Genomic DNA, 72,089 nt, shown 5'->3' with positions numbered 1-72,089 from the left:
ACCTAAATAGACATTGCTCCAAAGAAGATATACAGATTGCCAACAAACACATGAAAGGATGCTCAGCATCACTATCATTACAGAAATGCAAATCAAAACTACAATGAGGCATCACCTCACACCAGTCAGAATGTCCATCATCAAAAAATCTACAAACAATAAATGCTGGAGAGGGTGTGGAGAAAAGGGAACACTCTTGCACTGCTGGTGGGAATGTAAACTGATACAGCCACTATGGAGAACAGTATGGAGGTTCCTTAAAAAACTAAAAATAGAACTACCATATGACCCAGCAATCCCACTACTGGGCATATACCCTGAGAAAACCATAATTCAAAAAGAGTCATGTACCACAGTGTTCATTGCAGCTCTATTTACAATAGTCGGGACATGGAAGCAACCTAAATGTCCAACGACAGATGAATGGATAAAGAAGATGTGGTCCATATATACAATACACACCTTTATTTTACTTATTTATTTTGTCTCCCATGGTGCCTTCAAAATACATTTATGGAAGTAGCTTCCCCCATCTCTGCATGGAGACATGGCCAGAACCCATGACCCCTCTGCTCACTCTTCAATCACAGACGGTGGTACACTGTTACATCACAAAGCCAAGGTTAGTTTAGTAATCTGTGTCCACGGCAAGAGATGGACAAACCTTTCAGCCCCCGTTCAGAGTCCTCCCTTTCTCCCTCGCTTAACTGAGCCACGCCTCCGATTCGGGGAGGAAGATGTGATAACCTCCTCCGCTCCTTCACCAGCTGCAGCTGGAGCTCTGCCCTGCAGGGGAGTGGATTTTCCCCGGGTGGGTGGCTTCCTGTCCTCTGGGCCTGACACATAGTGAAAGCAAACTCTTTCTTCCAAGAATCCATTTCACGAGCTTTTAATTCCTGAGGCCTCTCACCTAATTCTCATGCTTTGAATCCTGCACTCTGTTCCCCCAGGCTGCTGCCCTGTCCACTCCACACAGTTTCATGCAGCTGCAGACTTTTTCCAGAAGCTTCTCCTGGGCAGGACTTATAAACACCTCCTGACAGCTCTGTCCCTGTGTGGCCCACTCTGGTCAGCAGGACATACTCAGGGATCCTTGGCCTTGAAGCTCCCAAGGCCTCAGCACAGACCTGACTCCGCCACTGGTAGTGAACCTGCCTCTCACCCTCTACATTTCCTAGGAAGTGTCAGACCCTGTTCCAAAAGGGCTCCAACTTCAGTAAACACACGTGGAGCTCTCAGAGTGACCCCATGAAACTCCTGACCCTAACCTTGGGGGGGGGGGGGGGGAGCAGGTTTGGAGACAGGGCATGGCATGAAGCCCCCTCCTCTGGACACACTCTGATCCCCCCCTTTTCTTCTTTGATTATTGTAATATACATAACGTGCATGCTACCATTTTTAGGTGTACAGTTCACCTGTATTAAGTACAATCACATTGCTGTGATCACATCACCATCCCCCATCTCCAACATTTTTTCATCTTCCCAAAACTGAAACTCTGTACCTTTCACAGTAAGTCCTCACCCCCGTGCCCCCCAGCCCCTGGCACCTACCATTCTGTTTTCTGTGTCTATGAATCTGACTGCTCTGGGTATCTCTTATAAGTAGTATCATATAGTCCTTTTGTGTCTGGATTATTTCGCTCAGCGTAATGTCCTTCAGGTTCATCCATGTTGTAGCATGTGTCAGAATTTCCTTCCTTTTTTTTTTTTTGCGGTATGCGGGCCTCTCACTGTTGTGGCCTCTCCCGTTGCGGAGCACAGGCTCCGGACGCGCAGGCTCAGCGGCCATGGCTCACGGGCCCAGCCGCTCCGTGGCATGTGGGATCTTCCCGGACCGGGGCACGAACCCGTATCCCCTGCATCGGCAGGCGGACTCTCAACCACTGCGCCACCAGGGAAGCCCTTTCCTTCCTTTTTAAGGTTGAATAATATTCCCTTGAATGGATAGAGCACCTTTTGTTTATCCATTCATCCATCCCTGGACACTTGGGCTGCTTCCACTTTTCAGCTATGAACATAGGTGTGCAAATATCTGTTCTGAGTCCCCTGTTATACCCTTGAACTTTTCTAAGTTGTGCCCATGTAGGTTTCATTCTCACATTCATTTTGGTGTTTGATGCCCACTGCATTGGTACCTCAGTCAAAACTCAGACAGGAAGAAATTCATCTTAACCTTCTGCTACAGTAAGACTCGAAGGTAACCTTAAGCTCTAAGCCAAGTCCTGTAACTTTACACATTATTCCAGACAGGTCTTGTCACTCAGGGAAAAGGAGCCTGAGTGAAAAGGCCTCCAAAGCTCATGACTCCCTTTTCTAGTGGAGGTTTTCAGCACAGATTGGTCCCGGTAAGCTCCTCAAGAAATAGAATCCAAATGCTAGCACAGGGTTTACATACAATCCAGCGATTGCACTCTTAGTTGTACACCCAGGAGAAATGAAAACATGTCCACACAAAAACGTGTGGACAAATGCTCATAGCAGCATAATTCAGAATAGCTGAAAAGCGGAAGAAACTCAAATGTCCATCAACTGACAAATGGACAAAATGTGTGATATCCAGCCAATGAACTACTTACTATTCGGCAATAAAGTCAATGAAATATTGGTACAATTTATGATATAGCTGAGCCTCAAAAACATTATACTAAGTGAAAGAAGCCAAACACAAAAGCCCACATATTGTGTGACTCCATGTATATGAAATGTCCAGAAAAAGCAAATCCATGGAGACAGGAAGTTGATCAGCGGTTGCCTTAGGCTGGTCGGTGAAAGTGGAAAGTGACTGCAGATGGACACAAATAGAAAGAAAGGGCTTCTTTCTGCGGTGATGAAAATGTTCTAAAATTGGATTGTGGTGACGATTGCACAACTGTCATTTTACTGAAAATCACTTACTTTAAATGAGTGATTTTTATGGCATAACAATTATACCTCAATAAAGCTGCTTTAAAATATAATTCAAGGACTTCCCTAGTGGCGCAGTGGTTAAGAATATGCCTGCCAATGCAGGGGACACGGGTTCGAGCCCTGGTCCGGGAAGATCCCACATGCCGCGGAGCAACTAAGCCCATGCGCCACAGCTACTGAGCCTGCGCTCTAGAGCCTGTGAGCCACAACTTCTGAAGCCCGCGCGCCTAGAGCCCATCCTCTGCAACAAAAGAAGCCATCGCAATGAGAAGCCCACACACCGCAAGGAAGAGTAGCCCCCGCTCACTGCAACTAGAGAGAGCCCGCACTCAGCAAGGAAGACCCAACACAGCCATAAATTAATTAATTTAAAAATATACATATATATATATAATTCAAATATTTAACAATTATAGCTCCTGACATAATCAAAACACAGCCTTAATTAATTATTGCACAGAATTAAAGACTGGAACTGTCTATGGCAAAATGTTCATAGTGACTATCTCTGGCAATTAGGACTCTTTTCTTTTGGCTTATATGTATTTTACAAACTTTCTTCATTGAACATATGACTTTCCTAACAATAAAAGGTGTGTGTGTGTGTGTGTGTGTGTGTGTGCGTGTGTTTTAAATAAAAGGCCTGGATGGATTGATTGACTGATTGATTGTAAGTAGTAGTAAGTAGTTCATTGACTGGATATAATTAATTGATGGATTGATTGTAGTGGGGAAGGCGTTTCAAAATTAGATGGACAACCCACAAGCATAAAAGCACTCTGCCAAATTTGTTAAAATCTGTAAAATTTGTTAAAAGTTCTCTGTTGTAAAAACCAAACCAAAACAAAACCAATAACTAAACACAAAGTTAAATCACAGAAGGCAAATTGGGAAAACATTTGCAGAACACAATGATAGACAAAAGGATAATTTCTTTCATTTATAAAGCCCAGCTGAATCAGTAAGAAAAACGCAAAGGATGTGAATAAGCAATTCAAAGAAAAAGAAATATTGACTCTCATTTTACATATACAGAGGTGTTCAACCTCATTCACATTTTGGTGAGGGTATAAATTTGTGCAACTTTTTAAAAGGGCAATTGAACAAAATCTACCAATACCTCTTTAAAGTGTAGTTCTATAGTTTAGGACTTAGCATTTCCACTCCTAGGAAGATTTTAGTTTTGTTTCCAAGGTTTAGGAGGTCCATGTTTGGTAGCATTAAGTTAAATGACGTCACGAAGATGTTTTGGTGGCACTTTTGTAAATGAATTGCTTCCAGAGCACCAAGAACCAAGCCTAAAACTCGTCTAGCTGTGAATACGTAGATCTGTAGATTAGTTGTGTTCTAGATTTGTGAGTTGAGTGGCAAGCACTTGAACAAAAACGTAGCATTTAAAAATTTCTTTACATTAGATAAAATATGGTACTTTACAAATGGAACTCTATGCATCTTTAAAAATTACTAGATTTAGATGTTCAAATGTGGAAATATCCCTAAGAACTATGAAGGGGGGCGGGGGGGAGAGCAGAATGATCAGTAAAAATCCATATTGTATAACTATTAAAAAGGTAAGTATACAAACATATATAAAGATGTACATATTTGGGGGGAACATAATATTGGTTACCTTTGGAAAGAGGGATTGCTGGGAAGGAGGGCTATTGACTTTTCATTTTGAACCTTTCTATGCTGTTTTGCGTGTTTTAAGCCCATGTCTGTCTTTTCCTTAAAGTCCAGAAAGGTGGTCGCAAGGATTACGAGACATTTTTTGTTTTCTTCTTTTTAACTTTTCTGTATTTAAAAACAACTGAATGGATTTGTAATCTAAACAGGTTATTTTCTGCTTGACCTCCGGTCACAGAGCTGCCAGATGTGGTGGTGAAGGATACCCGCTGCCGCCAGGGCGCTGGGGCAGCGCGCACGTGCGGGCGGCCCGGCGGCCGCGCCCAGAGCATCCCGCCGCCGCCTGGGGTCGCGGGTCACACCCCTCCGCGGCGAGCGGACAGTGCGCATGCGCGGAAGGGCGGTCTGCGCGCGCCGAGCTAGGGAGGCGAAGGCCGGGCCGGGAAAGGAGAAGAGCTGGTGGGCATACGCTTTGGGGTCCACTTGACTGTATCCTCCCAGATTTTCTCTTTCATCGATCTTTACAGAATTTGCCATGAACCTGCGGTACTCGGCTCCAGCCGGTTGATTTTAGAACGTTCTCACACTGAGTCAACATGTGTACATTTACCGAGGAAGCCAGGATAAACAGGCGTGGTGACCCCTCCTGCGAGGCGCTAGATGGCAGAAGCGCCCAGGAATTGCCTCAAGTCCCAGAATGCCCAAGGAGGGGACCGCTGCCGCCCGACTGTGGCCGCCTCGGCTTCAGTGTTTAAGACCATGTCACCGAGTCGCTCTTCTCTCAACGTCCTGCCTCATGATGAAAGAAAAGGAGAGAAGAAAGAGAGAGGGAGGGAGGGAGGGAGGAGTGGAGAGAGAGAGAGAGGAGGAGATGGGGAGAGAGGGAGAGAAAGAACCCACAACTTTCTTTAATTCCGTGTTGGCCTCATTAGGCCAATAGGTTCTTTTCTAGAGACTCGATTCCCCCAAGTGTTACCTTGGGGATTCTCACCTCTTGACTCTGGGTATCCTTAACGCTCTGCTCTTCTGGGCGGTATTTGCTTCTCCACAGGATGAATGCTGTGCATTTGAGCTCTGAGAACCAGAGTTTATTCAGATGGAGGGTGTATACAAAGGAGGGGGAACTGGGGCACAAAGAGAGGAAACTGGTCCCCATTCCTTAGCTTGCTCCCCGTTCCGGCCTCCTTTTCACACAAAGGCAGGCGTAGCTGGCAGATGTCGACAGGGACGTCCTGAGGTCTTCCACTTCCTGGCTTCAGGTTGACTCCGCATGGCTTTGTCAGCGCTCCTCTAGCAGCCCCCTGTGTTCTCGGGTCTCTTGCCCTGACCCTAGCTCGTTTGTGTGAGTCCCCACCTGCGGTGTCCCTAGCCCTGGATATGCCCTCACCCCGAGTCTCTCCTACGGGCTGCTATGTGCCCACAATTTCTGTCCTCGCAGTGTCTTTCCACTGTCACCTTCTCAGCTAACCCCCTTTATTTATTTATTTCACCAAAACAGTTTTTATTTCCAGGGTTTAATTGGGTATGCACACAGGCATGACACAGGTTTGGATCCATTAAGTCCTCAGGCAGAATGATATTCTCCATAAAGAAGCCAGTTTCACCCAAGCAACTATCTACACACCTATGTTACAACACTTAACATCAAATCTGGTATCTGAAGAAAAGATACACATATAATTAAGTTACATATTTTACAGAAAGATTAAAACTTCAAGTCACACAAAACTCAAAAACTGTATCAAAAGTTTGAATAGAAAACTCAGAGATCCACCTGGAATGACTAGAGAATGGAAGTTCTGTATCCACCTGTGTTAAAACTGGTAAATGTGGTGAAATTTGTTACCAGTAAAATGCATTCGTTTACTCAATGTAAGTTATCTAATCTTAACAATATGGCACCCTAAAAACCAAATGTATTTTTATGACGAGGCACTTTCTCAGCTAACCCCATTTAAAATGAGGTTTTGTTTGGGTTATTTGTATGGAAATATGTTAATATAAATGTTTCAGACACATGAAATCTCTAAAAATGTTAAAAAATAAAAATAAATAAAATGAGGTTTTGCTTCACTCATACCTTTGGAATGTGATGAACAATCAGGCTTCTTTTGAGTGCCACCACCAGATCTCCACCTCATATGGCTCCAGGAAATCCTATGCTTTCCCGCCATTTGTTGTTACTCAGTAAACCCCTAACTTCTTGTTGGGGGATTCAAAGGGGGACTAGAAAGATTTCTTGCTTTCAAAAAGACTAAAGCACACACAACAACTAGCGAATAATTCAGGATGACATTTTAGGACAATAATGTTTAAAGTTATTTTTAAAAATAAAAGTGTAGGGACTTCCCTGGTGGCCCAGTGGTTAAGACTTTGCCGTCCAGTGCAGGGGGTGAGGGGTCCATCCCTGGAAGGGGATCTAAGATCCCACATGCCTCAGGGCCGAAAAACCAAAACATAAAACAGAAGCATTATGGTAACAAATTCAATAAAGACTTTAAAAAATGGTCCACATCAAGAAAAAAAATCTAAATAAAATAAAAAACACTTTTAAAAAAATAAATAAAACACAATAAAAAATAAAAGTGTAACGAAACCACCACGTTTGAAAACAAGGCTACTGTGGGAGATCTTACCTAAAAGCTGCACAGAAATATAGACCATTAAATGACAGGGATCCAATGATGCTTTGAACGCTTGGATGGCTGGGCTTGCAGCTCAGTGAAATGTGTTTGAGTTTCGTGAGACCAAGCAGCTCATGGATCAGTGGTTTACAGGTCGCCACCGTGGCTCTACCCAGAAGAGTCTCTGTTGAGCTTTGTTCCTAAACGAGATCTCCTGCAGTGGAGGAGAAAGACAGGAAGCTCTCGCCAGGAGCGAACATGAAGAGGAGACAGGGAAAGACTCCTTCAGGGGGTTCTGAGAGCATGCTTTGTGTAGGACAAGGCTGCTCTCATCCTGGTGCTTTCCTGCTCAAAATCATTGGCTTCTCGTTGCCTAAAGCGGCATTTCCAAAGTGAATTCCACAGAACAGCTGTGCTTTATTCCATGAAAAGAGGTTCCATGGGTTAAACCAGCACTTTTCAAACTTTAATCGGTGTATCAGTCACCTTGGGACCTTGTGAAATGAAGATTCTGATTCTGGAGTAGGGCCTGAGATTCTGCATTTTCTACCGAGCTCGCCGGTGGTGCTGATACTTCTGGTCTGCAGACCACATGCTGAGTGAGCAAAGGATCAAAACTGGTTAAACAGATGTCTTTTTCTTTTCTTTTTTTTTTTTTTATTTTTGGCTGCGTTGGGTCTTCGTTTCTGCGCACGGGCTTTCTCTAGTTGCAGCGAGCGGGGGCTACTCTTCGTTACGGTGCACGGACTTCTCACTGCGGTGGCTTCTCTTGTTGCAGAGCACGGGCTCTAGGCGCGTGGGCTCAGTAGCTGTGGCTCGCGGGCTCTAGAGCACAGGCTCAGTAGTTGTGGCGCATGGGCTTAGTTGTTCCACGGTATGTGGGATCTTCCCGGACCAGGGCTCGAACCCATGTCCCCTGCATTGGCAGGCGGATTCTTAACCACGGCGCCACCAGGGAAGCCCTTTTTTTTTTTTCTTTTTAAAGAACTTCAATGCCTTTAATGTGCTCATGTGTACTGTAAATCTCCAAGAGGCATGAACAGAATCCAATGTTTCCCAAATGTATCTGCTCTTGGAATCCTTTCTTCATGGAGCATCTCTGAGGAATAGGTTTCTGGGAAATGCTAATCGAAATGATAAAGCCAAGTTCTGGCATTCCAGAGATGCGTGCTGCTCTCCTACTCACCCTGTTAGCCACTCCTGCAGACTCCGATTTCCTAAACAAAGGCTTTGAAAGTTTTAAGTTCGCCATCAGACCCCTACATCACTCTCCTACATCACTCACTCTTTATCTGCATCTCCCCCTTTCCCTTCCTGCCTCCTGGCTCGATTCCCATCGTCCCCACTACTCCTAAGTGCAGTGCCTCCTAAACTTCAATAAGCTTAAGACTCCACACACACCCCCACTGGTTAAATGCAGATTCCTTGGTCCCATCTCCAGAGACCCCGATTTAGGAAGTCTGGAGTGCAGCCTGAAAATCTGCATTTCTAACAAGCTCCCGGTGACACCGATGCCACCGTCCAAGGACCACACTTTGAGATAGACTCTCCCTCACCAGAGAGGCCCCCTTTCTCACTAACTTTGGAACTTCCTAGTACTTAGCAGGCAACCACTGGATGGTTGTTTACTTTTTCCTGACTGTGTTTTATTCCCTGTAAATCTGTAAGCCTCTTGAGTGAAGGGACCATGACTTAATGACTCCAGGGAAAGGGTAGACTACATGGTCTTTAATATTCCTTCCACTATTAAATCCTAACTAAAGAAAGTAAATTAACTGAATTCTTACAGCACAGGTTTAGAGCAGTGGGAATTGTGTATGCCTATGGGGGCGGGGAGGGAAGTGGGCTATGTAGTGACACAGACACAGCCATACCTCTATCTGTGCCCTTAGATGGCAGCAGGGAGCTAATTCGTGACAAAGTTGGCTGCAGCCGGGTTTCTCCCTTTGTCAGAAAGGTTTCCCTTGACTTTTTACCTCAGAGATTCAACAGGATTCTCAATCGATCTCTCTCAGTATCTCTCCTCTCCTCTCTCTTGCCCTAGGTTAAAGAAAACACCTTTTTACTACACTATGAAAAATGTCAAATGTTCACAAAGTGAGAATAATATACTGTAATGGGCCCCAGTAAAGTTTTGCCATATTTGCTTCATTTATCCACCCATTCCTCTCTCCTTCCCTCCCTCCCACGCCATTGAATTTTAAGGCAAATCCCAGACTTCGTGTGCTTCGGTATGCTGTCTAAAACACATGTGCATAGGGCTTCCCTGGTGGCGCAGTGGTTGAGAGTCCGCCTGCCGATGCAGGGGACACGGGTTCGTGCCTTGGTCCGGGAAGATCCCCCATGCCGTGGAGCGGCTGGGCCCGTGAGCCATGGCCGCTGAGCCTGCGAGTCCGGAGCCTGTGCTCCGCAACGGGGGAGGCCGCGGCAGTGAGAGGCCCACGTACCGCAAAATAAATAAATAAAATAAAATACATGTGCATATACTTCTATGACATAATGCTACTATGAAACTTAACAAAATTAATGATAACTTCTTAGAATCATATCATGTCTCTTTTCAATGTCTTTAAGCAAGAAAAATGGCAAGATTTTATATAATCTACAATTTAACCAAAAGAATACTTGAATAATAAACCAGTTCCAGTTGGGAGGTTTCTGATACAGCATTCCGTTATATAAATGGCTTTAGAGAAAAGTATAGCTGGATTGTAACTGGAAGACCTGAGGAATATTCTCCTCTAAATTTTAGTCCATCTCATCACTGTCCTATGCTTCAGTTCTAGTAACCCCAGAATGGCGCTGTTACCTGGCAGGGCTCTAATGAGGATGAAAGAAACAGCATCTGTTAATCTCATCAAAGTTCACTGAGGCAGGATGGGGCTGCGTGCTAGTAAATGGAGCACATAAATGTGAGGCGTGTACACTGTTCTTCACGTTGAAAAGTAATCATAGAGAACCCTTTATCCTTCAGCGCACGTACTGATACTTCAGAGCACGTGTGACACATGGAACTCCTATTAACTATGACAGGGTGGAGTTAGGTAGGAAAGACATGCCAGACACCACCTCTTAGTGACCTTGGGAGAAAATGCTAGTGCTATGCCTATAGCTGTGGGAAGAGATACATATAAATATATGTTCATGTCATTTAGATCTTTGATACCTGGAAAACAAGAATTTAGGAAAGGGAGTCTGGCTGATAATTGTTCCAGAAGAAAAAAACTCAATTTGTCAGTAAATAACAAAAACATTCATATTACCCAGCTATTCTGCTTTCAGCAGCTTACCCTAAATAAATGAACATAGATGCAGGCAAACATACACTTCTAAGGTCATTTGTGTCAGTCGTGTTTATAACCACAAACATTTTTTATATGTTCAACAACACGGTTGAATAAATTACATTACAGCATCATGATGGAATACTTTGTAGCCTTTAAAAAGCACCTGGCGGGAATATATTAATATGTAAATGTTTTGACACTATCTTTAGTAAAAATCATCATGTTATAAAATAGTACAATGAGGATAATTCCTCTTTAACTATATTAGTGTATATACACCTGCACACACACATACACATATGCACAGAGAAACAAGGTTAGAAAGACAGAGTTAACATAATGCTAATAGTAATTATCTCTTTAAGTAGAATAATTTTTTTGTCTCTAGATTTTTCTATAATGTACATACAGAACTTATGTAAAAAATTCTTTTTCTTTCTAAAATTTGACTATCAGATCTGACAACATGGAAGACTGACCTAAAGTAGAATGCCACGTACTACCAACCCAGAGAAATAACACATACAAGGAAGATAGAAAAAGAAAACAAGTCCCTCAGAAATACAGAGAAATTTGAAACCCAGAATGAGATGCACATGAATTGACCAGGCTCATGGTTGAAGGCACCATAGAGAAGGGACCCAGCAGTAGGTACCTAAACACCAGGAGCTTGGATTTTAATGACACACAAGGACAGGAGATGAAACTTGAGGTTAGGTGGTCCACCACAAATTTAAAAAATACATAATATACCTGAACAAATGACCCCCACTCATGCAGCAGGATTAGCCCCTCAAGAACAGTCTGAAGGGGATTATGAAATAAGCATGTTTAAAATTATTAGAGAGATATTAAAAAGAAAGGAATAGAAACTATGAGGAAAGAATAAGACACTACAAAAAAAGAACAGGAAGATTTGAAAAATAGATAAAACTTACAGAAATTAAAAATAGCTATTGAAACAAAAAAATATAGATTCTCTCCTCCTAACAAGTTTAAAAGATGGATTAAATAGTAAATTAAGTTCCAATGAAGAGATTATGAGAGATCTGCAAGACAGCATTGAGAAAATTAACCAGAAAGAATCCAAAATGATAATAGAAAATGTGAAAAAGAGGCTAAGAGATATGGTGGATAAAATAAAAAGGTCCAAGATACATACACAAAGGGAAAGGCAAGAATATTGATGATGAGGTAAAAGCAGTATTTTAAGAGAATAGGATCAGAGGTTTCCTGAATTGATGAAAGGCATGAATCCACATATCCATTGAATCCCAATGAGTCCAAAGAAATATAAACAAAAAGAGGGACTTCCCTGGCGGTACAGTGGTTAAGACTTCGCCTTCCAATGCAGAGGGTGTGGGTTTGATCCCTGATCAGAGAGCTAAGATCCCACATGCCTCAGGGCTGAAAATCCAAAACAGAAAACAGAAATAATATTGTAACAAATTCAATAAAGACTTTAAAAAATGGTCCACATCAAAAAATAAATAAATAAATTTCTAAACCCATTTTAATGACATTGCAGGATGGCAAGAAAAAAAAAATCTTAAAAATAACTGGGGGGAAAAAAAGAATTTCTACAAAGGAAAAATATAAGTAGCACAATAGAGGCCAGAAGATAATGAAATATTATTTTCAAAGTGCTTCCACAAAATTACTATCAAATTAAAATTCTCTCCTCAGGTAAACTGTTATTCCAGAGTAAGAACAAAATCAAAAGGTTTAAAGACAAAGAGACTAAAACAATTTAACATCTACAGAACTTAGTAGGAAACTAATCAACCCCAGAAGAAAGAAATGGGAGCAAGAAGCAATGATAAACAAAGAATCTGGTCACCTGTGTGTAAACCTAAATGAGCACCAACTGTAACTAAACAACAACATCTAGGGGATGGGAGGGAACAAAGCGCAACTAAAAGACTGGACAACAGTAACAACATATAAAATGAGGGATTGCTAGGGTTACAGCATCCTAGGGGCTTATATCATTCCGAAGGAGGGTAGAAACACTAATTAACCTTAGACTTTAAGAAGACAGGAAAAGGCTTCCCTGGTGGTGCAGTGGTTAAGAATCTGCCTGTCAATGCAGGGAACATGGGTTCGAGCCCTGGTCCGGGAAGATCCCACATGCCGCGGAGCAACTACGCCTGTGCGCCACAACTCAACTACTGAGCCTGTGCTCTAGAGCCCGTGAGCCACAACTACTGACCCCGTGTGCCACAACTACTGAAACCTGCACGACTAGAGCCAGTGCTCCACAACAAGAGAAGCCACCGCAATGAGAAGCCTGCGCACCGCAATGAAGAGTAGCACCTGCTCGCTGCAACTAGAGAAAGCCCACGTGCAGCAACCAAGACCCAACGCAGCCGAAAATAAATAATTTTTTTTTTAAAAAAAGAACAAGACAGGAAATAAGGAACAACATAATGAACAACTACAAGAGAAGACTTGGTAGATATGAAACATAAAGTAAGAAGAGGAAAAAAATCCAAATCTAACAGCAAACAAAATAAGGTGCTATAGTTAAATTAATGTCAGGCAAAGACGACTCAGAGGCACAACCCCATCCCCCAAATCATTATAAATAATCATGGAAAAGCTTCCCATGCTATGGACCAGCTCTAGGATAAACTTGATAACGAAACCAGAGAAGGACGACACAAGAAGGAAAAATTACAGGTCAATCTCATTTGTAAACATGGATGCAAAAATCCTAAATAAGATATTAGCAAAACCAAACCAGAAGTGTGTATTTTTAAAAAGGAAAACATCCTTGCATTATTCCAGGAATACACGAATAGTTTAACATTAGAAAATCCATTAACATAATCCACCATATAAACAGATTAAAGTACAGAAACTATAAGATCTTCTTAGCAGATGCAAGAAAAAGATTTGATTGAATTGACAGAATCATGATTTTAAAAAGAAAAAGTCTTGGCAAACTAGAAAGAGAAGGGAACTTCTTTAAAGAGTATATCAGGGACTTCCCTGGTGGCGCAGTGGTTAAGAATCCGCCTACCAGTGCACGAGGCAAGGGTTTGAGCCACGGTCCAGGAAGATCCCACATCCCGCGGAGCGGCTGGGCCCGTGAGCCATGGCCGCTGAGCCTGTGCATCCGGAGCCTGTGCCCCGCAACGGGAGACGCCACAACAGTGAGAGGCCCGCGTGCCGCAAAAAAAAAAACACAACAAAAAAGAAAACAGAATGCAGAATTCTATCAAATATTGAAAGAAAAAGTAATACAAGAACATTAAGAAATTTTTGAAGAAAAATGAGGTGGGAGTAGTCCTCTCATTTATCAAAACTCATTGTAAACTCATAGTAATTAACAAGCATGTTATCGGTACAAGGATAGGCAAATAGACCAGTGGGATAGAAAACAGAGACCCTAGAAAGAAACCCATATTTCTTATGAGAAATTGATGATCGAAAAAGTTTTCAATCCACGTTGAAACAGAAGACATCTTCTTCATACTACACACCATATTCTGGAATACCAAAGAATTTCCAGATTGATTCCAAACCTAATGGAAAAAAGCAAAACTTTCAAATTTCTAAAAACTTACTGACAAAAATACAGGCTATTTATGACCTCAGGGTATGGTTGACATTCTTAAATAAGACAATAAAAACACAATGCAGGGCTTCCCTGGTGGCGCAGTGGTTGAGAGTCCGCCTGCCGATGCAGGGGACGCGGGTTCGTGCCCCGGTCTGGGAGGATCCCACATGCCGCGGAGGGGCTGGGCCCGTGAGCCATGGCCGCTGAGCCTGTGCGTCCGGAGCCTGTGCTCCGCGGCGGGAGAGGCCACGGCAGTGAGAGGCCCACATACCGCAAAAAAAAAAAAAAAAAACAAAAAAAAAAACACAATGCATACAAAACTGGTAAATTTGATGTCATTAAAGTAACACATTTCTGCATGAGAAAAGAAAATGCACTCCCAACCACATATCAGGAGAAGGTATTTATATAAAGAAGAACTACAAAATTAGGGGAGCAGCCACGAGGGGTTTGGGGGAAATGATCTAACAGAAAAATGTCAAAATTATATGAATAAGTAATTTATGAAAGAAAAAATATGAATGGCAAAGAGTTTTAATTGTAGAGATAGTCACTGTTAGATTAGACCACATTAAAATTTCAATAGTTTTTGGCTCACAAAAAAAACGCAACTTTATATAGGTAAAACTAGTAGCAGTAAGGGACAAAATCATATATATATATAGAGAGAGAGAGAGACAGAGAGAGAGACAGAGAAGGAGAAGAAATTGGCTCATGCAGTTATGGAGACTGACAGGTCCCAGAACTGCAGTTGGCAAGCTGAAGGCCCAGGAGAGCCAATTACAGCAACTTACAATGGTGTAAAGCTCCAATTCAAAATCCAGCAGGCTCAAGAACGAATCAAAGCTGATGTTTCGGTCTGAGTCCAAAGGCCAGACAAGCCCAATGTCTTAAGCAGTCAGGCAGGAGAAATTCCCAACTCAGTCTTTTTGTTCTATTCACATCCTCAGTTGATTGGATGAGGTCCACCCACATTAGGGAGGGCCATTTGCTCTACCCAGTCTACCAATTCAAATGTGAATTTCATCGAAAAACATCCTCACCAGGCATACCCAGAATAATGTCTGATCAAATGCGGGGGCATTCCAACGGCCGGTCAGCTTGGCACGTGAAGTTAATCATCACAGGCACTCACTCCCATGTTATTTGTAACATCAAAGAACTGAAAACCATCCACCTGTCTACTCGTTCCACAAGTATTCACTCCGCACCCATTATGTGCCATGGGTTGTTCAATGTGTCGGGATAGACCAGGGAATACAGACATTCCTCCCCCTGGAAAGCTTATGTATTAGTTATGGGAGACAACTGGCAAGCATAATACTTGAGTTGGTTCCATGTTACTTATGTAAGCAGAGAGTGGTACTTTCCATAGCGTTAGGGAGACCATTCATAGTATATTCTCTATAGATGCCACTCTCTGAAAGTGTGTTGGGAATAAGTGGCAAATGGAGATTTAAATTAAATCAAGGCAGGCCTCATTTGGAAGGTAGCCTATTAGCACAAACTTAAAAGTGATGAGGGAAATAGAGTACAGATATCTGGAGGAAAAAAGAGCCAAAAGGTAGAAGAAACAGACCTTGTAAAAAACCCAATAATAATACCAATATTATCCTTGGTTTCGAGCTCTTTATCAGCGATCCCCAACCCTTTCGGCACCAGCGACCGGTTTCGTGGAAGACGATTCTTCCCTGGACGGGGTTGGGGGTCCAGGAATGGGGAGCGGCAGGGAGCAGCGTATGAAGCTTCGCTGGCTGGCTCACCTGCTGCTCCCCTCCTGCCGTGCGGCCCGGTTCCTAACAAGCCGTGGACTGGTACCGGTCCATGGCCCGGGGGTTGGGGACCCTTGCTTTACATCACAGAAAGCCTACAAATGTGCCACCTATTTTGTACCCTTGCTCACTGATTCACCAGTGGAAGGAGGGCACCAGCAAGCACTCTTGTCATTTTGTGTGTATTTTTCTAGAAATAGTCTGTGCATTAACAAAAGCATATGGACAAATTATTTTAACCTTTTCCACAGCAGTGGCATATCTACATTTTGCTATTTTCAGTTAAAATACCATGGATAATTTTCCATAACAGGACATGCAGAGCTGATTCTTTTTTTTTTTTTTTTTTTAAGATGTTGGGGTAGGAGTTTATTATTTTTGCTGTGTTGGGTCTTCGTTTCTGTGTGAGGTCTTTCTCTAGTTGTGGCAAGCGGGGGCCACTCTTCATCGCGGTGCGCGGGCCTCTCACTGTCGCGGCCTCTCCTGTTACGGAGCACAGGCTCCAGACGCGCAGCCTCAGTAGTTGTGGCTCACGGGCCTAGTTGCTCTAGCGGCATGTGGGATCCTCCCAGACCAGGGCTCGAACCCGTGTCCCCTGCATTAGCAGGCAGATTCGCAACCACTGTGCCACCAGGGAAGGCCTATCTCATTCTTTTTAATGGCTTTATAGCATCTAATTTTATGGTTGCACCATAACTGATTTAATTTGTCCTTCATGGAAGGACACTCACATTTGACTTTTTAATATTCAAAACATTGCTATAATGAGTATATTTTGAACATGTAATTTCACAAATGTATGAATAAACTTGACAGATGCTACCAAAACACCCCTCGTAGAGATCAATGTCAATTTCTACTTTTCACAGCAGCGTGAGTCCCCATTTCCCTCATATCAACATAGTGTTACCAGTCTTCAACTCTTTGTGTGTGTGTGTGTTACGCGGGCCTCTCACTGTTGTGGCCTCTCCCGTTGTGGAGCACAGGCTCCGGACGCGCAGGCTCAGCAGCCATGGCTCACGGGCCCAGCCGCTCCGCGGCATGTGGGATCTTCCCGGACCGGGGCACGAACCCGCGCCCCCTGCATCGGCAGGCGGACTTTCAACCACTGCACCACCTGGGAAGCCCCAGCCTCCAACTCTTAACCCATCTGATAAGTGAAAAGGGCCAACTTGTAGTTTTAACTTGCATTTCTTCAACGAGAGATCGGGCACATCTTCTCAGGCTTAAGAACCACTTGTTCCCTGAAGTCAGCATTCAGTCAGGAAAACAGAAAGCACTCGAGGTAACAGAAAGCATACAGGAAAGGATTTAACACAGGTGCTTCCAAAACCTTGGAAGGGCTGGGTGAAAGGAAGGTCAGGGAAAGCTGCCAGTGAGTTCAGGAAACCCAGAAGTCACAGGAATTGCAGGAAACCATGGCTGATGATCTCAGCTGCCGGCAGCCCTGAAGCAGGTATCAGTCGAGTGTGGAAGCTCCTGCAAGACCTCACGTATGCCATCTGAGCAAGCCTGACCCTGCCTCTGATGCTGAAGGAGCAATCAAGGCTTTTGTTTCTCTTCTGTTCTTCAAATATTACATGTGCCTCTCACTGGGAGACTGCAAATAAACCCTCTTAGCGAGGGAATCAAGGAAGTGTGGTTTCTAGGCTTCCAGTTCCTACAATGCAGAATGAGAGTTTAGGAGGCAGACCTAGTACCAAGTATCAGCAGGCAGTGCCCGGCACGGTCTACTCCTCTGGCTAGGCGGCACTCACACCTTTCCAGCTAGGTTTAAACCTCCAGGCGACTTCATGCTTCCACCGAATAGGATGCATCGATCCTCCCCACAACCAAGGGTGTTCACTTTCTTCCTAAGAGGGGAGAGAGGAAGTCCTATCAGTCTACCCACCTCTGATCTTCACTCCTCTTTTGGTTCAATACAACTTGCCTTTGCCATCGTGTAACTTGAAGACTAGATTAAAAGTTTACTCAACCAAAACATGCCCTATATGAAATAACAGGAAAAGGGGAGGAAAAAAAAAGGCACAACTGATTAAAATATAAAAGATACATTACAAAGCAGTGAGAAAATATGCATTGTCACTAAAGTCCTTGTTTCTGCAACTGCTCCCAAGGTGAGAGTTGGTATTTATAATTTTCTTCTTTTACTATTTATTCTATGTTCCCTGTGCCTTGAGTCAAAACCTCAGTTAACTGAGATGCTTCACCTGGTGCGTGGCTCAAATCGTGACTGCTAAAGGATTAGTGCCATTAGGATTCTGCCTCTTCAACGTTGCCAAAGCCTTCTATCCATTCTCCCTCCACGCAGGGAAGTACTAAGAGGTATCCAGAAAAACTACTGTGGGTGTGTGTGTGCACGCAGGCTCGCATGTGTACGTGTGGGTTCTGTTAGGTAGACAAAGAGTTTTGGAGGCTTTTATTTACATTATGATATGGAAAAAAGTTCTGGACTTTGAGTCCCGTGTTCTTGTATTTCCTAGATGCTCTTCTGTCATGTTTCTTAAAGCAAGACTTGGGATTTGGCATATGTAATTGCTTATACTATTCAAAAGATCATTGAGATGGGTTACAAATAGGATTTTCCCCCCAAAAGGTAGACCAGTAAAAAATAAACATTCTGATGGCAAAAGCACAGCAACAAAAGCAAAAACAAGTAAGTGGGACTACATCAAACTAAGAAGCTTCTGCTTAGCAAAAGAAATCAACAAAATGAAAAGGCAATCTACTGAATGGGAGAAAATATCTGCAAGTCATATAATTGAAAAGGGGTTAATATTCAAAATAGATAAGGAGCAGCAAGAAAACTAACAACCTGATTAAAAATGAGCTGAGGAATTGGACAGTTTTCCGAAGGAGACAAATAAACGGCAACAGGTACGTGAAAGGATGCTCAATATCGCTAATCATCGGGGAAATGCAAATCAAAACTACGATGAGATACTACCTCACTCCTGTTAGAAATGCTATTATCAAAAAGACAGGAGATAACAAGTGTTGGCAAGGGTGTGGAGGAAAGGGAACCCTAGTGCATTGTTGGTGGGAATGTAACATGGTGCAGCCACTATAGAAAACGGTATGGAGTTTCCTCAAAAAATTAAACACAGAACTATCGTATGATCCAGCAATCCCACTTCTGAGTATACATCCAAAGGAAATGAGAACAGGATATCAAAAAGATGTCTGGGGCTTCCCTGGTGGCGCACTGGTTGAGACTCTGCCTGCCGATGCAGGGGACACGGGTTCATGCCCCGGTCCGGGAGGATCCCACATGCTGCGGAGCAGCTGGGCCCGTGAGCCATGGCCGCTGAGCCTGTGCGTCCGGAGCCTGTGCTCCGCAACGGGAGAGGCCACAACAGTGAGATGCCCGCGTACCGAAAAAAAAAAAAAAAAAAGATGTCTGTACTCCCATGTTTATGGCAGCATTATTCACAATAGCCAAGGTATGGAAACAACCTAAGTGTCCATCAATGGATAAGCGGATAAAGAGTGGTATATATAGTCATCCTCAGTATCCAAGGACAATTGGCTCCAGGACCTACCCTGCAGGTACCAAAATCCATGGATACTCAAGTCCCTTATATAAAAAATGTAGTATTTGCACGTAACCCATACATATCCTCCCACATACTTTAAATCACCTCTCAATTACTTATAATATCTAATACAATGTAAATGCTACGTAAATAGTTGTAGATATAATGTAAATAGTTGCCAGTATACAGCAAATTCAAGTTTGGTTTTTGGAACTTTCTGCAATTTTTTTCCCTGATATTTTTGATCTGCACTTGGTGGAATCCACAGATGCAGAATCTGAGGATACAAAGGACTGACTGTATACAATGGAATATTATTCAGCCGTGAGAAAGAAGGAAATCCTGTCATTTGCAACAATCTGGAAGGAATTTGACGGCATTGTACTAAGTGAAATAAGGCGGGCAAAGACAAACACCATATGATGTCACTTATAGGTGGAATCTAAAAAGGACAAACTCAGAGGAACAGAGAATAGAGTAGTGGTTGCCAGGGGTTGCAAAGTAGGGGAAACGGGGAGATACTTTTCAAAGAGTACACCCTCCCCGGGATAAAATTATCAAGTGTGGGGATCTAATCCATGGCATGGTGATTATAACTAATAATACTGTATCATATACTTGAATGTTGCTGAAAGAGTAGATCTTAAATGTTCTCACCACCAAAAAGAAATGGCTTGTCTCTATGTACAGTGACGGAAGTAACAAAAAAAAGGAAAGAAAGAAAAGAAATGGTAACTATGTGATGGGATGGGGATCAACAGAGGCAGTAGCTAATAGTGTGACGGCTGGTAGTAATTTTGTAATTTATAAATGTTTCAAATCAACACATTCTACATCTTAAACTTACACAATGTCATGTGTCAAGTATATCACAATTAAGCCGGAAAAATATTGAATAAAGGTTAAAAAAAGAGAAATAACCACTTTTACCCTAAAATTTGAAGACGGTATGACTGAAAATTAACTATGTATGGTTTATTCCACAAGGCAAAAACCTTCTCTCTTGAAACACACCAATTATAGATGCATAAGGAACAAGCGCAATAGGTAGGCTCTGAATTAAAATATCAGTGTGCTTCTACCAAATGAGAACTTTCATTAGGGGACAAGGGAAGGAACAACGGCGGAACATGCACTCAACAGAACTTCACTTATTGTTTAAAAACCGAACGAACCGAAGAAAAGCCCACTACGTCATAAATCCTAGAAATGGCTTCATCTAGTTAGGATCCTTGGATTTATAAAGACTTCTTTTTATTATTATCTTTAAAATATTTATTTATTTATTTGGCTGTGCCAGGTCTTAGCTGAGGCATGCATGTGGGATCTAATTCCCTGACCAGGGATCGAACCCAGGCCCCCTGCATTGGGAGTGCAGAGTCTTAACCTCACTACCTAGGAAGTCCCTTATAAAGTCTTTGATGGTGCATGGGACCTTAAGAAATCATCTAGACCAGTGATTCTTGGCTTTTTAAGGTCAAAGACGCATTTCAGAATGACATGAAAGTCGTGGGCATTTCTAACTAGAGAAATTCTCTAACATAATATCAGCATTTCACTCACACAACTATAACAAAATTGAGTATCTGCCCCTGTCAGAGTATCACCATGGAAACTGCATGCTTATACAAGTGTACAATGTGAAAGACATATTTGGACTCCTCCAATAACAAGGTCTCTTTTTTTTTTTTTTGCGGTATGCGGGCCTCTCACTGTTGTGGCCTCTCCCGTTGCGAAGCACAGGCTCCGGACGCGCAGGCTCAGCGGCCATGGCTCATGGGCCCAGCCGCTCCGAGGCATGTGGGATCTTCCTGGACCGGGGCACGAACCCGTGTCCCCTGTATCGGCAGGCGGACTCTCAACCACTGCGCCACCAGGGAAGCCCCAACAAGGTCTCTTAATCTGGGTCTCAGGGACTTAGTTTTAGAGCATCCATAGATGGATTTCTGAAGGTCCATGCCATCTCCTTAAACTACATGCAAAATTTTGCAGGTAGAGTCTATTCAGTAAGTTATATTCCTGGGTTCTTCATGCCCTGAAATGCTTTTTCACACAGATTATATGGCTCAATCATAAAAACACCTGAGAAAAGTGAGGCCCATATTATTTAACAGATGATAAGACTAAGGTGCAGAAAGAATAAGGCTTAAGGTAAACCTGTTCAAGGTCACATATAATATTAAGAACCACAAAAAGTGGTGTGTCATTGCAGAAAGGCTGTCGTCTAAGTTTCATTAGACGTAGTTTCTAATCCCAAATCTTTGTCTAGTGTGGTAGGTAACCTTGAGCGTGTTACTTAACCTCTCTAGGTCTCAGTTACATTATTTACATATAAAGGGGGCAGTGGGAGGGGATATTACCATTCCCTGCCTACCTCAGAGCTTTAAGAATCAGCTGAATTTACATAAATGCACTTTTAGACAAAATGTAAGGAAGTCCTATAGTTAACCTGTGGGTTGTAATATAATGTATAAATCATGTAAAAACTTTCAAGTCTCAACTTCAAAAAAAAATTATGAGTTGCAAATGTGACACCCCATCAACCTGAACAAATTGTTGACCATGAGGTACTTTCTAGACTTCTGGATGGCTCTAAGTATAGAGGGTCCAAGGACACTGGTCCTGTCCATAACTCCTCCGGGGATCGACGGGGCCCCAAATGAGAGTGTGCTGAACAGGGATACTGAAGACCTCACCAACCCTGATGGAAATCAGGACCTGATCTATTGTTTGGAGAGCCACTCTGAATCAGGAACCAACAGGGGCTCCTTTAGCAAGATCATCTAGAAGATAAACAGATGATTGATTTGGCTGCGATGCTACTGCTCTAGGCTGCAAGTTACCACATTCACAGTTCTGGATGCAACAAACTGTGCACTCAAAGAAAGACAGACTCGAAGTATTTCTTCAAAAATAAACTGCAGGGGGACTTCCCTGGTTAAGAATCCACCTGCCAACACAGGGGACACGGATTCAATCCCTAGCCCGGCAAGATCCCACATGCCGCGAAGCAACTAAGCCATGTGCCACAACTACTGAACCTGCACTCTAGAGCCCGCGAGCCACAACTACTGAGCCCATGCACCACAACTACTGAAGCCCGTGTACCTAAAGCCTGTGCTGTGCAACAAGAGAAGCTACCGCAATGAGAAGCCCGCGCACTGCAACGAAGAGTAGCCCCCGCTCACCGCAACTAGAGAAAGCCCGTGCACAGCAAGGAAGACCCAATGCAGCCAAAAATAATAATAAGTAAATAAAAATACCTTTAAAAAATTTTTTAAAAACAATAAACTGCAGAACCTCCACAAGATTTCAATGGTATTTTTTGAATAGATTTTTTTTTGAAACTGTCAAAAGATAGAAAGGTGATACCAATAGAAACCACAGAATTAACAAACAGAAGCTAATCAAGTACCTACTAATTCCCAGATTTGCGAGGAGGGGACGGGATCCCTTAGTCCCCTAAAAATAAGAGATCAAGGTAGATCAGTACAGGATTATATAGAAAGTAGACTAATCAGCACAATATCTTACTAATAAAAGTACTCCACATTTATTGAAATTAATTATAAAACCAACGTTCAAGACCCAGTGGAAAAAGTCTAAAAATAAGCAAAAATGTAAAAAATATAATGTATTATAAAAATATTAGAACATAAACCCCCAAAAAGTATACAAGGAAATAATAAATCAGAGTATAAATCAATGAGATAAAAAACAGGCTGGCAAAAAGCCAAAGCCAAATAAAGCAAGAATTAATTCTTTAAAAATACAAACATAATGGAGACACATTTGGCAAAAATGACTAAAAACATCTATACAGAGAGACAACACAAATATATACTATGAATACATATAGAGCCAGCATATAAATATAACATAATATTAACAACACTGTATCAAAAAAAATTGAAAATGAAGACAAAATGGATTAATCCTGTGAAAAATGTAATTTATCAAAACTTGCCATTAAGAAATGATGAAAAACTTATATAGCCCTATACAATTAAAGAAACTGAATAATTAAAAAAGAAGTCTTCCCATAAGCAAAATACCAGGCAATTTCAAGCAAATTTTCAAGGAAACAATAAATCCACTTTTTAGAAAACATTAAAATACTATTATAGAGATACAATTCACATAACATGAAGTTCACCATCTTAAAGTGCACAATTCAGTGGGTTTTAATGTATTCACAAGGTTGCACAGTCCCACTAATTCCAGAACATTTCCATCACCTCATCAAAAACCCCACATTGTTAGTCACTCCAAACCCCTCAAGCACCCCAGTGCCACCAATATTTCATATCAATACATAATACAATATGCGGCCTTCTGTATCTAGTTTCTTTCACTTAGCATAGTTTTCTAGGCTCATCCATGAGGCAAGTAACAGCACTTAATTTTTTATGGCCGAGTAATATTTCATTGCAGGGTATAACACACCTTGTTTATCCATTCATCAGCTGATGGACATTTGCGTTGTTTCCACTTTTTGGCTACCATAAATAATGCTGTTGGAAACATTCATGCACAAGTCTCCCTCTCCTTCTGTTTTTCTTTTTCTCTCCCTTCTTCCCTCTTCTTCCTTCCTTCCTTTCCTTCTTTCTCATTTATTATATAAAAGATACAGATAGAAAATTTATATATATAGTGGGTGTAGAGTGGTACTTCGTGATTTTGATTTGCATTTCCCTAATGGCTAATGAAGTTTAACATCTTTTCGTGTGCTTATTGGTCATTTGTGTGTCATTTTTACAAAACTATCTACTCAAATCCTTTGCCTACTGTTAAACTGGGTTGTCTCTTTACTGTTAAGAAGAGTTCCTTTCATATTTTAGATACATATATCTATTATCATTGTATCACTATATTATCAGATTATGATCTGCAAATATTTTCTCCCATTCAGTGGGTTGCCTTTTCACTTTCTTGATAGTGTCCTTTGATGCACAAAAGTTTTTCATTTTGATGGAAGTTTCAATTTATTTTTTTCTTTGGATGCTTGTGCTTTTGATGTTATACCTAAGAAACCACTGCCTAATCTATGGTCAAGAAAATGTACACCTGTTTCTAAGGATTTTATAGTTTTAGGTCATATTTGTATACGCTCCATTTTAAATTAATTTTTGTATATGATTTGAAGGATCTAACTTCATTCTTCTCATGTGGACACTCAGCTGTCCCAGCACCATTTGTTCAAGACTATTCTTTCCCCATTGAATGGTCTTGGCACCTTTGTCAAAAATCAATTGACCTGTCCAAACCCATAGAATGTCCAAACCCACAGAATGTCCAAACCCACAGATTCCACGAACACAGGATGCCTTTTTCTTCTGCAACATTTTACAGCTTTCAGTGTACAATTTGCACTTCTTAGGGTAAGTTTATTTCTGCATATTTCACTCTTTGTAATGCTATTGTAAATGCAATTATTGCCTTGATTTTGATTTTTAATTGCTAGTGTAGAGAAACAGAACTGATTTTTATGTATTGATCTTGTATCCTGTGACCTTGCTTAATTCATTAATTATTACTAACAGTTTGGGGGGTTTTGAGGGTTCTTTATAGAGGTTTTCTATACATAAGATCATGTTATCTCCACATAAAGACAGTTTTACGTCTTTCTTTCCAATCTGGAGGCCCTCTGTTTCTTTTTCTTGCTTAACTGCCTTAGCTAGAACCTCCAGTACAATGTTGGACATCCTCGTCTTGTTCCTGATCTTAGAGGGAAAGCTTTCCGTTCTTTCACCATTAAGTACAATGTTGTGTGCTTTTCGAATACCCTTTACCAGGATGAGAAATATCGCTTCTACTCTAAGTTTGAGTGTTTATGTCATGAAAGGGTGTTGGATTTTGTCAAGTGACTTTTCTGTTTCTACTGAGATAAACCATGGTTTTTTCCTCTTCGTGCTATTAATATGGCGTATTACATTTGATTTTCATGTTGAACCAACCTTGCATTCCTGAGATGCAATTCCATGGTGTTGGTCATGGTGTACAATCATTTTTTACTTGTGACTGAATTTGGTTTCCTAGTATATTGTTGAGGATTTTTGCATCTATATTCATGAAGGACACTGGTCTGTAGTTCTGTCTGGCTTTGGTATGACAATGATACTGGCCTCATAAAACTGTTCCCTACTTTTTTTGGAAAGAACTTGAGGACTGGTGTTAATCTTTATATGTTTGGTAGAACTTAACAATGAAGTCATTTGGTCCTGGGCTTTTCTTCACTGGGAGTTTTATTAGTAACCTTACCTCTTTGCTATAATTCTATTTAGATTTTCCGTGTCCTCCTGAGTCAGTTTTGTGAGTTCCTAGGAATCTGTCCATTTATCTAGGTTATGTAACTTTAGAATTGTTCATTGTGTTCCCTTATAAACTTTCTGCTTCTGTAAGGTCAGTGGTAATGTCTCCTCTTTAACTCCTGATCTCAGTAATTTGAGTCATCTTTTCCTTGGTCAGTCTAGCCAAAGGTTTCTTTAATCTTGTTCATCTTTTCAAAGAACCAACTGATATTCTCCACTGTCTGATATTCTCTATTGTTTTCCTATTCTCTGTTTCATTTATATCTGCTCTAATCTTTATTTCCTTTCTTCTGCTTGCTTTGTGGTTTGCTTTGCTATTCTTTTTCTAGTTTCTTAAGACAGAAGTTTAGGTTATTGATTTGATATCATTCTTTTTAAATGCAGGGACTTAAAGCTATAAAGTTCCCTCTGAGCACTGCTTTTGCTGAACACCGTAAGTTGTATACTGTGTTTTTTTCATTCTTCTCAAAATATTTTCTAATTTCCCTGTGATTTCATCTTTGACCCACTATTTAGGGGTATGTTGCTTCATTTATCTTCCCAATTTACTTCTAGTATTAATCTCTAACTTCATTCCATTGTGGTCAGAGAACATACTTTGTATAATTTCAATCTTTTTAATTGCATTGAGACTTGTTCTGTGGCCTGACATTTTGTGGATAATGTTCCACACACACTTGAGAAAAATATATCTTCTCTTGTTGGGATGAGTGTTCTATATACAGGTGTCAGGTCTAATTGGTTGACAGTGTTGTTCAAGTCCTCTATTTCCTTACTGATCTGTCTTGTTCTTCCATCCATTATAGGAAGTCGGGTATTAAATTATCCAACTATTACTACTGAATTGTCCATTTCTCCCTTCAGTTATCTCAGATCTTGCTTCATGTATTTTGGGGCTCTGCTGTTTTATATATCAATATACATATGTTTGTAATTGCTATGCATTCTCAATGGATTGAGCCTTTTACCGTTACATGTTGTTCTTTGTCTCTAGCCAAAAGAAAAAGAAGGTCTTGATGTCTATTTGTTTAGCTCTCTTGGTTACTGTTTGCATGGAATGCCTTTTCTCATTCTTTTAATCCATTTGTGTCTCTGAATCTAAAGTGAGTCTTTTGCAGACAGCAAAGAGTCTGTATTAAGTTTTTAAATCCATTCCACCAATCCCTCATTTAAATAACACCTTTCTTTGATCACCTTCAAAAAAAGCCCTAGGGCTCTGCAATGTGTATGGTGGAAAAAACACTGATTTCATAAATGCAGCAATTACTTATGAAGGAAATAACCCAATTTTATTTTAGAATTTCTCAGGAACTTGCCATGTTACTTAGAACCAATTTCTTTTTATACTAAAGATGAAAAACATCACCACAGGTGATGATAGGAGAGCAACCACTTTGAAACATTCAGGATACATTTAGAGACCCTCTACCATCCTGGTCTAACACGCACTGTATTAGTATAACATGCAATGTAGAAATGTTATCAGTAGGCCCGGCACCAATCCACCTGTAGCAGACACTGCTGACTGCGGACCTAAAGGCCATTTCCCCTTCCCCTAAGACGGCAACACCTTAACTCGGTTTCTTGTGTTTGCTCTTCTCTCAGATAAAGGGCACCTTGATCTATCAAGGTGATCTCATCCTCCTTTCCACTAGCTGGTTTTGAGGGACTGGAAAGTTACCCAGTCTAGGTCAATGAGATGTGAAAAGATGTCTTTTCTGAACTCTCCCTACTTCTGGACCCATTTTAAGAAATCATAAATCTCCACATTAAGCGAGTCTATATCAAGTTTCCTGTTTAGGCTAAAAAGTCTATAACAGTTTGATTAAGTATTTCTCAACTGACCAAAAAATAAGCTTAACTTTTGTATTTTAATATTTTATTCAAAGAGTTCAGTTTTAAACATCTGTAAGACATTCATCAATCCATTATTACTTTACTTTTAACATTATAAATTTAACTTCAAGTGGCAGAGGAAAGAAAAATATGTAATAAAACTATATTTCAGCTGTATATCTTCGAGTAGGGAAACGGAAAAAACTTACTACCACCAAAACAAACAAACAAACAAACAAACAAACCTAATCTATTAGGCATGTATATATTTTATTTTCCTTTAGGTGATCATTTGTGGAAAATTACCCTTTCCAAGAATAAGCCCTTGCAAACAGAGCTGCTAATCTTTCCAAAAATAAAATCCAGTATCCAGATTCTCAAAACTCACAAAACCAAATGGAAGTGTCTAGTTGTCAGCCAACAGTGCCATGCTCAAGTCAGTTTCACACCACAGTGAATGGTATAACTATTTTCAGTAGGCAAATTCCTAATATAACTAATTCCTAATATTCCTAAAATAACTAATTTCAGTAGGCAAATTCCAATTCTAAATATTAATAGTGAGACTACTTCTACTACTAGTGATACTACTTGCTATTCCCAACTGTGTTGACAACTGTCTTATTGCTGAATTGTACGTGATAAATCTTCTTTGGCAACTTTTCATACTATGCATTAACACAACTGGACAACTATAAAGATTTGGATTAACTTAATATTTCAGAATTTTCAAAACTTCATTATAATTATTTAGATGTAATTTCTGATAGATGTTAGAATAGGAAAGCCTCCAAACATGCCTAATTAAATATAATAACAACAACAAAAACTGGTAAATAATCACTACCTTTTCAGTTGTATGTGCAAGTATATAATTCAACTCAAACATCAGTGAAAATATTACAATGTTAGTGCCAATTCTCTATCAGACTTTCTGTGATAAAGGACAAAAATTAAATGTAGAAACTAACATCTGGGTACCTGTCAATTTTTCTGGAAGGCTGTTTCATATGGATTCAAAATGACCTAAAATTAGCCAGAATATAACATGAATTCTCACCACAATACCTCATGAAGTATACTGGTAATGTGATTTTAAACTCTTGGTCTATGAATTAATAAGCCTATTTTGGAGGCTTGGCACAATATTATCAAGAAATTTAAACAGGAAGCTCAAGTCCAGATGTATAACTAAATATATATTTTTTAAAAATCACCAACTTAAACTATAACTGTCTTCCACTAAATATTACCGCTCCAAAATTCACACACACTAAATTAAAACAGGTACGGCAGAAAGTGCACTCTGAAGCATGTTCACATTTACAAAGATAAATGATGAGGTTTAGCCAGCAAAAAGTCAAACAGGCATATAAGCAAACATCTGTATGCAAATTTTCACGAGTAAGATATAAGAAATGATTTGTTTCGGTAATTTTATGTACAGCCTGTATACAATTTAAAACAAGTACAACTGAAAACATTTCTAAAGCCACAATAAAGTCAAAATGATATACTAAATAACAGTCTTACAAATTGGTCTCTCTCAGGAGTTCTTAAGAGAAAGAAAACTGAGTAATGTTACTCTAAGAAATGCCCTCTTCTTGATCAATCATTTCTGTTTTAACTGAAAAGACATCTGCCAACATGTGTTTTGGAATTTCTGAACCTCTGACTTTCAAGGCATAACAAGCATTCTCCACTTTGGCCAGACTTTGTTTCAAGGTATACAGCTTCTTAGAAACCTCATAAGGTCCAGTATTGCCAATGAATGAAAACCCATCATAAACCTGACGTAAAAACTGGCTCACTTCAAAGGGGGTGTCAATGTCCCCATTCCCGACACTGTTAATACACATTCGCATCAACTCTCCAGTTAAATCAGCCACTCCCAGAAGGTAATCAACAGGCGTGATTTTCAGTCTCCAGGTACCGCACTGCTTATCCTGTGCATCAGAAGAGGGCTGGTAAAAAAACAAAAAAAAAAACAAAAAACAAAAAAAAAAGAACACACACACACAAAGAAAATACACTGTGTAAAAGAGTGACTATGCATGTATCTCATATAAGGAACAAAATCAACAGCAGGTCAATCATACTAATCTTCTCTAAATAAAACGATCCGTTTTGTTAAATGACCATTCGAGACGTTACAAGACGAATTCATGCCCTCAGTAGGGAGTTGAACTTATGACTTCAAGATAATTTTGACATCTAATATTGTATCATTATAAATCAACCATTTCCAATTTCACTTGACATACAAGATAAAATCAAAACATTCTTAAACAAGGCCTACTGACTTTACTGCAAGACAATGACTGACTTACTTAAACGACAAATCGTAAAGCCCTCCAGGTTCAGGATCCGGTCATGTTTTCCTCAATCACTTAGTCCCTTTCTGGCCTCTCTCCTGTCCCCCTCGGCACTAGCCATCAGGATTTATTACTCTCTCGCTACACCCGCCTCAGTTCCTTTAGGCTCCTATTTTTCTACTGCACCTGCCCAGCAAAAACACAACCCTAAATCAGTAATAAAAATCTACTCTTGATAGTGCTTTATTCAAGTGGCTGAGTACCACTGGGCTAAAAAATGATAACACTCACAACTGTATAGCGTTTGTACCACTACAAATTACTCACCAGTCCTTTTGCTTATTTCTTAGATGGTTGTCTCCAGTCCCTTCAAACACTACTCCAAACCTTCACCTCTCTCCTCCTCAGCCCTTACTCAATCCCAAACCTCTTCACTCTCAGTAAACAATCTTGCCTACTTTCACTGGCCTGGTTATCTGCCAGACCGCCTGGCACAAGCTCGCTCAATTACCTTATCCCTAAAAAAACACAAGAAAACTTATTTATGTCCACATCCATCTTTACCTTCTATCCTCCAGTCTCAGATGATGAGTTGTCCCTCCTCTTGTTTGAGGTTAACTCTTCCAAATGACCTTGACCCATCTCCTCCCACCTCTTCCAGGACCTTGCTTCATAAGGTGTATGCCCTTGGGCAAGTTATTTCATCTCTCTAAACCTCAGTTTCCTCATCTGTAAAATGGGATAACAGTACCTACCTCAGAGGTTTATTTTAAGGATGAGATAACATTTACCAAGTTCTTGGCATAATGCCCAACACAAAGTATATACTCAATAAATGTTAGCTGGTATCACCATTACCATCACTATGTCAGTCTCCTCTCTCCACATCAATTTCTCTATTGGAGTCTGTCTAAAAGAGGCAATGTCTAAATTGTTATTAAAAGTCTGTATGAGACTTAGCTAGGTGGGGTGCAATTGTATTGGAGGACATTTTAGGCAGAGGGAACACGCAAAGGCGTGCAGGTGAGAATCGAGCTGTATATTTGAGGAACTAGTGAGGTATTTCTTTGGAGTAAAATTTAAAGTAAGAAGTGGTACAGGATGAGTCTAGAAAGATAGAGCGAGGGGACAAAGTCACATTAAGAAATTAGAACTTTACCTATAGGTAACAGAGTCGTTGAGAATTAAGCAAGGAAATGACAGAGTCAAATTTAGGTTTTATTAAGATGACTCTGGTTGCTCTGTATCCAATACATAAATCCTAGCACTGCTGGACTCTTCAGAGACCATCTGTTCCAACCTTCTCAATGTAGAGTATAAGAATGAGGTCCAAGAAACACTGTAGGTAATATAACTAGTTAATGGTAGAACTGGGTAAGCATACAAAGTCAGCTTCCCAATTATCCTGACATAATTCCCAATTATCCTGACCTGCTATGTGTTGTTTCTATTTACTGTTAAGAGAACTGGCATCTTTTTGGAAAGGACAGACTGTGGGTGGTGAGGGTAGAGGAGGTGGGGAGGTGGCGGGCATTTTCATAAAGTCATTTATAAAAGTAACTTTTGCTTAAGAAAACATTAATGTTCTTTGTTTCTCTCATTGGACAAAAGGAGTTCCCTGATTATAAACTAAGAAGTGGATTTTGAAGAAAGAAGTGTGTTAAAAAACGAACAAATTTCAAATAATTGTCAAGGAAATAAATTCTGCTTTACCGATAATACATATTAGAAACTAGGGAAAAGAAAATTACTTAAAAAGCAGTTTTTCAAGATGGACCTGAAGTATTTAGGGGTAAAACATCGTGACATCCATAACTTACAGTAGTTTAGCAAAAAACATTTAGATGAAGCAAATATGGCAAAATGTTCATTACTGAATCCAGGTAGTGGGTATATGGATGTTCATGTACTACTATTCTCTCCACTTTTTTGTGTATTTGAAATTTTTCGTAATAAAAAATTTTAAAAAATTAAATGGTTTCGACACTACTCTCAATAGGCATGTCAGAGCAAAATACCTTCCGCTACTGAATTCCCAGAATTTTCAGCACCAAGAACAATCTTTAGCACTAAAGGGAAAAATTATTTATGAATGTGGTCTTCACATTTTGAGAACTATATGTATATGAATATTATGACACCTTAACCTTACAATAATTTACTACCTAAATCCTCAGAGCAGTGTTTTAGCTCTCAGCTTCTCTTTACCTTTTGCCTTTATATTTCCATTCTGAACTAGAGAGGACTTTGAAAGGGAGGCATGGTAATTATATTTAAGAAGCAGGGTCGAGATTCCCTGGTGGAGCAGAGGTTGAGGGTCCGCCTGCCGATGCAGGGGACACGGGTTCGTGCCCCGGTCCGGGAAGATCCCACATGCCGCGGAGCGGCTGGGCCCGTGAGCCATGGCCGCTGGGCCTGCGCATCCGGAGCCTGTGCTCCGCAACGGGAGAGGCCACAGCAGTGAGAGGCCCGCGTACCGCAAAAAAAAAAAGAAGCAGGGTCAAACAGGCTTACCTTACTACTTTCCGTAATTCAATCTTTACTAAATAAATAAAAGGTATGAAGGAATTTTACTTCTCAAGATGAATTTCCTCCTTAATAAACTTCACATGATTTTTAAAATTGAGACAATACATGGTTTCCTTGAAGTAAGTTATATCTGTCATGCCAAATTAAATCTCACTTTTCAAAATTAACATTTTATTAACATTCAAGAAAAGATGATTTCCATAGCTTCTTCCACTTTCTGCCTGCCTATCCTAACTCTTTGAGTGATTTTTAAAAAAATAATAATGAAAGAAAAACTGATGAAAAATAAAGAAAGGAAAAAAACTGTTTAATTGTATCTTTATGTTTACTGGTATCCCAGGAGGTTACCAAATATTCAAAATTTTACCTCATGGCCTGAATACTGTATCTTGAAACCCAGGGGAAAAAAACAGTATTTATTTAAAAGCTGAACTGCCAAAGTTTCTCTTTTCTTAATTTAGAGACGCTATGTAATATTTCAGATAAAAGCATTATGAACTCAGTAATTAACATCTCTCACTATGTAATAACAACTTGATATTGACACTGATAATGACAACTAACTACTGAGCACTTATGTGGCATGTGCTGTATGCTACCTAATTTAAAACCTTTAAATCAAATCCTTTAAAACACTCCTTTGAGGTAGACACCTGGCACAGGGGTCCCTGGGGCACATGGTGAGAAACACCGGCAGCGTGGACAAGGACACTCATGACTCTGGATGCGAGACACCTGGTTTCAAAGTTACCTGTCATGCTTACTAGCTAACTAGGCTTTGGTAAGTTACTTAAACTCCCTAAAGGCCTTTTTTGAAAAATGAGGGTAATAATTCTTACCGCATAAGGTTAAAAAAAGGATTAAATGAGACAGTGCTTATAAAAGGCACATAGTAAAATACACAGTAAAACCAAAAGTGGACTTATGTAATTACTCAATAATGCTTTATGTAAAGAGTAATGTTTTCCCCCAACATACCCACGGTTGTTTGAGCCACTAACTAAAATATTTAAAAAGACCATTTCCCTAGTTGGGAATCTATGAAATCGCACTGTAGAAAGAACCTTCCCATCTCAATATTCTTAGCATCATAAGCCAATAAACCGCCTACAATCATTATACTGTTACATAAATTATGTAACAAATGTGAAATATGATTTTAAATTCTTACAGTCTTATTTTCTTTCCCATTGTCTTCTGTTGAAAAAATCAATTGTTTATTAATTTCATCCATACTGATAAGTGATCGTGTTTTGATGAAGTGTTGAAAAGAGACAGCCTCCACATATTCCTGCAGTCCTGAAAAACCAACCAAAAAATTACTAAGGAACAACCACTGAATTAATGATAAGAAAGTCATAATAAAGAACTTCAAACTAATCATCACCTAGCTCAACAAAAGCTTAATGGGTGCCTCCTATGAATATGAGCCCTAGATTCAGGTCTTAGAAAGAACACAAGGGACCACCTGGGAATAAATGGTGGGGACTACACTGAACACACAAACATTTCTGTGGCTGAACTTTAGACAGCTCAAGTACAAAGGTGTTCAATTTCTTCTTCGTGCTTCATGAGCCCATTTGTCTTAAAAATCTACTCTTTCCGACAGAGAAATGGCAAAGATTTTCAGAGAAATATTTTTTGAAGAATTTAAGAAAGGGCTATTAAAAAATTCTGAAAGGCTTTAACAGAAGCTATACAGATTATTTTTTGCTCCCTTCAGCAGCAAAACAGACAATGATTCAATCAAATGAGACATAAAATTAAAGATCATTTGGCTCTTTCCTAAAATTTTAATAGGTAAAAAAACACAGTAAATAATGCAGACTAAAGTTTCAAAATTCAGAATACTGTTTTCCTCATACTTCAAAATCAATCCTTTCTGCTTCAGCAGTTTACGTTTAAAAAAAAAAAAAAAAGCTAATGAGTAATACCAGATGTACCAGATGTAAATTCTACAGAGTCCTCACTGAATTAAAAATACATCTCGGTGGGCTTCCCTGGTGGTGCAGTGGTTGAGAGTCCGCCTGCTGATGCAGGGGACACGGGTTCGTGCCCCGCTCCAGGAGGATCCCGCATACCGCGGAGCGGCTGGGCCCATGAGCCACGGCCGCTGAGCCCGCGCATCCGGAGCCTGTGCCCCGCAACGGGAGAGGCCACAACAGTGAGAGGCCCGCATACGGGGGAAAAAAAAAAAAAAAAAAGCTCGGTGAAGGTTGAAAATAGTACTATAAATACTTTTTCAAGTGTTTTAAAACAACCAAATTTTATCGTCACAATTTTCAGCATTACTTTATTATGTCTTAATCTATAAGGTAATACTTAAAGGGGAAAAGTATTTCTTAAAATGATTATCATTACTGTCAGGTTAAGAAACTCAGTCTTCTTTTTAAAGGCGTTATTGTAAAAACAGGAAGAGGGGAACAAATTCAGAAAGAAAACTCAGAACTCGGTAGGGTCATCGGTATTCAAGTTCTCTCTCTAACACTTCTCCTGACAGAGTCCTGCACTCACAGAGCCTCCCAAAACCTGACACTAAAAGTCAGGCCTGGCAGCAACAGTGTTGAGAAGGCTGGCCACTGTGGTATTGTCACAAATGCCACACTAGGGTCAAAGACACAAAAGGAAATGCATGACCTGGTTTTTATAGCAATAAGAGGAAACAACTAAATGAAAATACCCTGACTCATTTTGAGCAGCAAATGATGCTAAAGTAAGGTTAGAAAATAAGTGTCTCCTGCTGACAGAGTAAGACATGATAGGACACTTTGCTTAATAAACCTAACATGCTGAGAAATGAAACAATAAAGTTGAGTTTAACAAAACAGATAGCATCCCTTAACATTTACAATGAAATTTCTGTAACATTTTAGTTTTATGAATAGGTTCATAAAACCCAGTTCCCTTCCCTAACGACAATCTGTATTTCTCATTTCCTTCCAGAAATACTTCAGGCATACAAAAGCAAAGAGCAACACTTAAGAACCACTCATCACATCTCTAAATATGCTCTAACGTGACTGGCTCTTTCGAATGAGAGCTAAAGACGAAGATATGCAGAAAGATTTATGGACAAGGATATTCATCATCACAATCACTACAACAACAAAAACTGAAAAAACTTGAAAGGTCAATAACAGAAGTGCCACTCGTCAACTTACTGTCCCTCAGCTCCATCAGTGCAGATAATGGAGGTGGACCCTAACACGCTTCTCTTTTGCCAGCTGGCACATTAGTGAGCTTTGCTGGTAGAGGGCCCTGGAAGGACAGCAAAGGAGGGAAAGCTCTCTTCCGGGTTCTGGTGTGCCCGTCTTCGGCAGCCTTCTAAGCGTGAGGAACCTACAGCTCCAGGTGGGCAGCAGCCCGAGGCCCCTCTTTGGGGGCAGAATCCCTTTGTGACCCAGAGAGCATCTCCCAGGGAGCCACCTCCCTGGGCAAGGAGTCTCCCGGCCCAGCACCTCCCCACGGACAGCTTCCCAGTGATGCCATCAGCACGACATCTCAGCCATCCAATGGCCCACGACTTCAGGGGGGGAGGGAGGGGGAACTCCTCGAGATGTGTTTCTGCCTCTGCCCTGGGGTAGTGGATGCCTCCTGTCTGATACTCCTGTACTCTTCAGAGTTCATGTTTCCTCTTATAAGGCAGTCCCCTACACAGTTAATCCGTTATATTAAACTTTCCCTGTTCAAATTACTATGCAGGACACTGATGAATACAACAGGGACTTAGGAAGATACATAATGATACCGTATCCCCTTCACCCCTATTACCATGGACGAGGTGTTCCATCCTTTGAGGCCAGCCAGCAAGCCTAGCCTCAGAATCAAGATACAATCCCAGCAGGAACCTTAACGTGGATTCTCCCTTCCACATACGAGGTTTTCCACCTGATGTCCCCTACTGGACGCTATCAGCATCGACACTCTCAGATCTCTTCCATCCACTGGCCCTACCTTCCTCACAACTACTGCCCCAACTCTCTCCTCGCCTTCAGTTAAATTTCAGTAAGCTCACCTCACACTTCTCAGCCTACTTCCTTCTAGCTTGAGTGCATCTCTACACCAAAACAGCTTTCACTTCAAGTTATCATAGTTGATGAGTCTAATGGACATTTTTTCAGTCTTAACTGTAGCAGCGTTCAGCATTTTGACCCCTTTTTCCCTTCTTTAAACAAGCTCCCCTTTGGTTCCTTTGAATGGCATCATCTCCTAGTTCCCCTTTTTTCTAACTCTCTGGCCATGTCTTCTTAGCCTCTGCCTCAATTAATCCCAGGCTCTCAAATTTACCTATACTTGGCTTTAATCCCTCAACTTTACATCTCTGGCTTCGAGTCACACGTATCCAAATGCGTATTTGATAATCCCATCAGAGGGACCTCAAGACCAACATGTCCCACAAGGCGTTCACAATCTTCCTTCCCAGCCTAGCCCTCTTCGTTTTGCCAGTTCTAAGAGCCTCCTGCCCGCCCTTCCTTCCATCCATTTTTTTCCCTCTTCTTATCCACTCTCACACCACAGACTGTTTGCCTTTTTAGTAACTATGACCACGTCACTCCCCCACTTAAAGCCTCAATAGCTTTCCATGGCTCTCCGAATACGGCGCAAAATCATTAACGTGGTTTATGAACACCTGCTTAATTTCACCCTCCACCAACCATCATCAGCCTCAACTCACGCTATGGTCAAGTTATAACTCATGTAGTTACACATTTCAAAGGTGGGTATGTAAACCCATACAAATACCCTTTAAATTAACAACAGTACAAGGCTTGTATGTACTCTATAATATGAATTTTCCTACAGTTAATATAAAACACTACTATTTTTGCTCGACGTCGCTATGAAGTGTAAGCCAACTGTAGGAACTTGGGGGCAGGATTATGGCTAGAAATATTGAAGAAGTAGTGTTTTAAATGCTGGAATCAAATACAAGTATCAAGGTTCTTGTCATACACGTGGTAATTGATGGGGGAGAGAGCATAAAAACTAAGGTTCTATCAGTTGAAGGTGGTGCACACAAGCTTTCCCAAGGGCTTCATGGTGAGGCTCGATGATTTCATCATGTGAACATTAATTATCAAGATTAATGGGTATAAGCCAGTGTGCCCACAGATGGAGGATGGCCGTATCTATATACCTATCATCTCAAGCTGATTTGACAAAGTGCAAATTCCAGTGTGTAGTTCAAGGCAGAAGGAATCAGTCAGAAGTGAGGGTATCACTTAAACTGAACCCGTCTCTCATCTATTCTCTCATGGTAACACTATGTGTGACGGTCCATTTGGCTAGCTATGGTGCCCAGTTGTTCTGTCAAACACCTGTCTAAATGTGGCTGTGAAAGTATTTTCTAGATGTGATTAACACTTAAATCAACAGACTCAGAGTAAAGCAGATGACCCTCCATAATGGGGTGGGGCAGGCAGAGACACTCATCCCATCAACTGAAGGCCTTAAGAACAAAGAATGAGGCTTCCCAACCAAGCAACCGGTTGGGAAGACTGCCACAAAGACACCCTGCCTGAGCCTCCAGCCTGCAGACTTCAGACTCAAGACTGCAACATCAACTCTTCCATGAAATTCCAGCCTGCTGGCCTGCTCTACACATTTCATACTTCCTAGCCCCCAAATCATGTGAGCCAATTCCTTCAAATAAGTTACTTCCCACCTATCCCACTCCCTCCCCCACCCCCATGACTCCTGTTGGTTCGGTTTCTCTGGAGAACCCTGACGTCAAACAGTGGAACGGCATGTCTGGTGAGGCAGAGTGCTCACATAACCTAAGTGCGCACACAACGCACACACCTGTCTCCTCTCCTTGACTCTCCGTGCTTTCCCTTTTTCATTCCACACGCACACTGTGCCTTCTCTGATTTCAAGGGGTTTCGTTTGCTGGCCCTCAGCCTTCCCTCCATGCCCTCCTCCCTGTTTCACCTGATTAATTACTACTAATCCTTTCACGTTCCATCAAACAGAACCTTTGAAGAAACTGTCTGACACCATCCCATTCTAAGTCAAGCCCGTATTATATGTTTTCCTAGTACCATGTGCCTTTACTTTGAGGCACTAATCAAAGTTGTATTTATTTATTTTAAATACATCTTTATTGGAGTATAATTGCTTCACAGTACTGTGTTAGTTTCTGCTGTACAACAAAGTGAATCAGCCATATGCATACATGTATCCCCATATCCCCTCCCTCTTGCGTCTCCCTCCCACCCTCCTTATTCCACCCCTCTAGGTGGTCACAAAGCACTGAGCTGCTCTGCATGTGCTATGCAGCTGCTTCCCACTAGCTATCTATTTCACATTTGGTAGTGTATATATGTCCATGCCACTCTCTCACTTCGTCCCAGCTTACCCTTCCCTCTCCCCATGTCCTCAAGTCCATTCTCTATGTCTACATCTTTACTCCTGCCCTGCCACTAGGTTTATCAGTACCAGTTTTTTTTTTAGACTCCATATATATGCGTTAGCATATGGTATTTGTTTTTCTGACTTACTTCACTCTGTATGACAGACAGAGTCTGTCCATCCACCTCACTACAAATAACTCAATTTCATTTCTTTTTATGGCCGAGTAATATTCCATTGTATATATGTGCCACATCTTCTTTATCCATTCATCTGTCGATGGACATTTAGATCAGAGTTGCATTTAAATAATGTAAAATTCCAGGACTTCCCTGGTGGTCCAGTGGTTAAGACTGCACTCCCAATGCAGGGGGCCCGGGTTCAGGGAACTGGATCCCACATGCCGAAACTAAGAGCCCGTGTGCCAAAACTAAGACCCAGTGCAGCCGAAATAAATAAATAAAATAAAATAAAAAATTTTAAAGTATTAAAAAATTAATGTAGAATTCCTTATCTACCATCCATTTCTATCCCTTGCTAGGAGGGCAATATGATGACTACCTTGTTCACTGCTTATCCCTTGTTCCTAATGTAACAGGCACAAAAACATAATTATATAAGGCAGATCCATTTCTGAAAAACTATTTAGTAATTTTAAATTATGTTTCACAGGGACATTTAATAAATAGGAAAATGACCGTTTTGGAAAAAACCCAAAATATAATAAAGAAATAAGTAAAAATTAAAACATAATATGTACACTATGATTATAAATAAAGACAGTGGGAAACAGGGAAAACGTGCAACTTAAAACAACACCAAAAGGATTCTTATCACCTCCGCTCCCTAAGCAAGCTGGCTTAAGCCATTCTAGTGGGGGTACTGTTATGCTGTGCTATGCTGCTTACAGAGGCCACTGGGGAAAAACTATGCCTAAGAATTTGACTGCACTCGAGGAAAGACTTAAATGCCAGGACCTATCCCACAATGCTTAAGAAAAGTGTCCCAATATCCCTGTTATCCACATGGCTCAGAATAAAAGGGAGAAAAAAAGGAAAAGATAAACTAAAATTAAATGAAATAACATAAAATAAAATAATTAAAATAATTTTTTAAAAAATTTTAAATGTAATCAAAAGAAAGAAAGAAGAATGCAACTAGACCAAAAAACAAGTCCACCAATTATAACAAGTGCTAAAAACTACACTAAAAAAAAAGAAAAAAAGGGCTTCCCTGGTGGCGCAGTGGTTGAGAGTCCGCCTGCCAATGCAGGGGACACGGGTTCGTGCCACGGTCCGGGAAGATCCCACATGCCGCGGAGCGGCTGGGCCCGTGAGCCATGGCCGCTGAGCCCGCGCATCCGGAGCCTGTGCTACGCAATGGGAGAGGCCACAACAGTGAGAGGCCCGCGTACCAGTAAAAAAAAAAAAAAAAAAAAAAAAGAAAAGTATCCCAGAGTAGATGTACCTTTGCTTAACAGAGTCCTTTAAGGAGTGTTTGATGTGCAAGGGGAGAAATGGAGCTCACCTTAGGGCAGGGACAACAGAGTTGAAATGCCCTGCATAATTAAAAAGAAATAATTTCAAGTTTCAAAGTTCAGCAATGGAAGAGAAAGAATTTTTAAAAAGAAAACAAGCAGTGAAAAAGCAAGATAGTATTTTTAATACTATTCCTGATTCTGAATGAACTTTATTTAACAAAGATGCTAACTACAGGAGAGCATATTGGTAAAACATCACTTCTTTGTGAATGGAAAAAGATATCTGGCTGAATTCATTAGTTGTAGAATTGTTTTATCTACATGAGCCAATTCAAAACATGGAAAATCATTTTAATGAATATATTTTAAAAAATGATTTGTAGTTAATAAAATCAACTAAGTACAACTAACTTCCAGGACTGTGCCTCAACTATAAAACAAAAGTACTAGACACCATGATCTCCGTGGTACTTTTCAGATTTAGACTGGTATGAACTATTCTTCCTATTGAAATGGCAAAAAAATCCACCTTAGTGAAACTAAATTATATGGCAAACAGGAATGCCATTTGCTTCTGCAACAAAGCACTCCTGAATGATGTTGCTAAAATGTTTGCAGTCTCATGAATGAAAGCACATGAAAAATATTAAATTCACCAAATAGGGTAAAGAACATAAAATTTACCATTTTAGCCATTTTTTAAGTGTACAGATGTGTCGCATTAGGTTCATTGACACTGTTGTGCAACCAAAACCACCATCTATCTCTAGAACTCTTTTTATCTTACAAAACTGAATCTCGGGAATTCCCTGGCGGTCCAGTGGTTAGGACTCCATGCTTTCACTGCTGAGGGCATGGGTTCGATCCCTGGTCAGGGAACTAAGATCCCACGAGCCGCGCGGTGTGGCCCCAAAAGACACAAACAAACAAAAACAAAACTGAATCTCTATTCCCATTAAATAACTTCTCATTCCCTGCCCCTCAGCCTCTAACAGCCAGCATTCTACTTTGTCTCTATGTACTGAACTCCTCTGGGGACCTCATATAAATGGAACCACATGGTATTTGTCCCTTTGTGACTGGCTTATTTCACTGAGCATTTATCCATGTTGCACCATGTGTCAGAATTCCCTTCCTTTATAAGGCTGAATAATACTCCACCGCATGAATAGACCACATTGGGTTTATCCATTCACCTGCTGATGGACACCTGGGCTGCTTCTACTTTTGGGGTATGGTGACTAATGCTGCTGTGAACATGGGTGTGCAAATATCTGCTCGAGTCCCTGCTTCAATTCTCTGGGGTATATACTCAGCAGCCTCCAACAAGATTTCTTAAAATATATAAATAAAATATTGGTAGCACTTAAGTCTTGACTTAGGTACTACCAATTATATGTAAGACAATGTATCTGATACTTTACATCCATCTTTTTAAAGCTCATTATAACCTTACGTAGCCAAGGTTATACTATCCTTCCTCTATGGATGAACAAATTGGGGCTCTAAGAAATTCAGAAATTCACCCAGGTCACATAAGGAGCGGTGAAAAAACATTTCTATAATTCAAAAGCTCAAGCCCTTCCCACCTTGCCTGCTTCTTTACATTCAACTCTATATAAAACATATTCACTTTTTCTCACTTTTTTTCCCACTAAATCCCTAGGTCAGCTTTTCTCCATGCTTCGTTCACCTTATTCTCTAGTCTCTGATACTGTATTCTTTCGTGCTTCTGTGCTAGTCTGTGCCTAGCCTATGTTGCCCTCTCTCAAATCTTCTTCTACCTGTAAAAAAAAGTTTAAACGTTTTGATACACTCCAATCAAGGCAGCACTCATTTCTTCAAACCCACTACATAAAGCTTATACTACAATTAAATGTTTCAGAACCTCTGTATTATAAAAGCTGTATGATCACCAATGTTGCACCCTGGAACTGTGAAGGCAAGAATCATCCTTTTGTTACAACTTTGCTCCTTCCTCCATTCCCAAAGACAGCACTTCACATACAGAAGAGATTCAAATGCTTAGTAAATTGCTTAAAATCATCTCTCCCGGTTCCTCCTCATTAGCTTTACGAAACTCTAGGTGCTTTGCCAAAACTATTCTAACATTTGGTATTCAAATGTTCAGAACTATCTAATTGCCTTTTATTTATAGTACTTTGGATTTAAGTCCACTAAGAAAGGCATATTTTTACAATATTAGAGTTCAAACTGATGAAGCTCAGAATCAGAGGTCTTATGGTTATCTGGTTTATTTTTTATAGGGGAAAAAAGAAGATGCGGAACAAGAGCCCTCAAAATTCATCTGTTTGTATCAATCTCTATTAAGGGGGGTGGCTGTCAAATATTACATTTTCCAGTATATCTAAAGTCATTAGTTAAGTTGTCCTTGGGATGTGTTTGATTAAGTTACCCCAGACATGACGGTGCCATTTCTACTCCATAGAAATTAGGTTTCAGTATATACCATAGAGAAAGTTCAACGACATCTGGCCCCAAACACCGAAAGCGTTTTTGGTCACATCTAGGTAAAAGGATGTTTAAACAAGTTATGTTTCAACTTGATGAAAAGGACATCCGCTATTTTCAGTGAATAATCCCCAAGGTGAAAATTTTCAATCTACTGCCATATTCCATCAAACAATGGCTTCCCCTTCTGCTTCTGCTTCTGCTTGGATGAAATCCAATTAGAATTATTTACAAAATCAGCTGCCAGTAAGACAGAAGTTTGTAGGTTGGTTTTATGTACTTTGTTATTTTTCTCCTCCTTCTCCTATTAGAACATATACAAGGAAACCCAATTAAAGGCTTCTGATTATTTTTATTTATTCTTATAATATTTAAGTGGTATATATCCCATCCAAAACTCCATAGAAAACCATACAGAGGTTTCATCATAAATTCAATCTACAAGTCTCAACTTTTTTTCCAGGCTTCTAGTGTTTTAGAATACCATCTGACATTTGACCCAGCAATTCCACTCCTAGGTATATACCCAAGAGAACTGAACTGAAAGCGTATGTTCACACACAGACTTGTACGAATGTTCACAGCAGTGTTATTTTTAGCCAAGTAGAAACAACCCAAATGTCCATCAACTGACGAATGCATAAACAAAATGGTACATATGTACAATAAAATATTATTCAGCCATAAAAAGGAGTAAAGTGCTGACAGATGCTATGACACAGATGAACCTTGAAACATTATGCTAAGTGAAAGAATCCAGTCACAATAGGCCACTCATTGCACACTCCTGTTTCTACGAGATGTCTAGAACAGGCAAATCCATGGAGACAGAAAGCAGCTTAGTAGCTGCCTTGGGGTGGGGGAAGGGAGCTGGGGAGTGACTGCTAATGGGTAAGGGGTTTCTGGTTGGGGTGATGAAAATATTCTGGAATTATCCAGTGATGACAGCAGTACAACCTTGTGGTTATATTAGAAACCACAGAACTGTACAATTTAAAAGGGTTAATTTTATGACATGTAAATTATATCTCAATTTTTAAAACTGCATTTATAACTATTTGTAAGAATACCACCTGAATTTCTGCAGAAGTGAGCTTTACCAGATCACTGAAATGTAAAAGTATAATCATGTCTAGGTTTGATTCACAGCCCACTCTGCTAAAAACTGTACCCTCAAACACATAACTCGTATATAGAAAATAAGTGTGTGCAATTATACTACCAATAGTAAAACAAATGCAATTCCACTACTTTGGATTTTGTCTAATTTGGACTTTGTCTGAGCAAGGCTTTTACTTTAGCACCAAAGAGTGTATGTTGGGCAAATCAGTATTCCTGAGTTTTTATCTAACACGAAAACAAATTTTAGAATTTAGCATACTCTTACAGATTAATTCTGCTAAATTCCAGAGGGAAGAGAACAAACTTTTGTTAACAGTTATGTCCCAGACTAAGAAATGCTTTCCACGAACATATTCCATTTAATTTTCAAAGCAGTCCACGAGGCAGCTGTTACTGTTCCCGCGTTACAGGCTGAGAAAGCTGAAACTGAAAGAGGCCGCATGTTCCAAGGTTACAGATCTAAGGAATATATCACAGCAAACACAGAAGCCCAGGTCTGTACAGCAGCAAAGTCTCTTCTGCTTCACCTCACTCAGTAAATTTTACCTGTTAAAAGCAAACCTGCATGAGTAGAAAACTTATAGCCACCTGGGGATCTTCTAAATCCCCCCAAGCTGACTCTGGGATCCTGGGAAGAGGACCACACTGTTCCTATCTCAGTCGCTACAGAGTCATCCCTGGAACAATTCTGGTCAGCACCGTCAGCTCCCCTGTCCCTTGGAGTGATATTCAAAATACTTTTAACAGGAATATAAATTATTACATAAACCTAGCATTTTAAATATATTCTATTCCCTTATGATATCAAATTACATTTATTACGAAACCTGCTTCCCAAGTGATTTAAGATACAGCATAAATTATCCATCAAATCATTCTGATAATTCTCAAATCATTTCTTGATTTTTAGATGTTGTTGGAAGTATCTTTCGTTTGATTTGTCTTTCTGCAGCTAAACGATGCCCCTGACTGAGCCATGATTTGATACTGGGAACATCATCAAACTTCGCATGACTTCTTCCATTAAAATGACAGTCACTAGGTGACTGATCCTGCCACGTGGGGATTCACAGGCCTGCCTCCATTTCAGCTTCCAACTCTCCCCACCGTTCAACAAATCTCTGTTCTCATCATCCTCTCTCCTCTAACCACTGGGGGATGAAGAGAGTAGAAAGAAAAGAGAAAAGGAGGTTCGTGATGTCACTTGTTGGGCGTGTGTGCTGTCCTTTGGTCGTTCAGTAAGACCCAGGGCAGAGCGCCCTCCCCAGACCTCTTTCCTACGTGCAGAGACAGTCGCTACCCTCTCCTCCAAGGGGGGTGTCTCAAACAAAGCAGAGCTCCCTGAACCCACCTCAAAGCCTGTTAACTGCAACCTGAGGGAATGTGCTCGTGTGAAAGACTTATGTCCCTGGTCCCAGGAGACCTCCCAAATACTGTTTGCTTCTCCCCACAGGGCACTTATTTGGGGGCACAGCTCAGCTGCACCACACAAACCCACCCCACTCCACTCCTGGACTTGACTTAAAGCAACTCCCCAGGATGGACCTAGAGTCTGTCATACAGAGTGAAGTCAGAAAGAGAAAAACAAATACCGCATGCTAACACATGTATATGGAATCTAAGAAAAAAAAAAAAAAGGTCGTGAAGAACCTAGGGGCAAGACAGGAATAAAGACACATACCTACTACAGAATGGACTTGAGGACACGGGGAGGGGGAAGGGTAAGCTGGGACAAAGTGAGAGAGTGGCAAGGACATATATACACTACCAAATGTAAAATAGATAGCTAGTGGGAAGCAGCCGCATAGCACAGGGAGATCAGCTCGGTGCTTTGTGACCACCTGGAGGGGTGGGATAGGGAGGGTGGGAGGGAGGGAGACGCAAGAGGGAAGAGATATGGGGACATACGTATATGTATAACTGATTCACTTTGTTATAAAGTAGCAACTAACACACCATTGCAAAGCAATTATACTCCAATAAGACGTTAAAAAAAAAAAAAAAAAGCAACTCCCCAGTCTCCCCACCCAAAATAATGCATTATCTGCAGCCTGTCCCCTAGCTGCAGTGCATAAACCAAAAAGTATCTGTCACGGGCTGAATTATGCCCTCCTAAAAGCCGTATGTTGAAGCCCTAATTCCTAGTACCTCAGGATGTGACTATATTTGGAGATAGGGCCTCTAAAGGTGATTAAGTTAAAACAAGAACATTAGGGTGGGCCTTAATCCAACCTGACTGGTGTCTGGATAAGAAGAGATTAGGACACCCAGACACCAGGGATGCCCAGAGGGAAGACCACGTGAAGACACTGGGGGCGGCCATCTTTAGGCTAGAGAGAGAGGCCTCAGAAAAACCAACGCTGCTGACACCTTGATCTCGGACCTCAAGCCTCCGGAACTGGGAGAAAATAAACTTCTGTTGCTTAAGCCACCCAGTCTGTGGCAGTTCCAGCAAACTAATATAGCATCTTGGAATCACAGTGTATGTTTGGCTTTTGAGATAAATCAGATATGCTGAAATCTGTATTATTAATTAATTTGACTAATCACAGTTAATAACATACTACTTATCAACAGACACAAAAGTATGTTTTAACAACCAAAATGGTCATAATAAGAGTGTCAAGCTGAATATCTTGCCCGACTTCTCCCACTGTTATCGTGCTACAACTAACTAGCAAAATGCTAGCCAGGAATGAATCTAACTTCCTACCTCATTCATTCCAATCACATTTATCGATCAGGTAAACTTTCCAAAATCATTAGTAATAACTATTAAATGTTGCTGGTTAAGTTCCCACCCCCAATCCCTTGGAGTCATTCTTGTTATCTCCAGGCCCCCATGAATTCCAAACTACTGTTCCACCTCCTGCCCGTTCTCAGCACGTGACTGGAAGACAGAGGTTTCTGACCAAGAATGTCCGCCCCTGCCGGCCTCTACACCCCTCCTGAAATGCCAATCTCCAAAGCGGTGGCCTTCATCGCATACAAGGCTTTTTTCAATTTACCTGTGCTACAGAACCCACCCTCTCCTGATTCCTCAGGGATCCTATTCCATCAAAGATTCCATTCTATTCCTTTTGGTTTAGGTCCAGAGGACCCAGTCTTCGGCTTTCTTCTCACTCTACACTCTCTCCGGACCATTTTATCCATGTCTATAATAACTTCAACTCTAGCTTATAAGCTGAAGCCTTCAAGGCTACAACCGTACCCTGAGTTCTCGAAACCAATATACTCAATTGCTATTAGGAAGCTGCTTGGATGCCACACCAATCACATCCAAAACCCATTCTGTCTTCCATTTCTTCCCTTAACAAATAACATCTGCACTCAACCAGCTGGCCAAACCAGGAAGTCTATTAAGTTACTGCACTTCAATTTCCTCGTTTGTAAAGTACAAACATCTACCTACATTGTAGGACTGATATAAAATAATGTCAGTGTCTGGTACAAGGGCCCTCTGTAACTACTGAATTAAACTGAGGTGGGAATTATTAAAATAAGAATGATGGGCATTAATTTTTGTTCAACAGTATTTAAAACTTTTTTAGGGGCTTCCCTGGTGGCGCAGTGGTTGAGAGTCCGCCTGCCGATGCAAGGGACACGGGTTTGTGCCCCGGTCCAGGAAGATCCCACATGCCGTGCAGTGGCTGGACCCATGAGCCATGGCCACTGAGCCTGCGCGTCCAGAGCCTGTGCTCCGCAGCAGGAGAGGCCACAACAGTAAGAGGCCCGCGTACCACAAAAAAAAAAAAAAAATACATTCAGAAAAAAATTTACATCCATCAACATGCATATGCCTGGATTTCCCACTAAACCAAATGGACACCAAACTACTGTAGTGGGCAGAGAAAAATTAACTATTCATCAAACATATTTCATTGTCTTTGGCACAGAGACCATATTCCCCATTCTCCCTTGAAATCAGGTGTGGACTGGCCAGTAAAATGTGGACAGAAGTGGTCGATGTCACTTGGAGGGCTGGCCCATAAAAACCTCAGGCATGACCCTGCACTCCTCTCTTCCACAACCTGCCAGTTGTATGCTGATGTCCTGACTGATCTTGGAAACCACGTACTGATAGTAGCAGAGCCCCAAGATCCTGGGGCTCTGAATGACTAAGTGCGAAGAACACACTCAAGACACCATCACAAAGCCGGGACTTTAAATGAGAAAGAAACGATTTCTATTTTGTTAAGCCACCAAAATGTCACAGGTTTATTCATTTGTTCCAGTACTTAGCTCTACCTGAACTAACATCTCTGCTGACGACTTAATCTCACTTACAAACAGAAAAATTCAGTGTTTAGCTATATCTCTCCCCTCACTAAATTCCAAAGGCTTACAGATCTTCATGTCCTAGTTCATTTTTTCAGTGAGCCTTCTCAATTTTGCCACTATGCTGCAATGATATCAAATTTCTCTGTACTGATATAATGAGCTTTAGAACGCCCCTAAATATTAACATTGATCCTATTTCTGCACTTATGTCTAAGTAACAGTCCCTGGAAACATGCTTCCTTTTGGAAGGAACAAAAAATAGTCAAACAAAAATTCGCAAAAGCAAATCATCAAATAAAAGATTTGACTGAACCACAAAAAAAGCCCTTTTAAAATACTTCTGCTCTTCATTCTGTCAACATTTATCAAATAGCTATTAAGTGTCTGGGATACATCAGTTAATAGTAAAAAACTTTTGTAGAGACTTGTCGAGTCCACATTCTAGTAGAGGAGAGAGAAATAATAAAGAAACATAATAAATATGGCGATTACAGAGTAAGTCAAAACGTGTTAAGTGCTATGGAAAAATAAAAAGAACAACACAAGAGCTATGTGTGCTGGGTTTTTAAGAAAAACCTTCATATTTAAGCAAAGAGAAATTTAAGCAAGATAAAGCCTTTACTCGGGGTTAGGTTCTGAAGTCTACAGATAAATTAAATCCATATAATAAGAAAGCAATGGTACCACTTACTAGCTTATGACCTTGGACAAGCTGCTTAACTCCTGTGAGTCTCAATTTCCCCACTTATGAAGTGGTAAAAATAATATTTATGATTTAGGGATACTGCAAAGGTTATATAAATATAAATATTTAATATATAAAGAACAATGGCTTTAAAAAAATATCTGTAACTGGTCTAAAACACTCACTTAACCATCATTCACATTCTCGGATGAGAGAATTAAAATATTAGTTAGGGCCTGAACTGAGTTTTGTGCACCTGAATGTCTCAAAATTAAATGACAATTTTTAGTATTATCACAGTGATATAAACTAAACCAAAAAAAGAAATATTTTTTTCTTTGAGATGGAGGACATTTCCCCCAACTGTTAACTTTTCAACGAGAAAAAAAAAAACAAACCAAAAACATGACAGGGCACGAGAAAAAGTTTTAAGTGACTTATTTCAAGTAACTAATTATCTGTCATTTGTTTAACCATCCCTTGGGACAATCTGATAAGAAATGTGTAGAAAACAGACCTAGCTTTTTGTTGTTGTTCAATTATTAGTAGGACACTCAATGTTTGAGCTCACACAAGTATCCCTTAGGGACATGCTCTGCGTGCCATTGGCACTGTTCTTAATGAGGAAAAGCACAGAACTCCTTTAGTTCAATGCCAGAATTGTTTTATCTTCAAGTCAAAAGAACAACTATTTGGAGTAACACCAAAACAAGCATTTAACAATTACAAGCAGCAAGCTATTCATAAGCGTCACATTGTTAATGCTACTCTAATTATAAATAACCGTATTTTATCAAATAAAATATCTGTCAGCAAATTTTTAAGTCCCAGACACCTCTCTGACTGCTTTATTCCTTAACTTTAAGAAAAAAAATCTTTATTGTTTCAATTTAAAGAACCTCACTTAATTTTAAAGACTTCCTACAGAAAAGTGAGACACAGAGAATCCTTAAATTTTTAATTCATGGGTAGGTAATCTCAAAGAAAACTTACAAATCATAAGCAAAGGCCTTAAACAGAATATGGTGCTTACAACAATCCTCAATGATAGTGAACTGGGAATATCTGAAGAAAGACTGCTCCCATTTTACTAACGTCCTATCTAAACTTTTTCCAAGAATGTAGTGCTTCCTTCCTAAGAAACACTCTACTGACTCAATGAAATGTCCCCTTTGCCTCTTTTTCTCCATTTCTGTTTTGTTCTAAAAGCCAAGTATGACTTCCTAGGTTTCTTTTAGTGTCATCATCCATATGGTCCTTGCTCTTATTTAAAGCTTTTCCTTATACTTTACTCATTGATCCATGAAGGACCTACAAGATAAATGACTGGGCCAAATAAAGCAAATCGACAGTGTCCCTAGATTAACTGTGCTTTTTGAACATCACACAAATGGAAGTATACAGTTAGATACTCTTTTGTGTCTGCTTATTTTGCCCAACACAATGTCAAATTCATATTTGCTGTCGCATACGGTTACTTGCTACGTAGTACTACATTGTACAACTACACCACAATGTACCCATTTTCCTGTTGATAGACATTTGGGTCATCTTTTACTTTTAGGATATTATGATTACAGCTGTTATGAGGTTTCTTGCACATGTCTTTTGGTGACATAAGCCTCACTCCTCTTGGGTATATACCCAGAAGTAATCATATAGTAGACACGTTCCCAGCTAGATACTGCTGCCAAAGTTTTTTTAAATGGTACAGGCAGTATTTATGATTTAGTCATGCTGGTGAGTGAATGGTATCTCACTGTGGTTTCACTTTACATTACTCTAGTGAATAATGATGCTGAACACCGTTTAGTGAATATTCAGTCATCTGAATATTCACATTTTTAAGGCCCCTATTCACCTTTTATGGTCCTTTTTTTTTATAATAAATTTATTTATTTTTGGCTGCATTGGGTCTTCATTGCTGCACGTGGGCTTTCTCTAGTTGTGGCAAGTGGGGGCTACTCTTTGTTGCGGTGCATGGGCTTCTCACTGCGGTGGCTTCTCTTGCTGCGGAGCACGGGCTCTAGGCACACGGGCTTCAGTAGTTGTTGATCCGATTTTCCTTTAGCAGTTAATGTTTTGTGTCATTAAAAAAAAATCTTTCCTACCAAAAGGTCACGAAGATACTCTCGTATGTTTTCTTCTAGAGGCTTGTTTCAGCTTTCACTTCACCCTTCTTTCTCCCATTATCTCTGATCTTCTCTCCCAACCCTGCCAAATCTGTCACATGCAAGGCTGTGCTTGCATGTGGCAACATAAACGGAATTCATGAAATCTTTTTTATTATATGTGCTATTATTTTGAAAATCAAATAAATCCCTGATAGTAAATAATAAATGATGAGGATGGGAATGTACCCCCTTTCAGAATATACTATAATGACTCCTCATGGAAATGTGTTATCACTTTAGTTTATAATAACACGCCTCCAGTTTTAACCAATACATGCAGGCACCTTCTCTTACTAATATCAACACGTTTCAACAACCACAGGTCGACATTTCTGAAAAACAGGTGCTGAAATGATAACCAGACTAAAACTGAACATATATTGACCAGGTACCAAATGAACTCATTTCCTACTACTGAACTTTGCTGAGCTCAGTGGAATCAGCTATTTGATAGAAAGGAATACAGAACTTCCATTTACTTCTATAAATATGCATCAACCTTTGATTTTTGCCTTTCTGCAAATTTCAGGGTATGTCTGAATTATACATTATCTCTCCTCACAGTGAACTCACAATAAGAAAAGGATGAAGAGGATCAGATCAAGTACCTTAAACATTTGTGCCAACTAATTTCCACATGGTGATAATCACCAAGATCCAGTACTCCATGAAACATTTTAAATGAATATATAAAACCCAGTACTGGGCTTCCCTGGTGGCGCAGTGGTTGAGAGTCCGCCTGCCGATGCAGGGGACATGGGTTCGTGCCCCGGTCCGGGAAGATCCCACGTGCTGCGGAGCGGCTGGGCCCGTGAGCCATGGCCGCTGAGCCTGCGCGTCCAGAGCCTGTGCTCCGCAACGGGAGAGGCCACAACAGTGACAGGCCTGCATACCGCAAAAAAAAAAACAAACCCAGTACTACCCTAAACTTCTCAGTATGGAGTCACACTATGAGATGTTCTGGTCCACCTGGCTAAGTGATACATTCTCTTTCATGAACTTACTATGACTGAAACTTAGAGCCACAAGTGAGATATACCCATAGTGGGAAATGAGTTATGCCCTGTCTGAATATACCCTACTCACTCAAGAATAAAGTTCATCTATTAAGTCTGTGTCCTCAATTACTTTATTAAAATCTATCAATGACTGTCACTATACAGAAAAATAAAGCCCATTAAGCATTTTTAGATTACCTTTACATTACTATTCAGAAGTTCTAATTTTTTAAAGCCAGTAATATTTCACCAAGCATCAATTAAAATTCAGGCAATGCACATAAATCATGTAACGAACTTTTTTTTTTTTTTAATGTTACCACTACAATGAACCTAGACTCACCTGTAGTAATGGCTCTGTGGAACTGATGCATGTCTTCTCCTGAGAGCTCCTGGGCTACCTGCAATATCTTTTGTCTGACACCATCCAATTTAATTTCTGCTTCAGTCAGTATTTCTTCCATATAAGGAGCACTGTAATCAAGATATTGGGAACTTTTAAAACATCAGTCAGATGTTTTGATAGTGAAAAGCTGAAATAATCTCCATATCAATTAACATAGGGCTAAATAAATATCCTATGTATCTGGAAACTTCTAACTCAAAACTACAACTGTAGTTTACTAAAACAAGGTTAAAAACGTGGAAAAATGCTATAATATTAAGTGAAAAGAGAAGTATAAAAAGTTGTACTTATAATATGACCATAACTACAAGAAAAATTATGTTCATAAAAATATGACATCTGGAGACGTCTACTTTTAGTCAGGATGGAGTAACATGGACAGGATTTATCATCCCACCATAAAACTAAACAACTAAAGAGAAATACATATATACAAAAAAAATGGTTTTCAGACGTTGGGCAACAGGCAGCATGGGACACTGATCCCTGAGAGAAGGGTGAAGAAAAGGACATGTGCCTTATTATGACTGTCCCATCTAACTGCCTGCAGTGCAGTGACAGTGCAGGGATGAGAAACTTAGGTGGACCCTGGGAGTCTCCCTGAGCAGAGGGGGAGGAAGTGGGAGTTCAGGTTGGTAAAGATGGCTAAAACTTGCAAGGCAAAGTAACAAAGGAGAAAACTACACACAGAGTTTTTAGAGATCTACACAGGGGACCCACTCAAGTCTTCAGCTGAACTCTGAAGTGCAGACTTGTGAGGAAACTACCCAAGGCTGAAAAATGAACCACCCTAAGTGAGCATGCAAAACGATATACAGAGCTCACACAAGACCAGAAATAGTTGATTCATCACTGGCAGACTGACACTACAAAAAGTATTAAAGGAAGTTCTCTAGGCAAAAGGAAAATGATACCAGATGAAAATCTGGATCTGTACATAAAGGAATAAAGGACACCAGAAATGGGAAATATATATAAAAATATAATTTTTTAATTTTTAAAAAATCATATTGTTTAAGTAAAAATAATAATGTATTATGGGGATTATAAATAATATAGAAGTAGCATATATTTCAAAGTAGTACAAAGGCCAAGCCTGTAGAAGTGAAATGGAAAAGGAAGTATACTATTATAGGGTTCATATACTATAGGCAAAGTGATATGCAAGCTGTCCTTACCTTGTACAGTATCACATTAACTGAAAAGTGTGCGTATCAATATTATGACCTCAATTTGCAAAGTAAATGTTACCACAGAACCATGCAAAGGACAGATATGATTCTGAGATGCACAAGTTTCAATTAACACAGTATTGTACAAAGTAAGGACAGCAGACTGTGACAAGTCATATATTATAAACCATAAAACAACCACTATAAAAATAAAACAAAAAGGTACAGCTAATAAGCCAACAAATAAGATAAAATGGAATTATAAAAAATAGTCTTCACAACATTGTAAAGCAATGATACCCCAATTTGAAAAATATATATTCAACCCAAAATAAGGCAAAAAAGTGGAAAATGGATCATAAATTTAATTCCTACCATATCAATAATCACATTAAATGTAAACGGTCTAAACACCTCCATAAAAGGCAGAGACTGGATAAAATGGATAAATGGATAAAAAAGCAAGAAAGACAAGAAATCCTCTTTAAATATAGACACAAATAGATTAAAAGCAAAAGGACAAATAAAGATATACCCTGTTAACACTATTCAAAAGAAAACTAGAGTAGCTGTATTAACAAAGTAGAATTCAAAACAGAATATTTCCAGGGATACTATCATAAAAATAAAGGGTCAATTCATCAAGTGAACAGAACAATCCTAAATATTAATGCATCAAATAAAAGAGCTTAAATACATCAAGCAAAAACTAATAAAAGGGCAAAAAGAAATAGACAAATCCACAATTATCATCAAGAGATCTGAACCTCTCTCAATAATTGTAGAACAAGTATACAGAAAATCAGTAATAACACAGATGATTGAACATCATCAACCAATTTAATTGACATTTATAGGACACTACACCCAACAATAGCAGAATACATATACTTTTCAAGTGTACAAGGTCCAGACAGACCATATTCTGAGCCAAAACCAAGCTTCAGTAAATTTAAAAGAATTCAAATCATAAAAAATATGCTTGGAAAATTCCTAAATATTTGGAAACAAAATAACATCCAAACAACCAATGGGTCAAAGATGAAATCAAAATGAAAATTAGAAAGCATTTTGAACTGAATGAAAATGAAAAAACAACATACCAGAATTCATGGAATGCAGCTAAAGTGTACTTAGAGCCATAAAAGGGAAATTGATAGCACTAAATGCCTATATTAGAAAAGAAGAAATGATCTCAGTTTCTTCTTTGTGATCTCAGCTTCCGTCTTAAGAAACTCTTTAGAAAAGGAGTAAATGAATCCCAAGTAAGCAGAAAGAAGGAAATAACAGAAATCAATGTGTCAGAAAACCAAAACATACAGAATATCAATGAAATCAACAGCAGTCCTTTAAGATCAATAAAATTGATAAACCTCTAGCCAGACAGATCAGGAAAAAGAGAGGATACAAATTACCAACTTCAGGAATGAGAGAGAGAACATTACAACAGATTCTACAGAAATTAAAGGATAATAAAAGAACATTATGAGAGGAAATGGAAAAATTCCTTAAAAGACCAAACTACCAAAGCTCACTAGCAGAGATATCTACCTTCATCTATTAAAGAAAATAAAGTACAGTTAAAATATGAAATCTGCTCATTAACAGTAGTTATCTTTATGTACTCTAGCTGATTTCTCTCATAAAGTATTTTTACTTTCTGTAGTTTATAATTTTTCTGAACTTTACCATTTTCTCAGTTTACTAATCAAAATATATGTATAATATGGACACAATTATGATAAAAAAGTATAAAATATGAAATCTGCTCATTGATAGTGGCTATCCTAGTGTATTGTCACTGACTTCTTTCACTCGGTATCTTTACTTTTCTGTCATTTTGTATTTTTCTAAAGATTACTATTTTCTAAGTTTACCATAATGCATATTTATTATTTTTTGGTAGACAAATATTTACAAGATGACTGTACACAATAACATGGCTTTTTCTAAAATATTAAGTTCTCCTGTCACAGTTCTACTATTTCTTTAAACTGCTGAATATTGAGAGCAATTGTTTTAAAACTGCAATTTCTAGTGGAAAAAAGTGTTCATAACTAACCAGATCAGTGTTGCTTCTTTCCATAATACAAGCTCAAGTGTGTACAAGCTATGTGAAAACTGGTTCAAAAAACAAGCAAAAACTAATTTTAGAGTCAAGGATGAAAAAGAAAATGTTAACAGTGCCACATTCCAATAAACCTATATATGGCAAATTTGCTTCCACTTAGTGGAATAAAAATTAAAGCATTTCAGAATTACCTTAAAAGTTATAAGTGAATAGACTACTTCAATAATATTTTAATAATAAAAAGCTCATAAATTATATTTGGTCTTTCTTAAATACTTAAAAGACACATGGTGGGAAGCCAATCATTGCTATCCTTCTAAAGGCATTTGGAATTGGTAATGTAACAAGAATCTCTCTTTGGGAGTTGCAGGGTGGGTGATTTCTACCCCCATGTAGAACAGAGAAGCAAAGAAAGCTAGTCAAATGAAATATGAAGCAAACCAAGATACGAGATGGAGATACCCAACTGCATTCATAAAATATTCCTGAATCTTCTTTCTAATTCACTCCCTTCCTCTTAATTTAGGCTAGTTTAAGCTGGCTTCTTTTACTTGCAACAAAGAAATCTATTAAATATACAGAGCCTACCTAGAAAAATATTAAAGTCCTAGAGAACGAATGTCACAGAGCTGAAGGTAGAGGAACTTTCAAAGAATTAAGCAGTCAACACTATCACATGCCGCAAAAATGTGAGTCAGAAAAAAAGCAGAAGAGTGTGTACCAGACTCAGCAATATGAAAGTAACAGGGCAATTTCAATTCTGTGAGGCAGAAAGCCACACCGCAATGAACTGAAAAATGAATGGGAAAGAAAGTTAAGCAGAATATAACATTTATCTAATATTAAAATTTCTGCACACATCATCCAAGGAAAGCTTTAATGTAACAGGTGCTAGTAAACCATTAAAAATTTAATATTTCACAAACAGTAGCTCTATCTTGGTGAACGACCTTAACAGAACATAAATCCCTAGCTGTTCTGAAAATAAGAATTGGTCCCTATTTTTATTAAAATGTTTATTCTTAAAATCTACCTGCTACTAACGTCCTCTGACCCCGGTGTTCAAAAAAAGTCAGCTAGTTACTGTCCACTGACTTACGATATATATTAAATACGATATATATAAAACACGTATAAAACTGTATACAACTGTGACAAATTTTGAAGATATTTACTCACCTTGTAATCCTGTGGAGAAGAAATATTGTCCTTTTACTTTCAACAGTTATATCCCGACTAAGTTTCACAAGTCTCTCGTATTTGTCATGTCTTGCATCAAGTTCCTGTTGAAATGCTAAGAACACATTATTATGAACATAAGCATGCTTATTCTGCACTTGAAGCCTATCGAACAATTTTGGAGAAACCACCTTATTTATTTTTAAAGTACTTGGAAATCAAAGACTCTGCTACTAACCGAGATATTTTTTCTTTAACTAGAGGTATGCCTTCGCTGGATTTTACCACTCAGAGGCTCACAGTGAGACATATATTTTGTAGCAAGTATCTGTTCTAATAAACATGAGACTTTTACCACAAAATTATCACATATAGCTACCTACAAATACTACTTTCAACTACCTCACTAGGTTATGTAAAGTTATTTTTAATTACCTTACCATATACAATAAAAATATCTACAAAAAATAAACTGGAATTTTAAAATTAAGTTTATAGGGCTTCCCTGGTGGCGCAGTGGTTGAGAGTCCGCCTGCCGATGCAGGGGACACGGGTTCGCGCCCCGATCCAGGAAGATCCCACATGCCGCAGAGCGGCTGGGCCCGTGAGCCATGGCCGCTGAGCCTGCGCGTCCGGAGCCTGTGCTCCGCAACGGGAGAGGCCGCAACAGTGAGAGGCCCGTGTACCGCAAAAAAAAACAAAAAACAAAAAACTAAAATTAAGTTTATAACCCCTTAATAACATCAACTTTCTGAATTCTCAAGCCCTAGGTGTTGAAATACCCATAAACCACTTACTTATCTTAATAACCACTTTATTTTAGAAGCACTGTCACTCCAAAGACCTAGCAAGTTGCCTGTCCTATAGGGAGCAATCCACAGAGGAATTCTGAATACAAAGGTTTATTCAGAACCTGACTTAACTATGAACCAAATTAGTAGTTGACAAAGACCTAAATACATCTGGTCTTTTATTACTGAGATAATAATTAGGCTAGGATTTTGCCCAATATTTCAAGACAATGAAATGTATCACTATTTATTTTGACTACATTAATGACCACTGTGAATTATATACTATAAATACAAAGTTAACGCAATTTCTACCCTCAATGAGCTCAGTCCAGTATGAGACAGAGATGTAAACAAAGAATTAAATGTAATCATGCTATAATAAATATATAGAAAAGGTTCAGTAAAGTAGGAACTACATTTTTCTTGTTCACTATCAACACATGCCAGAACATAGATGCTCAATATCTCCTGACTGAATGGATGGATGTTCAATGAATGCAACGTTTGTCACCAAGTTTGCTTGGGAGGAAAATCCGAAAGGCTTCAAAGGGAAGAAGCTACTTGACCTGGGTCTTGAAGAAAACTACAGTACACCAGGTGGGCAACGGGGCACCAAGTTGGAAGCAATTCCAAGCTTAAAGAACTATGTGCACAAAGGCAGGTAGAAACATAAAACAGCAAAATATGCTTGGAAACAAGCAGCTCAGTATGGGGTGTGTGAGAACATACCGGTGGGGAATATTGGCTTGGCCAAAACGTTCGTTCGGTTAATGAATACGTTGCTCAATAAAGTTCTTGATGAAAATGAAAAATGCCTTTTATAGTTACTTAAAACCGAACGAACTTTCTGGCCAACCCAATACTTGCCCCAGTGTATTGATAGTTTTTCCACTGAGTATATAGCTCTATCAATATGCTCTCTACTCAATTACAACTAGTTGTCTTACACCCCTGAAGATCACTGTATGTGCTGTGGCAGTTCTAAAATATGTCCACAAATCACCTGATACCCCTCCCTTCAAAAAGAGGAACCTAATTCCCTTCCTCTTAAATATGAGGCAGAGTTTTAAAACTACCTCATTTGTAACAAAAGAACTGTAGCATAAGTGACAGTGTATGATGTCCAAGATTAGGACATAAGAGAATTGTGGTCTCTTTCTCTTCCTCGGTCCGGGGGAAGCCAGATGCCACAACACGAGGACACTCAAGCAGTACTATGGAGGGGTCCACGTGGAGAGGAACCCAGAGCTGGCTGTTGGCAGAAGGCCTACCTTGCCGATAGCTGTGGATCCTTCAACCCAATTCAAGCCTTCAGATGGCTGCACGTTAGAATCAACAGCTAACTAAGCCCCCTCTCGGATTCCTGAACTACAGAAACTATAAAGAACAAGGTGCTGGAGTAATTCCCTGGTGGTCCAGTGGTTAGGACTCCGCACTTCCACGGCAGGGGGGCATGGGTTCGATCCCTGGTCAGGGAAATAAGATCCTGCATGCCATGCGGCATAGCCAAAAAAAAAACAGGATGCTGGGCAGAAGAGTTAGGTGAATTTTGTTTTATGTTGAGTTTTGCAACAGCTTGCCCAAGTTAATATACTGAGAAAAGGGGAGCTGTGAACACATGTACATGTACGATTTACAGGTACATGGATTCCCACTCTCTGCAAAGTGCTGCAGTGTCAAAACAAAACTACAGGCCCTGTCTTCAGAAGTCTATCTGGGAAAACAAAACCAATACACGTTAAAAATTGAAAAATTAAATATACGTATATATACAGCTGATATATATATACACACACACACACAGCTGATACATATACACATATATATACACTTTAGACATACACCTAATGAAAACACACATATATACCTGATATACACACACACACACACACACACACCTGGGGGGGTGAGTATATATAGTTATCAGGTCCACATTAATTTTTAGTTACGTGGCACGTCTGATGTTAATTAACTAATGTTTACCTGCGAAACTGTAATGGGAAAAAGAGTCAAGGCGTCTGTAATCTCAACTCTGAGGGCAGACCCAGCACTATGGCAAAACCCCCGGGGAAATTCTCAGAGGCTGTTTCCACGTGCATAACATGGCTAATCCATCCTTCTTACAAACTCTTTAGTTCTCTTCCCTTCGCCAGCTTACATGACAAGAGAACTTACATTTGAAGGCCAACATCACAGGTGAAGAGGAATTAACATCCTTCCCTTCTCTTCTCTGGTTATGTGGGAAATTGTCATGCTTCCTTTTCCTGAACCCTCCTGATCCTTACGTAGAGAAGGAGAAAAAGGTTGGACAAGGCTCTTCCATCGCCAAAGAGCTGACAAAACATAACACAGGCAAACCCTTCCCTTCCTTTAAAACCAGGCACCCCCAAGGCCCTCGCCACAGAGGCTTCCTCAGCAGACGACAGAAAAGCAACCCTGCCTTCTCCCCCCCAAACCTTACGCTCACCCAGGCCTCCCCCAACGAGTACCTTGATCTGGCACAAGGTGGGGCAATTACCGAACTAAGATAAAAACGGCTCGAGGATTAAAAACAGAGAGGCGCAAACAGGGCCAATGTGGCCGGGAGATCACCAGGGCCGCCGCCCCTCCCGGAGCCTGCGCGGGGAGAGGGCACCTTTAAGGGGTGGGAAGTGGAAAACGCGACCAAAAGGCTGGATGAGATAAATAAATAACGCCCAAAGCCGTTGAGGACGCCACCTTCTTTGCTGCTCATGTCGTCACGACCTACGGCGAGAAGAGACGACACTCGGCGCCTCGGGGCGTGCACGATGCGTACAGCTGCGGCCGAAGAGCCCGAAGCGCTAACCTGCGCAGCCGGCCGACGTCGACGCCCCGGCCGGAAGCGCACGCCCGCAGCCACTCAAGCTTCTCCCTTTTCCCTCATGCACTTCCGGTCGCGTCCCGGTCCCGCCTCCGCTGGCTCCCCCCCGCGCGTGGCCCGGGGGACCTCGCGCCCTCGAGCCGTTGTCACGCCTGCCCTCTGCTGTGCCTGAAGACAGAAACGACTTTACACGCTTCTCTGCATGAGCCGTCCATTAAAAAAGACGATGCATCCCCCTGAGGGTGAGAGCAGTGTGAAGGCGGGAAAGCGACGAAAGATGTATGTGATTTTTTTTTTTTTTTTTTCTCAAGGCACCTTTGGAGCGCCCTCGCGTTCCCTCGGCGTGGCCCCCGCCTCCCGCGCGGTGCATAGTGGGGGGTTGTAGTTTGCCGCTGGAGCCGGCCCTGCGGCGCCCGGGGCTGGCAGGTGAGGAAGAGGTCAGCGTCGCGTGTCCTGTGGGATGGTCTTCTTGGGATCGAGGCGGAACCTTACAGAGTTAGGAGTCTTTAATTTTCCATTCCTGGCAGTGACGCCAGAAGCTTAGGTGATGGAAATGTGCAAATCAGTCAGTGGAAGGCGTTGCTGGTACTTTCTCCGCTGTGTCCCATCCCCGCCCCCCCGCTCCGCCCTGTCCCACTTTACCTCCCTCCTCCTCCATCCTCCGCTGGGCTCCTCTCCCGCCTCCCCGTAGCCAGACTGCCTATCTTCACGGTGGTCTCCGCCGCTGAGTGGTTGTGTGACCTTGAGAAAGTAATTCACCCCAGCTCAATTTCTTCATCTGTAAAATAGAGGTAAAGTAGGACCCGCCTCGTAGGATTATTGGACCACCAAATGAGTTACCACTAAGGCGCAGTCTTTGGTATAGTAAAGGCTCAGTTAAATACTAGCTATGATACCCTTCTCCCACCGTCGCTTTCCAGAAAGAACATGCTCAAGATGGGCAGCTAAGTGGCGCGCCAGCATCCTCTAGATAAAAACTCAGGCGGAGGCTTCGTTAGTTGGGTGGCCTAGGGCTGGTTGGGAAAACACAAATACTATATCTTATTACGTTTTCCCTAAATAGACTCCATATTGTAGGCACTTGTACACGCAGTCTTTCCTCCTTGTAAATTTAGGAACAAAGGCACAGTAAATGAAACAACTTGGCTAGAATATGGCAGTGATTTCAAGCTCCTGACAGGCCTGTGTCATAGGAAGGTAGTTTGCTCTAGGTAATCTTTAGGGTCTCTTCCCACTTGGAGCCAGAAGCTTGCGAAGCACCACCCGTTATATCTCTGCAGCTCTTTGAATACATGTACTGATTAGCCAGATTCCTTGTGGATAAATCAGGCTCCTGAGGACCTGCGCTGAATTCTTGTTTTGCTGATGTTGGGCATAAAATTCTGAGTTTGTGAGAGGTCTGACCCTGCTCACCCCTTATCCACCAGTGGTCTTCTACTCTTTGATTAGAGGTGACGTGACCATGGGGAGAAAAAAAAAAAAAAGGCAACTATCATATAATTGTAATCATTGTAATGTGACTCCTTTTACATTCAAGGAAGCCAGTAAGTTATGAACATTCTGAGAGTTAATGCTTACTTTAACTGTAGTCTGGGAAAAGGGTATTTTCCCTCACTCTACTGGTATAGCAGCTCTCAAGACCTCAACCTTCCAAACCCTGGATCCGTCATTATTTTCCTTCAGTAACCACCACTCCTGTTCAACTGTCCATCTACGGCTGTGCTTCTTGAAATGCTTTTTACTGCTTTCCCCTAAGTATTAGGTCTAGAACACTAAGTTTCACAACCTGTAATGACTCCGCAAAGTATCAATACTTAATGGAGGTGAGGCCCACGAATACTTTCCCAGCACTCATTTGCATATGCAGTTACCCAGGTGGCCCAATGGTAGCTACTCCTTTGTCAGGAAATGCCTTTCAACCTGTGTGGCAACCTGCAGAATGCATCTCCACCCTGTCTCCTTGTTGTATTGCTTCAAATGCATACGTGTGAGTTTCGGAATTTGGTGGAACATATTTTTTTTGTTTTTAAGGTGGGGAGAGGAAGGTAAAGGTTTTCAGTAAGATTCCACTTCTGGGATGGTGTTTTTTCCTCCTCACGTTGCATTCTGATTGCCCACATTTGACTCTGACTAAAGCTCTACGCCTTCCAACAGCACCTGTTTTTATTCAGTCTATAAATCCTCACATTTGTCACCTTTACAGAAAAAAAATCACATACCGAAATTGGTTTTGGTTATTTTAAAAAGCATATAATCAAGTAAGAGAAGAAATATAGGCCCTCAAGAGATTTTCTGCTTCAGCATTTACTTTATTATGTACTTATGACATAAACTGGGGACGGGGTGTCAGGGAGCTGGGCGGGCACAGGGAATCATCAGAAATTGCCGGAACCTTGAGTGACCATTTCTAAAATGATAACCATAATATTTAAAAGATACCTGTAGGGTCGGAAGAGGTATTGTGAAGTGTACACATACCATTTCACAGATTTATTGTTTAAGCAATGCCAGGGCGTAGTAGGAGAAAATTGATGTTCCAGATCTTTACTGGAGAAGGAAGCTGGTATTTGAGGAAGTAACAAGGGATGGGCAAAACCACAATGAGATACCACTTCACATCCCACTAGGATGGCCATAATCAAAAGTAACAGAAAATAACAAGTGTTAGTGGGGATACGGAGAAATTGGAACGCTCGTATGTTGCTGGCAGGAATGTAAAATGGTGCAGTCACTGTAGAGGATGGTTTGGCAGTCTCAAAAAGTTAAACGTGGAATTGCCATATGACCCAATAATTCTACTTCTAGATGTATACCTTGTACACAGATGTTCATAGCAGCACCATTCACAATAAACAAAAGGTGGAAACCACCCAAATGCCACCAGCACATGATTGGATAAACAAAACATGGTATGTCCATGCAATGGAATATTATTTGGCAACAAAAAGAAAAGAAATACTATCCATGGTACAATATGGATACATTATACTAATTGAGAGATGTCACTCACAAAAGACCACATATATGATTCCATTTATTTGTAATGTTTAGACTAGACAAATCCATAGAGACAGAAAGTTTCATTACTTAGGGCTGAGAGCAATGGGGCACAGGGGATAGAAGGGTGATAGCTAAAGGGTATTGCATTTCTTTTTGAGGTGATGAAGATGTTCTAAAATTGACGGATGATGGTTGCACATATCTGTGAACGTGGTAAAAACTATTGAATTGGATGAACTGTAAATAGGTGAATTATATCTCAATAAAGCTGTTAAAAAATTTTAAAGTGTGAAGGGAAACAATCTTCAAATCCAGTAAATACATATATGTAGGTATATAGACATACTTCAATGTTATTAGGGAAAAGCATTAAGCAAAATACCTTAATTTTTAATAATCTGTAATAAAATATAAAGTATTTTTCCTTTACAGATTATATAATCTTCAACAAATACTTCTGTGAACACTTTATGCCTGGCAATTTGATTTGTGCCATTAAGGACACAATTATTTTCTTATTTATTCAACAAATATTTATTGAGTACCTACCATGTCATAGGTGCTATTCTAAGCCTTGGTGATCCCTAATCTTATGAAGTTTATTTCCTAGTGAGAGGAGACAGATGAAGAACAAAATAAATAAGTAAAGTATTTGGCATTAGAAAATGATCATTGCTATAAAGAAAAATAAAGTGAAGGAAAGAAAAAGAGATGAAGGGTGAGGTTTCCTGCAGTGAGGGTAAGAGTTGCAATTGAGAGAGGATGGTCAGAAAAGGCCTTGCTGGGAAGCAGACATGTGGCCACAGAGCTGAAGGAGGAACAAGTGGGCCATGCAAATATCTGGAGTATTTGCCCTGCCCTGTGTGCCAGTAATCATCCCTGTTCTCTCCTACATATATTTTTTGTTTGTTTTCTTCTGCATCATTCCCATCACCATAGAAACTTGGTGTCATATAGCACCTGGCACATCATGGATATTCAATATTTGTTGAATGATTGAGCAAACGATATGCAAATACATTATCCCCATCTGTAGATCACCTTTTATTTTTGTTATAGTACCTGGTTGAAAGGAAGTTTTAAATATTTTTTTAAAGATTCTTAAGCCCATGTAGCTTCTTTTTCATCTTTTTAATTTTATTTTTAATTAATTAATTTATTTAGGCTGCTCTCGGTTTTAGTTGCAGCACGCAAGCTCTTAGTTGCGGCACGAGGACTCCTAGTTGTAGCATGCGGACTTCTTAGTTGCAGCATGCACGCGGGATCTAGTTCCCTGACCAGGGATCGAACTGAGGCCCCCTGCATTGGGAGCGCAGATTCTTACCTGCTGGAGCACCAGGAGAGTCCCCTAAATTTTTAGTATAGTCAAATTTATCAACTTTTTCCTTCAGATTTGTGTATTTGATGCCTTGTTTAATAAAGCCTTTCCTACGTTAGGTTAGGAAAATATCGCCATATACTTTCTTGTAAAAGTATAAAACTTGCATTTTCCATTTAGGTTTTTAATCTACCTATCAATGTGTATATTAATAAATGATTATCTCACAACCACGTATTGACTCTTTTATCATTTCTCCACTGATTTACAACACCACAGTGGTCATATATCAAGATTCCATATATGCCTGGGTCTGTCTCTAGGTTTCTTGTTCTGTTCCACTGGTCTATTTGTTTATGTACCGATAGCACATTCTCTTAATCACTATAGCTTTGTATTATGGCTGGATCTCAGGAAGGCCAAGTTCCCCTAGCCTCCTCTCCCTACAATATTCTTCACAGTTTTTGCAAGTGGTCTTTACTCTTTCATATCAGTTTTAACAGTTTTTAAAATTGAGATGTAATTCACATACTATAAAATTCACCCTTTTAAAGTGTAAAATTCAGTGATTTTTAGTATGTTCACAAGGTTGTACATCATCTATTTAATTCCAAAACATTTTCTCTACCCCAAAAAGAAACCCAACCCCATTTACAGTCATATCCCAGCCTCCCTCCTCAGCCCCTGTCAACCACTAAATCTATTTTCTGTCTCTGCAGATTTGCTTATTCTGGACATTTCATACAAATGGAATCATACAATATGTGGCCTTTTATGTCTAGCTTCTTGCACACTGCATAATGTTTAAAAATTCATCTACCTCATGGCATATATCAGTACTCCATTCCTTTTCATGGCTGAATAACATTCCCTTGTAAAGATATATGTTTTGTTTATCCATTCACCAGTTAATAGGCATTTGGGTGGTTTCCACTTTTTGGCTATTCTGAGTAATACTGCTATGAACATCTGCCTACAAGTCTGTGTGTGAACATAAACTTTCAGTTCTCTTCAGTATATACCTAGGAGCAGAACTGCTAGGTCGTTTGGTTCCTACCTATTTTGGAATTGGCTTTCCAAGGTCTATGAAAAACCTTGTCAATCTATTAATTAAAATGCACTGAATGTACAGAGTAATTGGGGGAAGAATTTATGGCAATGAGTCTTCTATTAGCTCTGTAAACTGTGGGAATCTCTCCTGATTTATTCCTTTTTTTAAGTTCTTCATAAATAGACTTTCGCTTAACTTTCATTAGATTTATTCCTAGGTTCGTTATAGTTTTTATTAGCTTTATGCTGTGAACTTAACAGTTTTTGGAAGTACTATGAATGGGATCTCTATTTTTTATGTATTAAATTGGTTATCTAACTGGTAGATAGATATTATTTTGAGCCAGCAAAGCCTGAATACTAAGTCTGTGTAGTTATCTTGTGCAGTATCAAGGGTGGTATTATGCACAAAGATACACTTTTAAGATGTTTATAGCTACATTACAACAGAGGGAAAAAATGAGTGTCTAACAATAAATGAATGACTAAAGTGGGTATTTGGAAATGGCATTAAGATATTGTAACACAGAGAAGTGTATGATTAGTTAAGTGGGAAAAAGTTGAATTTAGTTTGATCACAACTAAGTATTTAAAAATACACAGAAAAACGTTAATGTGTGTTGCTCACATGTATGTATTGAGTTGGAGACAATAAAGTTAATGGGAATAAATTTTGGAGCAAGTCTTCTAGAAAGCACGTTGGCAATTTGTGCTAAGACTTTTAAAAATGATGTGGAGAAAAGAAGCCCTTATACACTGTTGGTGGAAATGTAAATTGGTGCAGCCAACATGGAAAACAGTATGGAGAGTCCTCAAAAAACTGAAAATTTAATGACCATATATACTCAGCAATCTAATTCCTGGCTATATGTCCAAAGAAAATGAAAATACTAATTCAAAAAGATACATGCACCCCACTGTTCATAGCAGCATTATCTACAATAGCCAAGATATGGAAGCAACCCAAATGTCCATCAACACAGAATACAGATGAATGGATAAAGAAGATGTGATATAATGGAATATTACTCAGCCATAAAAAGAATGAATTTTGCCATTTGCAACAACATGGATGGACTTGGAGGGCATGATGCTCAGTGAAATAAGTCAGACAGAGAAAGACAAATACTGTATGTTGTCACATAGGTGGAATCTAAAAAAGAAATGAATATAACAAAACAGAAACAGACTCACAGATATAAAGAACAAAATATTTAACTGAATCACTTTGCTGTACATTTGAAGCTAACACAACATTGTAAATTAACTATACCTCAATTAAAAAAAAAAACACAAAACTAGTGGTTACCAGTGGGGAGAGAGTCGAAGGGAGGGGCAAGATAGGGGAAGGGGATTAAGAGGTATAAACTACTATGTATAAAATAAGCTACGAGGACATATTGTACAGCACAGGGAAATATAGCCATTATTTTGTTTTTTGTTTGTTTTAAGTTTGATTAGGGCCTGTTTGTTTTTTTTTAACATCTTAAAAATTTTATTTGTTTTATTTATTTATTTTTGGCTGTGATGGGTCTTCATTGCTGCACGTGGGCTTGTAAGTGGGGGCTACTCTTCGTTGCGGTGCGCAGGCTTCTCATTGCGGTGGCTTCTCTTGTTGCGGAGCGTGGGCTCTAGGCACGTGGGCTTCAGTAGTTATGGTGCACGGGTTTAGTTGCTCCATGGCATGTGGGATCTTCCTAGACCAGGGCTCGAACCCATGTCCCCTGCATTGGCAGGTGGATTCTTAACCACTGCGCCACAAGGGAAGCCTGCCAGTATTTTGTTAACAACTTTAAATGGAGCATAATTCATAAAAATATTGAATCACTATGTTGTACACCTGAAACTAATATAATATTGTACATCAACTGTACCTCAATTTTTAAAAAAAAGACAAAAATGTTTATACCAGTTGACCTAGCAATTCTACTTTTTGAAATTTGTCCTAGGCAACTATTCAGAAATGTAGACAAAGACTTAGATATGAATTCAACATACTAGAGATTACCAAAATTTGGAAACAATTTTCTGTATAAGAATAGGCGAGGTTAAGTTGTATAAATTATGATGCATCCATCTGGAGGGTAATTATGTAACCATTATAAACACAGTTGACAAAAATACTTTAGTGTTTTTCTCACACAGTTACAATATACTACTTTTGTCAGGGCCTGAAATTTTACCTTACTTACAAGCTTATGTTAGCCTTTTACTATTTCATGGATGCTGGCAGCGAAGGTAAGCCTCGTGGGTCAGAGATAAAGAACTGAATTACAACAAGCAACGTATCGTGTCACATTGGTTTCCCTTGCTCCCCAAGTTACATAGGAGAAACACAGAGGAGCCCAGATGGATTCTGTGCACATAGCAGATTTTTATCACAGCCGAGGAACACTGAACTGGAGACTCCACTGCTTTTATAGCAAGCAGTAAGCAAGCTTGCATTTTTCTTAGAGATGTTGTGTCATCTCTCAAGTTTACTCACTGAAACACAACCCTGGAAAATAGACAACTGGTGTAACATATGTTTGTATGTTTATAAAGACTAGTTAAGAAGCACCAGGATCTGTGCAAATATATATGTTTGTGTGCATGCATGTATACATACATATACATGCATGCAAGCTGCTCCTGGCATCACTGTTTATATTTAAAAATTGGAAGAGAAGGGGCTTCCCTGGTGGCGCAGTGGTTGAGAGTCCGCCTGCCGATGCAGGGAACACGGGTTCGTGCCCCGGTCCGGGAAGATCCCACATGCTGCAGAGCGGCAGGGCCCGTGAGCCATGGCCGCTGAGCCTTCGCGTCCAGAGCCTGTGCTCCGCAACGGGAGAGGCCACGACAGTGAGAGGCCTGCGTAGCACAAAAAAAAAAAAAAAAAAAAAAAATTGGAAGAGAAGGGGAGAGGGGCAATATAGGGGCAGGAGATAAAGCGGTACAAACTACATGTATTATGTATAAAATAAGCTTACAAGGATATATTGTACAACACAGTGAATATAACCAATATTTTATAATAACTATAAATGGAGTATAACCTTTAAAAATTGTGAATCACTGTGTTGTACATCTGTAACTTATATAATTATTATATCAATAATCAACTATACTTCAATAAAAAAAAGTTTTTTAATTGGAAATTATTTTATTGTCCACCAGTATGTTAGTTAACTAAATTTGGATGCACTCATACAATGGAATAGTATGTCAACTTTTAAAAAGAATGAGATAGACTTACGTATTTACATTAACAGATATTCAAGATATATCATCAGGAGAAAAAGGCAAGTTTGCAAAACAGTACTTAGAGTGAGATCTTATTTCATAATTTAAAAAAATGTAATTTGGGTTATATATAGGAAAAAATATGAGAAAGAATACACCAGATGTTAACAGGGGTTATATCTGGAGTCAGAAATATGGAGAATTTTCACTTTCTAAAGTATAAATTTCTCTAATGCTTGGATGTTCGTTACATTAACCAAGTATGACTTTGTAATAGAAAAGAAAATAGAGGGGCTTCCTGGTGGTGCAGGGGTTAGGAATCTGCCTGCCAATGCAGGGGTCACGGGTTTGATCCCTGGTCCGGGAAGATCCCACATGCTGCGGAGCAATTAAGCCCGTGTGCCACAAGTACTGAGCCTGCACTCTAGAGCCCACGAGCCACAACTACTGAGCCCACGAGCCACAAGTGCTGAAGCCCATGCGCCTAGAACCTGTGCTCTGCAACAAGAGAAGCCACCGCAGTGAGAAGCCCACACACCGCAACCAAGAGTAGCCCCCGCTTGCTGCAACTAGAGAAAGCCTGCGCACAGCAACGAAAACCCAATGCAACCAAAAATAAATAAATTTTAAAAATTAAAAAAGAAAACAGACTGAAGCAAATATATCTCAGTGTTAAACGTGGGGGTTTTTTTCTGAATGATATGATTCCGGGAAGTTTCATTTTCATCTTCCAAACTGTTTATGGCAAATATACATATATTTATAATAAGGGAGAATATGTTATTTTTAAAAGTATTAATAGTATTTGTCTTCAAATGTTGGTGTGTGGAGGTTTTTTCCCTTCTCTCTGTATATTTCAAATTTACTATAACAAGTACATTGCTTAATGTAAAATGGATGCAATGAACTTGTATTCCTTTGTTCTGCCCAGCGTCCCTTGCGTGCATTACCCCTTCACACTCCAGTGGTAAATTGCCCTCCAACACTTGCGGTGTGGCTGCTATTTGGAGGATCTTCCACATTCCAAGCATAGGTTTTGCTGGTCAAGCAGTGATAGTAACGAGAGAAGAGCACTCACGAAGGGAGACCTTTGGCATCGCTAAGGCTGAGACTCTCACCTGTCCCTTGGGGGCTCTTCAAACCACTGAACTAATGGTTCTCAACAGAAAGATGATTTTCCTCCCAGGGAGTACTTGGCAATGTCTGGAGACCTTTTTGGTTGTCACGGTTGAGGGGTGGGAGTATAGTTGCTACTGGCATCTAGTGGGTAGAAGCCAGGGATACTGCTAAACATGTTACAATGCACAGAACAGCTCCTCACAGCAAGGAATTATCCAGTCCAAGATGTCAACGGTACAGAGGTTGAGAAATCCAGCACTAAACAAACAGGTGCAGGGGGATGGGGGAGGGGCACAGTTCTACTAACTGACCTTGACTATCAAAAGGAAATAGGGTTGCTGTTTCACAATAGATGCTGGGAAAGTACAGCAGGAACACAGGAGATCCCCGGAGGTCCTTTGTTGTATACTGTGTGCAAGGGTCAAAATTATCAGCAGACTAAATTTACAGGCAGGACCAATAAGGATTTAAGGATTTAAGCCCCACAGGAATAAAGGTGTAGGTTGCCCCATTTGGCAGAGAACTTTAGCCAACTACAGTGTTAGTCAAAGAAAGGCAAAACATGGAATCAGTGGCAGGGGAGGAAGATGGCAAGACCAGCCGAAGCGAGCACTGTGGGCTCTACCTCTACCTCCTGGCTTGCTGTATCTTATACAAAAATTTTTCTTTCCTTTCCTTTACCCATGCTATCGCATCTACGGTGTAATGGTGGTTGTTACATTTATTGTTTTTCCACAAGTATGGAGAAGGTATTGACCATGAGCTACGGTAGAAATGACCTAAGAGGATCCTGGACTCAGAGAACAGTGGCCCACAGTGTCACATGAGATATTTTTTATTCCTGGTCCTATCAAGTGGCACAAAAATTAAATTCAAAATAAGAATTTCCTGAGAAATTGCATCTCTCTAGGTGCCTAAGAATAGAAATCACAAACTTTGGATAGAACAGAAGACAGGGAATTCCCTGGCAGTCCAGTGGTTAGGACTCCGCGCTTTCGCTGCAGAAAAGAAAACAAACAAAAAAAAGAACAGAAGACAAAAAAATAGTATCTGCAGGTAGATAGGCAAAGAGAGTTAAGAATCTCATTGATAACTTTCACAGAAAAAAAAGTCAATGTTAATAAAGCCCAAATCAGGTAGGAGTATTTTACACTTTCAGAAGACCGTTAATGAAGAATAGACTTTACTCAATAAATGTGTTTTGCAATGTTTGGGGGAAGGGGAAGGAGCTAACAGCTGCATTTTCAGGGTAATCTCTAAGCATGAAATCACGCAGATTTCAAGGGTTGTGCCTGAGTAAAAAGTATCTTCCTCTTACACAAACTACTCCTTCAATTTTGGAGACCAGTCCAAGATCCCTTAACAATTTCCTTTTCTGATAAACTAGTTGGAAGGAATTGTACAGTTGCAAAGGAAAACTCTGATTACAGACATTGCTCTGATGAATAGTTGAGGGTCACAGATCCTCAAGGAAAAAGCTATTGGGCTTAGCTGGATCTGAAGGCACTGAGGATTCAGTGAGTATTTCCCAGGTAGACTAAGGCATGCAGAGGCCAAAGAGTTACTTAAGAGATTACCTATGAAGTGTCCGTTAAAGGAAGGCTTTGGGCAACAAGCCCCTTCTTTAAATGCTGAAGAACGTAAAAGAAAGATAATGACAGGCTTAAGATCAAATTCTTGGCTAAGAGTAGAGAACCAGGAACTGTCTTTGTGCTATGAGGACTTTTAGGTTATTAGCCTCAGAACCCAGGTTGCATAAAATCAGAATCAAAATTTGATCCTGTGATAAGAAACAGGGTCCTACTGTATAGCGCAGTATATAGATAGATGTTAGATAGATATAGATATATACACATACATGTGTATATATATATATATAACTGAATCACTTTGCTGTACACCAGAAACATAAAAAATACATTAAAAAAATAAAACTTGATCCTGTGGATTGCAAAATTGCAAAGTTCAGTTGCATTTACAGCATCAGCAGACCTCATGCAATATTAGGGCATTAACTGAGACAGAATGGAAGACCCCATAACT

At 40.0% G+C, this 72,089-nt stretch overlaps 1 protein-coding gene across 3 annotated transcripts; it reads right to left on the bottom strand.

Annotated features, from left to right (window-relative positions):
• Positions 1-23,648: 23,648 nt before the first annotated feature.
• On the bottom strand, positions 23,649-60,337 carry TSNAX (translin associated factor X). 3 transcript variants are annotated; one of them, XR_003796992.1, is made up of 7 exons: positions 60,214-60,337; positions 59,671-59,775; positions 56,702-56,816; positions 52,217-52,347; positions 33,482-33,609; positions 30,346-30,510; positions 29,273-29,430 (listed from the first exon to the last, which is right to left on the bottom strand). XR_003796992.1 is itself a non-coding variant. In XM_029245026.1 (6 exons), exons 1-6 carry the CDS (start codon positions 60,227-60,229, stop codon positions 29,053-29,055), a joined length of 873 nt encoding a protein of 290 aa, XP_029100859.1. In that variant the 5' UTR covers positions 60,230-60,337; the 3' UTR covers positions 23,649-29,052. The 3 variants fall into 3 exon arrangements, 2 of the variants coding, with proteins under 2 accessions (XP_029100859.1, XP_029100860.1); XM_029245026.1 differs by lacking the exon at positions 30,346-30,510 and having other exon boundaries at positions 23,649-29,430; XM_029245027.1 differs by having other exon boundaries at positions 29,268-30,510.
• Positions 60,338-72,089: the final 11,752 nt, after the last annotated feature.

The sequence above is a fragment of the Monodon monoceros genome, unplaced genomic scaffold (assembly GCF_005190385.1).
Source record: "Monodon monoceros isolate NGI ecotype Baffin Bay Population unplaced genomic scaffold, NGI_Narwhal_1 Super_Scaffold_4, whole genome shotgun sequence".
Taxonomy (NCBI): domain Eukaryota; kingdom Metazoa; phylum Chordata; class Mammalia; order Artiodactyla; family Monodontidae; genus Monodon; species Monodon monoceros.
The sequence above is the reverse complement of the archived record's forward strand: the minus strand, read 5'-3'. Positions and strand labels throughout refer to the sequence as shown.

Coding starts and splice junctions, on each gene's coding strand:
- TSNAX (XM_029245026.1), bottom strand. Junction 33,610..52,216: donor CCACAGAGCCATTACTACAG/GTGAGTCTAGGT, acceptor TTGGTTTTTCAG/GACTGCAGGAATATGTGGAG. Junction 29,431..33,481: donor ATGGGAAAGAAAATAAGACT/GTAAGAATTTAA, acceptor TTTTTTTACCAG/CCCTCTTCTGATGCACAGGA.